The sequence below is a fragment of the Lygodium microphyllum genome, chromosome 16 (genome assembly GCF_053477565.2).
Source record: "Lygodium microphyllum isolate KBCC chromosome 16, Lygodium_microphyllum_v1.1.10, whole genome shotgun sequence".
Classification (NCBI taxonomy): Eukaryota; Viridiplantae; Streptophyta; class Polypodiopsida; order Schizaeales; family Lygodiaceae; genus Lygodium; species Lygodium microphyllum.
Window position 1 is genome coordinate 119,208,105 of NC_141150.1, and position 72,089 is coordinate 119,280,193.

Sequence of the window (72,089 nt, forward strand, 5' to 3'; positions counted from 1 at the left end):
CCTCCTATAGCCTCAAATCCTGACATTGTTCATCATTCAACCCAGCATTACCAAAAATTGACATTTCTGTCCGAAATTGCGTCTGCCTGTGTTTATGTGCTCTGTGCATGACGACATTGCAGCGATCTAGATGATGATCATAGGGCTTTTATAGAGCATAAAGAGAGCTTCATTTCCATTAAAAAAGTTTTGAAAATGATCCACTGTAGCTCCTACAATCAGTGAAAAACCAGGATCAAAACCCTAATCCATGAAGCCATAGCCAAGATTACTTAAAGCCTCAATTTTCTTCATTTTCTCACTCCTCTTGGCACACTCAAGCTCCTACCACTCTGAACTGAGTAATCACTCAGTGTTTAGCAAATATTTCATCAACCAATCATCAAGCTTTGGAAGATTTGGAGAAATCAAAGCTGAAGGGGTAACATCAAGCAACAAGAATCATCATCTTCAAAACCATAGTATCTTTTGATACTACATAGTGGGATTTGACACTGCCCCATCACTTGTGCTCGTTAGATTCAAGAAGTAACTCACCTTCTGATTCATGCTTCAAATATTATTCCCAGTCTGTGTGATGATTTAAAGTCACATTGATAAAATCCCGTGTAAAAAGGATAGACACTACCCGAGAGTTCTCATGGTAAGACCTCCTACTAAGATGACTAAAGTGGAACAAATAGCAAAGTTTAATGGTGAAGGCTTTCATGCCTGGAAGGAGAAGACCATGTATCACCTTATGCAAAAGGACTTGCGGGATGTGTTTGAAGATGATGCAGATAGCAAGAAGGAAGATGATGAAGAAGGGTTTGTTGAAGAAGACCAGCTCAAATCCAAAGAATGGAAGAAGATGAATTACAAGGCACTAGGCATCATTGCATGGGGACTAAGTAATGATGTGCTACATCATATCTTTGGCATTAGAGATGCTAGAACTACTTGGGAGGAACTTGACAGGATTTTTGGTACCCAAGCAAAGAATTCAAAGGTAAAATTGCTCATGTAGTTTTATAAACTAGATATCAAAGACAGTGCTTCTATGACCACACACATTAACAAGTTCAAGAGCCTAAAAACCCAGCTTGCAACTCTTAAGAAGAATATCGATGAAGATTAAGCAATAGGCGTACTGCTTGTAAGTGTAAATAAGGATCCATATGCGAACCTTGTGTCCACCCAAAGTAATGTTCCCAGTCTCTCACTCAAAGACATTGAGCACTCACTGCTTGATGGAGAAAGCAAATTTAAAAGCAAAGATGTAAAAGAGACTAGCTCAAGGGAAAATCTTTTATACACTAAAGGGGCTACTGGACCCAAGGGAAGAGGTCAAGGATTCAACACCAACAACAGAAGTTGGATGACATGTCATTATTGTGGTAAGACTGGCCATATTGCCAGTGAATGTTTTCACAAGAAAAGAGCACAGCAGATGCATAATGACCACACCAAGGTCAATTCATGAATGAAGAAGAAGAAGAAGATGCTTCCACTACCATTAACAACTCTGACAAATTGTTCTAAGGAAAATTGTTCCCATAGTGGATTTTCTTTGTAAAAACCCTTACCAAAGATGTAAAGTCTCAAGCTTTAACTTGACTAGGCTGCCTATGAGCTAGTCTCCCAAGCCATGTTATCTGTAGGGGGGGCAAAAGCCAACAAGTGTAGGGACTCATCATTTGAGGGGGGGTGTTGAGAAATAGACAAATGATGTATGCTCCAGGAAGAGTTGTACTAAATCCCATATGCACAGTGAGGAGAGTGGAACAACCCAACTTCTATAAAGCATTGCACTTGAGTATCACTTTCATATGGAATGAATACGATGTCATGATGCTTTGTATTTTCAGTTAAGTATCATGACTTTGTCAATCCTACATAAGATTGTGTTTATGAGTCCAAGCTACCATCTTGGAACCTAATTCACTTGTGTAACCATTTGTCTCTACTTGTCTATGTCATCATGAGTTTGGTCCTCGTCTTCCACCCGCCAAAGCATCTGCCATGCTCTAGATCCATGATTTGTAACACCAACATGGTGAGGTTTTGATCAAAATAGATGAAGATAGTTGATTCAATAAACTACCATAAATAAGTTACATAATTTTTCTTTGTGTTGTTGGTTGTAGAGTCCTCATCAAGATGATAGCCACTCTTATGATTAGAGAGTAATTTCAGATGTTGAAAACTTGGTTAATGTTATTTATCATAATAATAACAAACTTATAAGTGGTGGCGTGGAAGATGGTTAACTTTAAGATAGAGTTTCACTCAAAAAGATAGTCCATTGCAAAATAATGGTGAACTAACACTCATTTTTAAAAAAAGATGCTTAATAGTTTTCCAATGATTGTTACAATACTAAGCATGTTTGGCATGTAAGAGCAAAGCTTTTGAAGTACATAATCATCATCAATTGCATATAAGAAGACCAAAGAGACAAAAAGGTATACTAGAAAAGGAAGGAGAGGTGTCTATAACTATAGCAAGTTAATGTATGCCCTCAACACCTAAGGTGAACAAAGTATCAAAGAAAGGCAAAGAGACTCCTAAAAAGGATATCCCTCCTCCTAAGAAAGTCCTCACAAAAAAAACCCATTTCTACATTGCCTTGTAAGACCTTGTGTATGTAAATCGTGAAAAAAGCAAATAGAAATTTAATGTAATATCCATACTTGTATTTATATTAATAGTTTAGAGATCTTTCCTTCAATATCCTTGCACTATACATTCTTCTCTCTCTTATCTAATATCTACAAAAAATTTAGCACAAATGTTTGTATTTGAAAAGTGGAATCAAATATATACCTAAGTGTATATAATTTAAACTTACCCATTCATTGTTAAGTTGGAGTACAAATGAACATGCCAATTCAATTTCTTCATTCTGTAAATCCATCCTCACTTGATGTGGTTTACATGATTATTTAAGCTTTAAGATTGTAATAATATTCTCATTGAATCAAACATTAAGATCCACTAGAGGATCTTTGCCAAAATAATTAAGATAGCAACTAGACTGCCACCAACATAATGCCATCTACTACTATATAAATAAGCATTACATTAGAATGAGCAAGGAAAAAATTTCGTAAAGTTACTTGATAGACTTTATTGCAATTTATTATCTCACAATACCTCATAGGCTCCCCCATAACAGTCTTTAGTACTTCCTTAATACAATCAATAACATGTATCCTAGAATGATCGTTCCATTTGAACTTAGATATTAGAAAGGCACATTAACATGGGCCACATAGCCCACATGCTACCTTCTACTATGATCAATTGTTGATTGAGGTTGCCACAAACATATCTTATGAAGTGGACTACTCTTCAAGCTACATCATCATTTTTGGTTTAAAAGTGCATCCCCATTCAAATATTTGGTTATGTTGAGGCTAAAATTTTGAGTAGCGACCATGTATTTATAAGCAACATTGATCTATGTTACAAATTATCTTGCCTTCGATCCTAGTACCCCATCCCTGTCACTAATAAGTTATAAGACATAATCATATGCTCGGGGGAAGGGGGAGGGGGGGAGAGAGGAGCTCAAAAGTATGTAAGCATATAACATGGGTTCAAAAGAAGGGATTTTTGAAGTACCATTTTCACATATTTTTTACATATAGAAGGATGCCATATAAAGGGGTCATTTATAGAACGAATTTAAAAAATGTATTTTATTTTTGAGAAAGTCACAGATAATGTTATTTTTAAATAGGTCTTGAATACAGGTGATTTATAGGGTTTACGTATAGTAAACCCCTTGAGATCATGTGCTAGTCTCTTGAACTAAGAGCATGGCCTTTGATCTTCTTATCTCAACATTGGGAAAGAAATCAACAAATACATTAATAGGTATAAACAAAGTAATCTTGCTTAGTCTACTTGAGAGATCAAGTTTTAATACTCTATGTATCTCCAAAAGTATGTTATATCTATAGCTCTCGTTGGTGGTTGGACTTGGCAAAGGCCACTCAAGGCTTATAAAACTAGGCAAAGGAAGGAGGGATATTGCTCCTGATTGGCCATGTTACATAGGGGCAATATAAGAGTGGTCATATAAAAATATTCCATTCTCTACGAGCTGTGTTTCTCCTCTGCATTTGTACATTCCTTCTCTAATCAAACCATGTACAACATCAATAACACTCTTTTCTACGGTATTAAAATAACACTCTTAGCTGTCCTAAGATGCTATACCACTCAAAAACGTTTTCCAAGATATTAAAATATACACCATCAAGTGAGATGTTTTAACAATGAAGAGAGCTTTTGAGTTACTAATACTCTCAGCTGCCTCTGCTGTGGGATTCCATCAGCTACCAAGCTCTTTGTTTTTTAGGTATAAGCAACAAGCAAGAAGTTGCAACCATGGAACCTTAAATCTATAGCATCTTACAAGAAGTTTGGCTCTCAATGCATACTTTTTAATGACTAATTCCATTAACTACAACCCACTAGGTTCATACTCTTTTTAATTTCATTCTCCCCCATAAGAACCTTCTAATCAAGGCATCTCATATCTTTTGCATTGTTATATTCTAGCAGACTCAATGGTAGACAGAACCTTAGTGCAAGGTATATGAGTGGTTGAGCAATTTTCGATCTAACATGTAGTGGCCAACATGTGGAGCTCCAATAATTGATTTTTCTTTCGATCCTCTCCTATGTCCTTTCATGCCGCCACAGATTCTTTGACATCAATACCAAATTGGAACCCTAAGTACCTACAAATCTGCCCTCTTTTAATCACCTTGCCTTCTCATCCAAGATTAGTAAGACCTTCCTCAAATATATTGACTAGAGAAGATTTACTTAAGTTGATGAAAAAGCCTACGACTTTTTCATATATCTTGAAGAGCTCCAAGGATTTATTGAGATTCTTGCAATTTTCTTTAACATCATCATTCCATCATCTACAAATCCTTCCCCCAACATTTGCTCGAAGGAATGCACAATGGTTTCCCAAGGCCTCTGGCAATGTCTGGTAATAAGTTTTATAAGTATGTTGGAAGATCTGCCATTTTGACCTAGACTGGGTAATCTTTGTGTAGCACATCTCTCCTTGACTCCATCAGTTACCAAGGCATAATATATACAAGGTTAGGGCCCTAGAAGTATATGCCATGAGATAGGACTTTTTTGTTGCTTCCTTGCAATCAAAGGACGACTTCAAAATTTATTACCTCCATAGTAAATGTGCTCTATTACCCCTCACCCACTAAGTATAGTGTTGAACCTTGATGTCATGTCCATGGCTTTTGGTGGTCTAATAGTAAAGCAAACCAATACAACAAATGAATTAAACCTAAGAACATTGTTATTGACATTTTTCACATCAAGCATAACTTTCTTTTTGATGGGCCACTTCCTCATTGTTTCAGCTAATATTTTAGCGAGACTACTTGTGGATTGATTGGTCTCAAGCTTCAGGCAAGTGTCGCTTTTAGATTCATGCAGCTCTACCTTTTGCTTAGCAATAGAATCCATTCCCTTCTATCTTGCATATCTTCTTTGTGCTCCTCCTCACTTGCTTCCTCTACATCATCCTCATTTCATTTGTGTGTTCTTGCCTTCTTTTCCTCCCTTGGGCTCAAATTGCTCTTGCTTTGCGCACTCTTGTCTTCTATAGCCACATCTCACGTTGCTCGACATGCAAGGTGGCCTCAACAAGATCCCATGGTGCAGTGTGCATGCAGGCTTACCCCTATGTGTATGTATGTAGGATTAATCCTCTTTAACTTGGAGTAACTAGCTTTTAATTCACCACTTATTTCCCTTGCGCTAGCACGACCCACCTTTGCGTGTTGGGAAGAAAGAAACATGAAATAACTGCAAGTTGCTTGGTTTTTTTGTACTTTAGAATGACCCTATGCTAAGAAATCTTATAGCAAAGTCATGCTACTAGTCTTATTAGGATAATGTGCTTAAAAATTGTGGCATGTGTTACGAGGATATCGCGATACACTAGTCAAAAGTTTGCGTAAGGTAATGAGGAGGAGGTTAGAAGAAAATTATATTGTGCATGATAAGAAAGAGGGGTGGAGTGGGGGGGGAGGGAACGACTCGTACAGGTCGAATCGATTTGCAAGTTGCGCGTGCCATGGGCCTCAAAGGGCACGCCACGTTGACTAGAGGTAGTTGGTGGCCAATGGGCGTGTCAGCGCGACCGTCGGGAATGCGAAAAACCTAACCTCTCCTTAGAAAATGAGACCGTCCCATCCAGCCTCACCTCACCTCGCCGAGCTTTTAAAAACAAGCTTTTACGAGCGTATCATCATCCCATCTGGCCTGCTTCGCCGAGTTTCAAAAGGCTGTTCGCCTCGATTACTCTCCTCCTCACGGGCTGCAAGGCTCAAGCGCCAGCTCCTTGGCAGATGCCCCAACCAACAAAGTCGTCTCCACACGCGTGCTCTCTCGCCTAGCTACTTGTCCACCTCTCACTTGCGCATGGCAGCTCTCTAGGTATTGCTAGGATGTGCACTCATGACAATCATGTGTGCCTCCTTCCAAAAGCAACAGCTCTTTCATCACACTTTCTCTGAGTCTTAGAGCCGAGTCACGCGCAAGTCCCTTGACTTGCACACGCCATTCAAGATGGATGAAGTGAATTGCTCTTGCACCAGTGAAGAAAGGCAATCTCATGTGAATAAGAGAGGAAATACAATGCCATGTCATCTAGTTGATCAAATATCATATCACATGCAATACACATAGGCAAGATAGAGCTTTGTGTTGATTTCCTTGTCATGCCATCAAGTTCTTTGACTAGTTCACATGCTATACACATAGGCAAGATAGAGCTTCATGTTGATTTCCTTGTCATGCCATCAAGTTCTTTAACTAGTTCACTTGGGCTAATGAAGTGATTCCAGCCCAAGGTAGTGCCATCTAAATGTGCCGACTAATACACTTTTCTTACCATTCCATTTGGAAATACGACAATAGAAGAATTACAGGGTGAGCTTATTGCTACTCTTAAGATTGCCACATAGAAACTATTCTGAGTGTCTACCTTACAGCACATGGGCTTCAACCATCATCAAGTTGTTTAGGTTATTTCTCAAGCAACTTGCTCTTGGTCCTTTTTAATGGGGATTGTGAACTCTTTCTCATGCAACTTGCTCTCCATCTCTTTTTCTTAAATAAGAAGTTTCATTTACACAATCAAGTTACTACCATTTGGCTTACATCTTTTTCAATGAAAGTATGCTCTTCACCCCTACTTGACTATAGATGTACCAGCTTTATTTTGAATTTGTAGTGTACAACCACTATTTGATATACAGATTCTTCTCAATGTAAACAAATTGTCTTTTCATCTCACAAGTCTATTTCCCTAGGGGCCTTTGAATGGCATTGTGTAGGGCTACAAGTAGTCATCAATGCTACATTACATTGTTTTGCAATAAGTTCAATATGGCCACAAAGAAGTTGTTTTTGTTTATGAATGTGAACACATATTAATCCAAAGAATATCCATATAGGCTTCAAGCATACAAATGCATGGAAGCACACTTTGTGCTTGTGCTCTATCAGACACAGAGTTGGAAGGCCCCATGTTTTAGGAATGAGGATGCTTGGGTGGTCCCATGCTTTAGGTTGCTTGAGTGCCAGAGCTTTAGGATTCTCCATCTATGCGGTGAAGGGTTACCTAGTGGTTTAGCCTCTCACTTTGTGCCTGTCTCTGTCTCTCTTTCTCTCTCAAAAAGTGTGCATATGTTACTATTGTATGTCTCCCCGGCCCAACAAAAAGCCCTACTATTCTAGTGTCACATATTAAATCAATAGTAGCTTAGGCTCTATGCATCCCACTTGTTGTTGGGTGCAGGGATGGAAGGCAATATATTAGATGATGGAAAGGCTCCTGGGAGCTCCTCTCCTGATTGGCCTTTCGAAGATCCTCTCTTTCCCGACCGCTCCTCTTCTGTTTGGCTTTGGCTGTAGGAAGATCCTCTCTCTCTCTCTCTCTCTCTCTCTCTCGTACACACCCCCGCACGCAGAAGAATGCCGATCTCCGCCAGGAGAGGATCCCGTCGGGGGCTGTCGAACCCGGCGCCGCTGGGCCTCTTCAGCTTCGCGCTAACCACATTCGTGCTGTCGTGCTACAACGCGGGGATATTCGGGGTAAGCGCGACGGACCCGATCAACGTGGCGGTGGGGGTGGCGGTCTTCTACGGCGGCACGGCGCAGGCCCTGGCGGGGATGTGGGAGTTCGTGTACGGAGACACCTTCGCGGCCACGGCCTTCACCTCCTACGGGGCCTTCTGGCTCTCCTACGGGGCCCTGCAGATCCCCTGGTACAACATCACCGCCGCCTATACGCAGACCCTCGGCCCCGACGCAGACCACGTCCTCTCCCGCGCCAAGGCCACCTACCTCCTCGGCTGGACCATCTTCACCTACATCATGATCGTCGCCAGCATCAGAACCTCCATCGCCCTCTGCTTCCTCTTCTGCCTCGTCGCCCTCACCCTCACCCTCCTCACCACCGCCGAGTTCGGCCACTTCACCGGCGTCCATCGCGCCGGCGGCTTCCTGGGCATCATCACCGCCATCGTCGCCTGGTACAACGCCCTCTCGGAGCTTCTCGACAGCCAGCACAAGCCTGTGCTGGCCTTGCCGCTCGGGAGAGTCGTCGAGGTGCCAGACGAATCGAACAGCAAGGATCGTTCTAGTGCACGATCGGCGTTGTAACGCCTCCAAAATGTTTATTGACCATGAACCTTCATTCCCTTCTTCGAGCTGCAGTGAGCTTCCAATCCTTCCTATTAAGATTACCTTCTAACTTCTTGCCAAGGAGTAAGAAGGGTTTTCTTTGGTCCACCAACCATCCTACACTCACACTCATCCTAATATGGTGTTGCAAAAAACCCTGCAACCTTATGTTCTCATCTCATTTTCCCATACCTTAAAAATATGCCACTTAGCTAGCCTGTGGTCTTTAGGTAGGTAGCAGTCTCTAAACCCCCCTCTCCCATTCAAAGACAACAATAATTCCTCAAATAGTCACCTAGCTACCATGATTACATAGGGTGACTTATCTTTGAAAATTTGGCCCTACCCTTTGTATTCTTTTGAATCAACCCTTTGCATCCACTACATTATAGTGTCACAAAACATGCCTTTGAATCCACTTTTCACATTGAATAAGATTATCTTCTTTGCCTCCTCAAATTCTTCCTCAAGGGTTCACTAGAAATATGAATATGCAAGTATACCATGCAAGCTTAAATGGAAGGGTTTGTTAGTTCATTAATATAGGAAAACTGACATTAATATATTTTTGAAAAGGTTATCTTATATCAAATTGGAAAGAAAAGCAAGAAATCTAAAAAAGTGGTTTTATAAATCACCACTTTCAACACACGTTCTACTATGCCAAGTCAAGATCTATATGCATAGGGAGTAACACAGAGGTTATGTGTTAGTGAGGAGTCACCCATACGGTCTTGTGGTCTAGGATCAATTTTTGAGTTTTGATGAGCATCTGATCGAATTTATAGTCTAGAATTATGATTACAAGCACTTGGATATTAGCAAATCCTCTTCTTGTATTCCCTCCCAATGGTCATTCGGGAGTTTGAGATTTGAAAGCCAAAAGTTCATAAGAGCTACCCATGGTTGATTAGAAGTCAACCTTTTAAGAATGTTTAAAGCTAATATCATTGCTTTGTCATGCAATTTCACAATTCCTAGGTTGCCATTTTTCTTGGTAGTAAGGATGAGGTCCTAATAAATAAAGTGGTGTTTTTATTCACCAAAGTGCCACAAGCTCCCTATCAATACTTTTCTAGACTTTGTTGAGATGTTTTGTTGAATTTATCAAGTATCCCTCTTTGAACCTTAGAGGGGGTGCTTAGGTAGTCAACCAAAACTCCTGCTTCCACATGTATCTAGACCCCCTTTCGAGAATGGCAGACAGAGCTAACAGAGGAGTTTTGGTTCTAATTCATCATAAGTGAAAGCTTAGAAGGTCACCCTAACATCAATCGAATGCCCTTTGCAACCAATTAAATAATGAGAGTCGCTAACACTATACTTGATTCATACAGAGTGGCACATGCCTCCATGGCCTCAAGGACCAGTACTCTACCACACTGTTCTCTTAACATGATGTTAGCTCAAGTTCTATCCTCTTACGTAAATAGTCACAATTGTACAACTCTAACCCTAATAATAATGTAGAAAGTAACTCAACTAATTGGGTCCACCCATCCATAGGATGGGGCCATCAGAACCTCCATCCACATGTCCTTTCATCCACTCACATGGAAATATTGAGATATCTAAACAACTATGCTCCTATACTATTTTGACAGATACAAATAGCTTCATTAATTAATCCATTGCATAGACCTTGCTACACGATTCCTTTGAGCATGTCATATCAACCAGTCAATGCTCAAAATTGTCAGTGAGAGAACTGCTGAGAGGTGAAAGAAAGAAGAGTAGAGGAGAGAGAAATACTAGAAAATTTGGAGAAAGAAGAGAGAGAAGCTATAGAAGTTGCGAACAAGAAGGTGAGGTAAGAGATAGTAAATGTATTAATGTTCAAAAGATGTAAAATTTTACATGTCTCGCCCCTTTTATACCTATGTCAATGTGACAATTTATTATTAATAATTCCAAACTAAACATATCTTCTTCCCAACTTCTTACAATCCATCCTATCCCAAAGGTTTTTTCCCACAAAAATAAACTTACAAGAGTTAAAAAGGAAGGATGAAATGGAGTACTACTCTATTTTTAACTATATAAGTATGGAAATGAATGGAAGATTAAAGATATATGGACTAAAATGAAGACATGAAGGTAAGCCTTAGTTGTATACATGATCTTGATATCTTCAAAAGAGTTTGAAGCCTTTAAGTCTTCAAGAAATAGACTCAAAATTAAGAGGACAGCTTGCTGTTAAAAAAAAAACCATACTGAATAAAATCTGCCATAACTTCAGGTAAAAGTATCCAAATGAAGTGTGTCACATGTCAAAACGTAGCTTTTGAAGAGTACTTTGACCCTATGTAGGTGACACATTTTTGAAAAATTTTGACAAAATAAAAACTATTCTAAAACAGACTACTGTCAAGATCTTATTTGCACTAGAACTAGCTCCACTGTAATTATACTTCAGCATACCAATGTATCTCGTAGATAAGAAAACTCATCTAATATAGATTCGAGCTTTCAAAAAGCTTCTTCGAATAGTAAACCTCTTCATCTAATCAAATATTCAATGATAGAACAAGACGGAAACTTCTTCTCATACTGACCTATGATAGCCTTAGGGATGTACTGAATAAGACCTTCTTCATCTATAGGTGGGAGCTCATCAATTGTATCCACAGGACCACCATAGAAAGGATCGAACTGACTAATATGAAATATATTATGAATCTTAGTGGAAGAGGGTAGTTCCAATCTATATGCCAAGTCTCTAATGCGCTTGAGGATCTTGTAGGGTCCATAAAACCTATGAGCAAGTTTGTTATTGGATCCATCCTTCTACGTAGAGTAATAAGACTTGGATACTTCAACAAAACTAATTCTCCTTCTTGAAACTCTAAAGGTCGCCTCTTCTCATGTGCATACATCTTCATCTAATCTTGGGCCTTCCCAAGTTTCATCTTACATTGCTGAAGAAGGGTTTGCATTCTTTCCACCACTTCCCATGAGGATTGATTTTCTCATTGAAAATGATTATGGATAAGGGCACCTTAAAACCATACATAGCCTCAAAGGGTGAAATTTCATTGTAGGTAGACTCAGCCAAATGCAACCAAGAATCCCACACATGCTACACATCATGATAGAAATGTCGAAGGTAAGTCTCCAACCACTTATTTACCCTTTCTATCTGGCCATCAGTGTGTGGATAATAAGATGTAGAAGGAGTCAAATTAGTACCCGTGAAACTCAATACCACTTGCCAAAAGTTACTCACGAACTTTAAATCTCTATCATGTACAATCACCTCATGCGGTAATCCATGTAATCCAAAGATCTGCTCCATAAACTGATTAGCCACCTATAAAGTAGTGAACTGTGTCTTGGTAGGAATAAAATGGGTTGCCTTGGTGAGTCTATCCACCACCACATAGATACTATTTCATCCCCTTTTGGTAGTAGGTAAACGAGTAATGAAGTCCATAGTAATATGCATCTACTTGCCCTCGGCAATAGTTAGTAGCTGTGATAAACCACCTGACTTATGGGTGCTATTCTTATTCTGCTAACAAGACATACATTTCATTAAAAAATCCTTAACATCTTTTCGCAATTCTTTCCAATAAAATCTTTTGTTGATCTTATCATAGATTTTAAAAACTCCAAAATGTCCAGCTAAAGGCGAATAATGCAACTCCTCCATAATTTTTCGTGTAAAAAAAGAAGTAGAGGGAATGACAATCTTGCCATTTAACCATATTAGGCCATTTTTAAGCTGATAATGAAAGTTTTTCTCTATGAGACCTTATTGTAATTTCTAAAAAACATGACCGAGCTCATTATCTAGAAAATAGGCTTTCTAGAATTCTTCAATCGAGTCACTATGTATCTCAGTCATAGTTGAAACTTTATATGCCCACATGTGGAAAAGAGAATAAGCTACTACATTGTCTTTGCCCCTTGTATGAGTGATGTTAAAATCATGATTTTGTAGAGTAGCTACCCATCTACACTACTTAGGAGTGAGATTAAACTGAGTGAGGAAGTACTTTAGGACCCTGTGTGATCACTTTGAACTCTAAACTGGCTACCATATAAATAATGGTGCCACTTCTTTATCGCATGTATGCTCCTATAATAAAACAGTCCCTATGCCATGGCCATTGCTATCACACTGTATGGTAAACTCTTTCAAAAAATTTAGGCATACTAAAATAGGAGCAGGAGTAAGGAGTTCCTTTAACTAGTTAAAGCTACTATCTGTAAGTACATCCCAAAAGAAAGCTTCATTATTCAATCTATTAGTCAAAGGAGCTGCAATAGCTACATAATGCTTAATGAATCAATGAGATAAAATGATGATAGACCAAGAAACCCTCTAAGTGAAGTAGTGGTAGTAGGTGTTGGCTAATCTTTAACATAATGCACCTTCTTAGGGTCAGCATGTATCTCTTTTTCACTAACAATATTGCCCAAGTACTCCACCTTAGTCTACATAAAAGAGCACTTATTCTCCTTAGCAAAGAGTCTGTGATGCCTTAGTATATCAAAAACCTTTCTCATATGTGATAAATGGTTATCGAGCGTCTCGCTATAAATCAATATGTCATCAAAGAAGACTAGGACAAACTTGAAAAGGAAAGGCTGCAAAATCTTGTTTATCAGACTCTGGAAGATAGTTGGACATTAGTAAGCCTAAATGGCATCACTAGAAAATGGTAGAGCCTCCATGATAGTCCTAAAGGCAGTCTTAATTGCATCACCCTCTTGCATACAGATCTGATGATACCTAGACCTCAAATCAATCTTGGTAAAAAATCTATCCCCCTTGAGTTCATCAAGCAAATACTCAACTCTAGGTATTAGATACATGTTCTTCACTGTGATCTTGTTTAGATCCTTGCAGTCAATACATATCTTGAATGATCCATCTTTCTTCTTCACTAACAAGACTGGAGATGTGTAAAGTGAAGAACTAGGTTCAATGAAACCCATCTCTAGAAGCTTTTTGATTTTCTTGGCTACTTCTTCATGCTCACACTTAGTAATCTATAGGGTGGCTTATTGATTGGCTTTGAGTTTGGCTCCAAATCTATAGGGTGATCTACTACTCTCTTAGGAGGTAATGAAGTAGATGCTTCAAACAAATCCTTGTACTCCTCAAGAAGAGCTTTCAAAGCTAGATGATCTATTGAATTTTTGGATTGATCTTCAACCTCTTTATTCAGGTGCAAGACAAAAATATGTGAGTGCCTCTTGTACTCCTTGAGTTGTTGAATGGTGATAAGTTGAAAATTAGATTTACTAGAGATTCCCTGTAAATGGATAGGATATCCATCAAAGATAAATTCCATATAACAACTGTGAGAAATCCATAATAATCTTTCCTAAGGTCATCAGCCAATCACATCCGAGTACATCTATGGGCTCCATTTTCAAAGTAATTAGGTTTACTTTTGCTTTATAATTTTCAGCCAGCTGTAAAGAAACCTGTGGGCATATTTGAGTGGTGATTTCTTCTTTACCATTTGCTATTTTAACTCTTATGGGCTATTATAAATTAGTGGGAAGACAATTCAAATTGTCTACAATTGACTTATTCACAAAAGTATGTATAGTACCACTGTCTATCGAGATAAACACATCCTTTCCATGAATATTACCCTTTATATGAAATGTATTAGGGCTCTTAGAACTTGTCCAAGCATCCATAGAAATGAAATAATTAATGGTAGCATGTGGCTCATTATGAATTCCTGCTGGATCAAAAGGAACACTACCACCTAAATCAAAAGGAAATGTGTTGGTATGATCATAAAAGTATTCTTATCCAACTTCCTCCTCAACATCCTCATTTTGAATGGTAGTCATGAATGCATTGGCTTCATCATCCTCTGAGTCTTCAAAGACTAACATACTATGGACCTTCTTTTGCATTCTTATATACACACTTTGTTGCATGATCAGCTGTATACTTTTCCCCACATTTAAAACATAAGCCTTTTTTTTTCCCTTTAGACTTTGGATTAACATTGGTTGAAGTAGATCTAAACTTGTTGTCCCCTTGTTTAAATCCACTCTTGGATTGTTTACTGTCCTAAAATTGCCTTGAGGTCTTAAAGCATTGAACGATGAATAAGTTGGCACTCTTAGGCTCCCAGTTGGTGCATGATTATTGCCATAAACACCACCAACCTGTCCCTATTTTAAAACAATCCTTGGTTGTCCATAACTAGGCTAAAATGAGGACTCTCTTCTATACTTCCTTCTATAACATTCCGCAAGCTCAATAGCCTTGAAAATATTGGTGGGGTTTTGCGCCATAATATTAGTTGATAAAGAAGGTTCCAAACTATACATATACTTGTGGAATTTAGCTTCATCACTTATACTATTTACATACATGGTGAGGTTGAGGAATTGGTTTATATAATCTCATACACTTAGGCCTCTTTGCTCTAATCCATACCATTTTCGTGCCAATTTCTTTTTTTCAAGAGGGGAGACAAAGACTTTAGCCATAAGTGTCTTGAATGCATCCCAACTCTCTACTAGTATATTCTCTTTCTTAATATATCTCCATCAAGTATGCACAAACCCCTCCAAATGTAATGAAGCAAAATGAATCTTTATATCATCAGTTCTAAGAAATATATCAAAATAGGATTTAAATTTTGAAATCCATTTCTCTAGATCAGATAGTGAAGATGATTGTCCATTGTACTTTGCCAAAATGATTTTTCTTTCAACTCCCTTTCATAAAAAGATTGTTGTCCCAAAATAGTCTGCTCATGATTAGTAGGCATTGAGCCTCCAAAATGAGATGGTACTCTTCCAAAAGGTGGCTGAGAATTAGTGTGGAATCTTCTCGATGGTAGAGGACCTTTAGAGAGTTGAGGATTCAACCCATAATCTTAGGGTTTAGCACCAATCATATTGCCTAAACAGTCATCCTGCCTTTATGAAGTCTCTCCTACTTCATATCGACTACTGGGAATTCCCCTTTGTCCAATGATTCCTTGACTTTAACCATTTTGATTAGGTGGCTGAAGTAGGGCTAACGGATCAATGTTTGATTGTGCTTCCTTCCTAGGATCCTTGGTTTCCATTTGCATTTGCCTCCATTGGAAAAATTGAGCCATTATTTGGGCATTGGATTCTACTAATTTGTCAATCAAAGCCTTTGTTTGGGTAGTGGAATCCATCAACTTCTTAATAGAAGACTTCATTTGATTACTAGACAATACCATCTGTTCAACTCTGGATAGTAGCTCCATATGCCTTTGAGTATGCCTATTCTCATGTTTACAAATTGTATTATTAAGGGCACTAATATATCCTTGCATTTGAGGCTCTTCAAGGCTCTCTTTAGGTGTATTTTATAACATGGTATCTCTAATTTGCTGAGCATATTCATCCTAGGCCTTACTATTTCCCTTGTGACTTGTCATAGTAGTGTAGTAATGCAGTATCACCTATTAAAAAACAGGCTATAATTTGATTTAGAAAACTTTGATTACCAAATTTTTTAATTCAAAACAAAGCCAAAAATTCCCTCTTCAAGATGAGCTATAGCATGTCATAACAAGTTTAGGATAGAAAATTCTACAACTCAATCTCTAAGGTTGAACTGTCTAGGCTACACCATTTTAACCTGTAAGTACCTCGTTTCCACCCATGAGAGAAAAATGGTAGTACCTAAGGGCTTCCAAACCCTACAGGAAGTTGGATAGGACCTATAGGCAACTTGTAGTATCTGCACATATACTCCAATGATAAAAATGGTAGTTGTAGTGACATGTATATAACCTGTGGTGTCTTGTAAAAACCCTATTTTATCGTGTTTTGATCTTCAAAGTACTTGAGTCTTTGAGAGTGCTTCAATAGAAAAATGGTAGTACCTAAGGGCTTCCAAACCCTACAGGAAGTTGGATAGGACCTATAGGCAGCTTGTAGTATCTGCACATATACTCCAATGATAAAAATGGTAGTTGTAGTGACATGTATATAACCTGTGGTGTCTTGTAAAAACCCTATTTTATCGTGTTTTGATCTTCAAAGTACTTGAGTCTTTGAGAGTGCTTCAATCTTCAATTCTCCACTCACGGTACCCGTGTGAGGGATAAAACAACAAGACATGCTCCCTACACAAGCTCTAAATCATAGGGAGGTAGGCAAAGTTCCCTTTGGGTCGGTTGGTTGTACCCCTCTTTGGGATATTTAATAGTGGGGGAGGGTCACCTCTCTATTGTCTCACTATCTCCCCCGGCATCCATCTTTTTTCTTGGTGGGAATATCACTATGGCACTAATATGCTACTCTAATCAATCAGCATGAAATGTATTACTGAAATTTCCATTGAGTTCATTCCATGAAATGCAATAAGATTGAAATTGGAAAAATGAATAGGGAGGGGGTCTTATTACACAATGACTCACTTGACTTGCCCTTTACAATGGATTATGATATATTTTGTCATGAATCAAACAATCATCGACAAATCAATGGATTAGAGTAAGCAATCTAATCAATCAGTTGGGTTTTAACCAATGGGATTGAATGTAATGCTGAAAACTCAAGCAAGAGCTTCAAATTCACTATTTGAATCAAGTAAGCAATGCACTCCATGAATGGGTTGATTCAACGAATGATGGGCTAAAATTTGATGGAAATTTTCAAATATTTAATCTCTCAATCAAATGGATGAAGCTCAGCAACTGGATGAATGAAAGAGATTAAGAATTAAAGAAAAATACCTCTTATTAGCTTGATGAAGGCTTGAATGATCCCCAAGTGTTGATGAAGCCTCTGGTTGCTCAATGTTGTTGAAATAACCTTCAATCCTTGTCCATTTAATGTGTAGAAGCAATCTTGGAACTTCAGAATCTTAAGATTGAAGCATTGAACCCACTTCCACCAAATTTTGACTCCATAGAAGCTCTTGAGGTTGGATATTTGGCCAATCTTGCTTAATCCTTACAATTTCTTCAAGAATCTTTACTAAAATGAATTCCCAAGGCTGAAATGATGAAGAGTCTTCAAGAAATCAAAGAGAAATTGAAGCTTTCATAGATACCCATGGATTGCAGTGTTAAGGTTTCAAGAGAGCAAAAGGATGAGAAATAGAGCTTCGTTTGGGAGTCTAGACATTCAAGACTTGAAGTATACTGTGTCAATGACGATTTAGAAGCATCAATGCTATCCAAGAGCTAAAGAAATGATGAAGAATAAGGCTATAAAATCGGTGCAATTTTTGGATTGCCTTCTTGCACATGTGGCTGTCCACACAGTCAGCAAAATGGTATGGTGCCTATAGGGTTTGAAGTCTGGAAGGCCATTATGCATGTCATTATTGAGGGGAAGCAAAGATCAGTGAAGGAGAAGAAGATCTCTCTTGAAAAATCCATGCAAGCTTGAGAATAGCTCGAAGAAATAGAAGCCTCTCTTTGAAAAGTAACCACTATTTGTTCCTCTCTTAAGTTTGGTTAGCCCTTGTTTTAGTAAATTACCTTCAAAAGAACCTGTAATGAATACAAGACCTGCCATTTTAGCCACGATTTGGTCAAATATCTCCAAGATCTTTGTCAGAGCCCCAAGTTTAGTCTCTGCTTCAAGTAGAACTTTTAGAAGTACCTACCATGTGGCTCCTGTACATGCTGTCCAAGATTTAATGGTGGAAAATTGGAGAAAATATGTTTGAAATGAGAAAATCAAATGGATCAAAAGCCTATGCTCTGATACCACTTGTCAAGGAGAGAAGTGAGAGGCGAGAGAAAGAAGAGCACATGAGAGAGAAATGAGTGACGAGGAGAGAGAAAGACTAGAAAGTTAAGAACAAAGAGAGAGAAGCCATAGAAGTTGTGAACAAGAAGGTGAGGTAAGGGACAATAAATGTATTGAGAGATGGATTTTGGATCCCGAAAAGATACAATAATGTGCCAAAATATATTATTCCAAGGTGGGAATTGAACCTCATTGGAAGCAACAAAGACGGATTTGCCAATTTTTACAAGCCATGGAAGATGGGATTTAAAAGTGGTTTTGAAGAGCAGTTGTGGATTTTTCATACTTTTTCCAAGCGCCTAGTCAGACTAGTGCAAGTGGCCAGTAGTGCAGGACCCCGAGTTGGGCAGGTAGATATTTTCGGAATGTGAAACGGTGGTCGATGGATGATCGAAATGTGAGAGGTCGAACATGACAAAGGCAAAAGGGCCAAGAATTAAAAATTTTGGGCATGGCCCTTTGGGGCGGCCTTGGGCCCCCTTTAAAAAAATTAGATTTGTGGGGGGGAGGGGGTGTTTTGAAACAGCGTGGTGCTTCAGTCACCGCCCCCTCCTTCACGTGTTGATTTCTTAGAGATGGTCATAGTTGGCCTGAGAAGAACCCCCCCAATAGCAATTGGCAATGAACTTTTGTTTTTTTTTTGCTCTCCAATGCCCATCTCAATTCGCACAATGGCTGCCCAGATGCAAAGATCAGAAATCATTCTTTCTCTCTCCTCCTCCTCTCTCCTCTAAGAGGCTGATCACACGCAGAGAATCAAGAAGAAAGGGGGTTGAAGGATGCTTGTTCGGCATGGACTAGATTGCTACAAGATCAAAAGGACATTGAGAGGTGATGTCCAGCATTGTTGGGAAATATATGATGGGTCAGTTGGTCCAAAAACCATTTCTAATAACACGCAACACACAAATAAGTAGTATGCTCATTTTTTACAAAGAAAGTTTCATTGTTTTGATGTTTGATGGCTTAAATGATGTGTGCATGGAAAGAAAATTTGTATGAATCATGTTTAAAGTATGTTTGAGGGTTGCACATGATAAAATGCAAAACCGGTATTCATGTATAGTCGTAATAAATAATTTAAAATTAGAAATGCGTCTTTTAAGAGGAAAAATGAGGGTTTCTTTCGTGTTTCGAGTTGGGAAATGAAGTTCATGTGGGATAAAAACTGACAAAAACTATTTTTTAGTCAATATGATTAGTCAAGAAATATAAATAAGAAAATATCACATTTTTATGAACAAATAAATGAGAGAAAATAGGAAAAATAGGAAAAAAAATAAGTTTTTACGTCTAAAAAAGTAGAAAAAAATATATTTTATATTCTTAAATATATAACAATACTAGAGCATGAGGGACAAGCCTCAATCAAGCCTTGTTTCTATGTTAAAGTATGGTTTTTATCAAATTTTACATGAGAAATTACACAAAAATGAACGTTACACCTATCCAACGGATGCAAAATCTAAACAGTTGGAGGGAAGAGGGGTTGTAAAAGTGAGTGGCCTTGCTGAAAATGTTTTAAATTTTGATTTCTTTGATTATGCATAGTATACAAGCCGATCACCATTTAAATTTAAGAGAGACTGGTAGCACAAGGAAACTTGGTGCTAGTCTGTAGCAACGTTGCAATTACGAGTAGCTTGGAAATCATTAAAGGATTGTTTTTGCACCTCACATTGCTAGATTTTTATCATAAAATGTTTGAGCAGGAGGTGTGTCATCCACAATTGCATTATGCATATCACATGATGGTAACTCCTAGATGCATAGCAATTGCTTGTGAAACACGTGATCTACGTTGAGTTGTGAGGAAACCCAAGCTGTAGGCTAGATTGAATCTTTGGGGAATTGTCAAGTGAGGAAATTTTACATCTTGCAACGTTTGAAATATATAGGAGCGGAGTGTGTTTGTATGTGCTTTATGTTAGAGCAACACATCTTGGGGCCAATCCCTGAGGTGTAGAAGAGCTGCAGTGGGGCCGTGGCGTTCAGTTGGAGGGGTGTTTCCTTTATGTTTGTATCACGTTGGTGTACTACACCAAGATGTTTGGGATCTCCCTCTGGGGAGTAGGGAAGGGCAATTGTTGAACTACGTTCCACTGCAAATGCAATATATACATTAGCAATTAGAGCAGTGTGGCCCTTGGATGCTCTTGGCCGTGAGGCCATGTGGGGTTGTCTTATGAGTGTTAGAGAGGCCTGGATAGTGCTTATAGCTAGTGTCAGGCCCGTTTTAGGTCCCAACATGTATTAACGTTCACAAGATGTGAAAATTTACATGTCTCACCCCTTTTATACTTGTGTTAGTGTGACAAGGTATTATTAATTATTCCAAACTAAAAATATTTTCTTCCCAGCTTCTTACAAAAACATTATTTTTCTAGGAATAAATAATTTTTCATAAACATAAAAATTGCAATTTCATAATTTGGCCAACACAAAAGTGATGGTAACCTAGGATGTGGCCTTTTAGTCCATCAATTGGGTATGCCCTACGAGATTGCACACCTTGTGTTAGGTAGCTGTCAAAGTGACAAGCTAGCCCATAATCCCCTTAGACCCAACACTTCACCTTTTCACTTCCTTGAGGGACATTATACTAGAATTGGGATCTATTCACCACTTGTATCATGCCCATGATGTTAGATAGTTTGTACTCAACACACCTCACTCACTAGTGAATGCATGGTCCACCCTTGGTACCCATCCTACTCCAAGGCCAAAGGGATGTCTCAAGTATATCAAAGATATCCCAAAAAATGAGCAAGGTGGAATGAACAAGTAAAAGAATGAGTAATATCAATTGTTTTTCGGGGATAATTCAACACACATGCTTTTTAAAAAAACTTGTTAAAAGTGATGAGACACTCTCTACATGTTCTCTTTCACCTTATGCATATGTAATGAGGAAGGAAAGGTTGGCATATACAAAATGCACATACATTTCAATGAAGGGTCAATATAACACACATCGTTAAAATGGAGCAAAAGTTGAAGAAGTTGACTTTAGCACAATATATCCAAAGTTTTTTCTTTCCTACTCAATTTCCAATTGCATCCATGACACCTAAATATTAACATTGTGTCCTATGCCATCATCAACCAAAAAAATGCATATTCTATTACATAGATGCTTCTTTGTTCTCTTCTTATGATGAGGATCTTGTCCCATATTCCTTACTATAGTCTCCATGTACTTTGATAACACGCTTGAGATAGAATCAACAAGAGTATTCAAATCATCACATTGCAAAAGTGTCAAATAATCACCCTAAGATCAAACAAATCAATTAATTAGATAGCAATACCAATTGATGTATATTATCAGCATATAGGTAACAAATCTTGACTCTTAACACACTAGCATAGCTAGTTTTAGCCATCCATTTTGTATGCCTAGAATGATACAAGCACCAAAACAACTATCGATACCAAACAACACAATGATCAAAGACCCTAACAACATACCCATGCCAAAATAAGCAAGATAATCCAAGCACCACACATCAAAATAGAATAGATGCTCTCTAGTCTTGATATGAAGTGATACCCATCAAAACATCCATTATATCGTCACTTCCATATGAGCTACTAGACACATACTCAATCTAACTCTTCTTTATGCAAAGAAGAGGTAAAACATGTGACAAAGTCAATGATTCATCAATATGCATTAGAACTCACATGCACCCTATCTAGAGGTAATTGTAAAGAAGGAATGGAGCAATGCAACATCACTACTTGAGTGTGATCCCACCATTGCACTAGAGAAGCTCCATGTAGAATGCCACAAAGGTGTTGCTCCTCTACATGCTTCCCCTCAAATGATTTCAAATTATGTCTCATGCTATGGTATCAGAAAAGTGGTGGTAGACAATGGAGTTCATGGGGTGGTTGAATCAAAGTGCCTCAAACTAAAATCCAAATGTAGGGGGGTCTCACATCCATGCCTTCGAGCAAGGTACAACATCAAAGAAAAATAGGAAGAACACTACAATGCAATGAGCAAATCAAAAACCCATCCCCACATATATGAGTGTGTGTGTGTGTATATATCTATCTGTATGTGGCATGCTTCACTGTCCTCCTCATGCTTGCCATTTTCCTCTTCTTCTAAGTGAAATCATTCTAAGAATTGTAGAAATTACACAGCATAGTGGACATAATCTAAGCAAGGAGTAGGGGACCCATAGCAAATATGAGAAGAATAGAGACTGCTTTAGTTTCAAACAAACTGATACAAAGATGGCTTTGTCCACATGTGTGCTTCCACTATGAAGCTTAGATGGTGATCCAAATAGATGATAGGCGAAGAGCTTTAGGGTAACTAGAAGAACTCTGAATGGGTGAAATATAGCTTGATGATGGAATTATAGGGGTCTTCCTTTTATAGCCTAGGAAGGTAGTCTGATCAACATGTCTCACCATATTATGAACCTTCCATATTCAGCCAGGAAGAAATATTCCCTTTACCATCGGGCCAGGGGGCATTGCCCCCCCCGGACCCCCATCAAGGGGACTGTTGCTCCCTTGAGGGCGCCCCCAGCCATACCTCGCAACTTGATGCATTGTGCCTTAAGTTGCTACTAACACAACTACTCTATCTAACCCAAAGGCTAGATCCACAAAGGTCATCTTTTTGCCATCTGGTCACATAGACCTCATATGACATACAAGTCAGGGCCCACACAATGTTCGTGCTCACACATGGCTTCTCCTCATAATGGGGGGCTTACAACTTTGAGCACCATGGATCATTGATGGCACCTTATGAGGGTGGGGCATTGAGCATATCTAACACCCCCCTCAATGTCCAGGTGAACTACATTCTCGGCCCAATGTTGAGTCTCTGAAGATGATTTTGAAGGAAATCCTTTGTAAGAGATTTGGTGAAGATATTTGCTCCATTCTCCTCCATTGGATAGTAGACCAGCTCTACTATCCCATCTTTGATCAAGTCACCCACATAATGATACTGGGTCTCAGTGTGTTTGGTGTATGCACGAAAAACTAGTTTTTGGGCAATGGCAATGCAACTTTGATTATCACATCTTAGCATTTTTGGATCTTCATCTTGTATTCCCATGTGCCATAGGATCCTCCTTAACCATACTACTTCACATGCAGTAAAGCAAGTTTCCTTGTACTTTCCTTTCGGTAGAAAACAATTCCACAATTGGTTGCTTCTTACCAATCCAAGAGAAAATTCCCGAACCTAATGATAATTAATATCCAAAAATTGATTTCCTAGAATCGTTGTCACCTCCCCAATCAGAGTCATAGTGCCCCATAAGTGCACTTTTAGAATTGTATGTGATACCATAGTTAGGAGTTCCCTTCAAGTATTTGAGCACCCACATAGCTCTCCAATGACTTTCTCATGGTTTATTTGAGAATCTACTCAAAAAACCAACATCAAAATTGATATTTGGCCTAGTGTTACACCAATAGATGAGGTTGCCAACCAATCTCCTGTATCTACCGATGTCTGCTAGTGCTGATGTATCCTCAACGGACAACTTCACATTTACCTTCATAGGTGTAGCTATCTCCTTACACTCGGTTATGCCAAATGCTTTTAAGATCTCCCATGCATGCTTCTTTTGAGAGATGAATATTTTACCAGGCACTTTAATCCCTAAACAATAGTGCAATAAGCCCAAGTTTGTCATATTAAACTCAGAGCTCAAAGCCTTTCAAGTATGATGGATTATATCTTCGTAGTCACTCGTAATAAGAAGATCATCTAGGTTTAGGACAATCATTATAGATTTTTCACTATCCTTGTAAATATACAGGTTAGCAATGGGGCATACCTTTTGAAATTCAAACGTAGAAAGAATTTATCTATCCATTGGTAGCATGCTCCAGGGGCTTGTTTCGGCCCATACAATGCTTTCTTCAGCTTATAAACTTTGTTCTCGGAATAGGGGGCCTCAAACCCTAGTGGTTGAGCCACTAGGGTTTGAGCCACATACACCTCCTCCTTGAGGTCACCATTCAAAAATGTTGATTTGACATCCATTTGGTAAACTTGCCACTTATTATGAGTAGCCCCATTGCAACTATTGTGCAAATACTAGTCATTCTAGCAGTTGGAGAAAATGATTCTTGAAAACCAAAGCCTTCAACTTGTGAAAATCCTTGTGCAACTAATTTGGCTTTGTACTTTTCTAAGCTGCCATTAGCTTTGTACTTTACCTTTCCGACCCACTTGATATCAATAATCTTCCTCTTTTCTGGGCAACCCACTAGCTTCCAAGTATCATTCTTCATTATGTTGTCATACTCAACTTGTATAGCTGCTCTCCATGCTAGATTGGCAAGTGATTCTTCCAAGTCTGCTGGCTCTTGTACTTCTCTCATAATCTCACCCACATCAAGGCCATATTGACTATGTGAGCAGAAGCCTTTCTTTGCTCCTCTATTCTCTTAGTGACCTCCTTGGTTCTGCCTTTTCCTCAACTGTAGTAGGCATAGGATTACTGTGATCATAGAGTTGCTTCACCCATTGTGGCAATGGATTTTTTGGTGGCATGATTGCAAGTTGGTGAACTTTGTCCTCATCTTTTGAAGACAATGCTTCCTCCTCCTTGAGAGTAGGGACAACTCTTGGGATAGGTTCATAGTGGACTACTTTTTTGTTGGATGATAAAGTGGAAGAACTTATATTCTCCTCCTCCACTATATATGGCTACTCCTTGAACACCACATCACACCTGGCTATGATCTTCTTTGCCTCTTGGTCATACAATTTGTAAGCCTTTTCCTCATTGCTATAACCCAAAAATATACATTTTTTGATTCTAGGATTTAACTTGTTTCTCTTATCCTTTGGTACATGTGCATAACATTCACATCCAAAAGTTCTAAAATGTGAGACAAATGGTTTCTTACCAATATAGGCCTCATGAGGAGTTTTGTCCTTAAGAGCCTTTGTGCAACATGCACCTTTCCATTTTCACAACGGTGCGATTTCAATGTTCAACAACGCCATTCTGTTGAGGTGTATGAGGTGTCGTCGATTGATGCTTAATCCTTTTGCTCTTGCAAAAGTCTTCAAAATCCTTTTGAGTTGAACTCCACCACCACCATCTGTTCTAAACTTCTTCACACTTTGCCCTGTTTCATTCTCAACAAGCTTTAGCCATTCTACAAACTTACCAAAAACTTGAGCCTTATCACAAAGGAAGTACACCCACATCTTCCTATTGTAGTTATTGACAATCAACATAAAGTAAACAAATCCTCTTAAGGCTTTTATAAGCATTTTACCACACAAGTCAATATGCACCAACTCTAGAGGATCCTTTGCTTTATTATTTCTTTCTTGTGGAAATGCCTTTCTCTATTACTTGTGCATCATACTAGCTTCATATGGTTCCTTCATTTTAGTTACTGCAGGTAGGTGAGCAACCATACCTTGCTTATGCATCTCCTTCAACACTACAAAACCAATGTGACCAAATCTTTCATGCCAAATTTTACTAGTTTCCACACCAACAGTCTATATAAGAGCGTTTAGCTCATATATGTCGTTCCTCCTTTCTCCTTTATCAACAACTTTGCTAGCATTGTCAATAATTTCTACACCTATCTTAGTAAACCTCACCTTATGGCCAGATCAATTATAGAAGCAACTGATAGCAGTTTTCTCTTAATCTCTTGGACATACAATACATTTGAAAGATTCTTGAGTTCATGATTTGTAGTTACAAAGTAAATAGTACATGTACCCCCTCAGCAGGGTATTTTGCATCATTCCCAAACTGTCATAGTGATGGATTCTTGTAGAGGCTTCATAGAACTACACTTCCTCAATGGTTGCCATGAATAACTCTAACTCTACTTTAGCCATATTGTTTGTCTCCTTCCCTTTATCCTTCACAATGCCATTCTTTTCATATGTCTTCTTGACACGAAAATTTGCAATTTCATGTCCTTTCTTCTTGCAATAGAAGCAATCCCCTTGAAACTTTTTCTTACCACCCCTCTTCTTTTTGTCACTGTTGGTAGAGAAATCACCTTTGCCTTTCGCATTGGCAGAGAATGAAACATTTCCACTGCTGCTACCTTTCACATTGGTGAAGAATGCAACATCTCTACTACTACCTTCTTAGGCTTTAAGCCTAAACTCTTCCTCCATTATTAGTGCACAAAATTCCTCAAATGTCAAAGATTGGGGTCTCACCTGAGTGTTTAGGGCAGTTACCAATCCATCAAACTTTGGTGGACAAATCTGAAATTACCTTTGAGCTAGCTCCTCATTCACTAAGCTTTTATATCCCAACACTAGTAATCCGGTTGTGCAAATTCTTGATTTGAGTGATGAATGCTTCAATTGTCTCTCCTTCAACAAACTTCTCTGCTACTAGTTTATTCTCCAAGTTCTGAATCCTTGTTTGATTTTATGTTCATACTAACTCCTCAGTACGTTCCAAGCCTTTGATGCCTTGCTTGTGTGTTGAATCAAGGTCAAAACACTATCAAAACAGCTTGTAACTAAGGCACATAGTGCATTTGCATTCCTTTGTTTCCAATCTCATAGAAGATCTATGTTTGGAGGAATCATAAAACTTGAATTTGATGGGTCGGGGATGGGTTGTGGTTCTGTGTCAGTCCCTAGCACCATCTCTAGAAGCTCATAAGAATCAAGGATAGTTGTGATTTCAAACTTCCACAAAGTATAGTTTGTACCATCTAACTTACCTTCCCTAAAGGTTGGTGGATGAACCCTCAATGTTTGAATTGCTGATATAGTAGCACCACCACATGATGTGCCAACACCGTTACTTGATGCTATAGACAACATTTCTTGTTGTTGTTGAAGCCCTTGCCTCTCACGTACCCTTCAATCTGCAAAGCCCCCTAGGCGCCGATACCATGTAGAAATTACATGGCAGAGTGCGGACAGAATCTCAGCAAGTAGAGAATACAACAATTTCAAATGAACTAATACAAATATGGCTCTGTCCACTTGTATGCTCCCACTGTGAAGCTTAGATGGTGATCCAGATAGATGATATGCAAAGAGCTTTAGGGTGGATGGAAGAACTCTGACTAGGTGAAAGATAGATTGACGATGGCTTTAGAGGGGTCTTCCTTTTATAGCTTGAGAAGGTAGTCTGGTTGACATGACTGACCATATTATGAACCTTCCCTAGTTGGCTAGAGAATATTCCATGGAATAATCCCACACCCCACAACTTGATGCATTGTGCCTCAAGTTGCTACTAGCATAACTACTCTATCTAACCCAAAGGCTAGATCCACAAAGGTCACATTTTTGCCATCCAATCACATAGACCTCATTTGACATACAAGCTGCACCATGGATTATTGGTGGCACCTTACGAGGGTGGTGCATTGAGCATATCTAACAAGAATGTCTCAGGCTAGCTCATGTGATTCTCTCTCTCTCTCTCTCTCTCTCTCTCTCTCTCCATGAGCTATATGAGCTAGTGTTAACTCCACCTTATCAAGGGATAGAATGGTTTTCAACCATCTACTTCTTTATTAAGAACATTCCAAATAGAGTCTTGAGTTTTTATATTGAAAAACTCTAAAAATATGCTAATTTATCCACCAATCTAAAATTTTAATGTTGAATTTTCTTAATAAATCTTGAATTTTAGTTACAAGATGTAGGACTAGGATTGCGTAGTTTTGTCTATAAACATATAGTATAGATATCAAAGTATTGAAAGATATGATACATGCTCTTCACAAAAGAAAAACAAGAGAGAAGATTGATATTGAGATTAAAGATTGCAATTTGGAGATAATATGGATTGCCTAAATGAAATTATGTGGTAGTGTGTTATCCATATTCAATGATTCATTATGCATACTTCTTTGATGGATTTATGTCCCATTATTTATGTATACATGTATAGGCATCTCTATTGAACATCTCAAATACTTGTTTTAAGTTGAGAAAACTAGCTGCAACATTTACAAATGGATATTATCAACAATTTCCTGTATTTCATAAACACAGCAATTGACTATTATAGTTTATAAACATCATTGGTGTTCTTTTTTGAGATGTTTACAATCACACCTACTTCAGTTTCTTTGTAAGGAGCAGTGAGGGCTCAGGACTAGAATCCCATATGCATAGTAGGAGAAGTGCTACCATCCAGTTTCCTATAAAGAATTGTACTTGCTCTCTTTTCTAATGCAATGTCATAGTACTTTTTTCCTTCAGTAAAGTCTCTATGTCATTGTCAGTCAATACACAAGATTGTGTTTATGAGTCCAAGCTTCCATCTTGGAACCTCCAGATTTTCATGGGCCGTCGGGGGCGCACCGGACACCGCGAAACGTGCGGTGCTTTATCAGCCCGCTGGACCCTATCTCTGGGTGATCCGATTTCAGGGTGGGTGGGCTGTTAAAAAGAAAAGAGAAATCTTCCCGGGGCCCCCGCCGGCGTCTCCGGATTCCCTCACGTTGCCGTCCACCGCCACGTCCCGGTTTGGGAATATTAACCTAATTCCCTTTCGATGAGCGGCACGCATTGCACCCTTGACACAGGATTGCCCCATCTCTTAGGATTGACTAACCCATGTCCAATTGATGTTCACATGGAACCTTTCTCCACTTCGGTCTTCAAAGTTCTCATTTGAATATTTGCTACTACCACCAAGATCTGCACTGGGGGCCGTTTCACTCGGGCTCGCACCCAGAGCTGCGCCACGACCCCCACGCCCTCCTACTCATCGGGGCCTCGCACTCGCCCTGATGGCGAGTGCGAGGCTTTAGCATGCTTTAGCACCATCCATTTTCGGGGCTAGTTGATTTGGCAGGTGAGTTGTTACACACTCCTTAGCAGATTTCGACTTCCATGACCACCGTCCTGCTGTCTTAATCAATCAACACCCTTTGTGGGATCTAGGTTAGCACGCAGTTTGACACCATAACCCAGCTTTCGCTTCATCCCGCATCGCCAGTTCTGCTTACCAAAAATGGCTCACTTGTAGCTCGCATTCCACGCCAGGGTTCAACAGAGCAAACCCGGCCGCTTACCTATTTAAAGTTTGAGAATAGGTCGAGGGTGTTTCACCCCTGATGCCTCTAATCATTCGCTTTACCTGATAAAACTGCGAGGAGCTCTAGCTATCTTGAGGGAAACTTCGGAGGGAACCAGCTACTAGATGGTTCGATTAGTCTTTCACCCCTATACCCAAGTCTGACGAATGATTTGCACGTCAATATCGCTACGAGCCTCCACTAGAGTTTCCTCTGGCTTCGCCCTGCTCAGGCATAGTTCACCATCTTTTGGGTCCCAGCAGGTATGCTCCCACTCAAAACTTTCACAGAAGATCATGGTCGATCGATGGTGCACCCCGTGAAGGGGATCCCACCTGTCATGTTCCTTGCGCCTTCGTGGGTTTGCAACCCACCGTCTTGCGTACATGTTAGACTCCTTGGTCCATGTTTCAAGACGGGTCGGATGGAAAGCCTAGAGCGCTTGTGTCCCGAGCGTGCAGGTGTAGAGCCTGCCACAAGTGGTGCACGCTTTGTTCCTCGGCCGACATGACGGCATCGACGAGCCATCTAAAGCTCTCTTGTCTCGCCGCACTGGCCCACACTGATTAGCGCCCTGCGTAGAGCGGCGGACCAGTTCGCACCATTCCGCATCTGACCGGGGCGCACTTGCGGCCTCCATTCTCCTCCCTCCTAGCAATTTCAAGCACTTTTTAACTCTCTTTTCAAAGTCCTTTTCATCTTTTCGTTGCAATACTTGTTTGCTATCGGTCTCTTGCCCATATTTAGCCTTGGATGGAATTTACCACCCACTTAGGGCTGCATTCCCAAACAACCCAGACTCGTCGACATCGCCTCGTGGAACGACAGGGTCCGAGCTCGACGGGGCTCTCACCCTCTCTAACGCCCCTTTCCAAGGGGACTTGGGCTCGGTCCACCGCAGAGGACGCCTCTCGAGACTACAATTCGCACGGCAAAGTCGTGCAATTTCCAAGATGGGCTCTTTTCGGTTCGCTCGCAGCTACTAGGGAAATCCTGGTTAGTTTCTTTTCCTCCACTTAGTGATATGCTTAAACTCAGCAGGTAGCCTTGCCTGATTTGGGGTCCGAGTTGCGTTTCGGGTCGTTGAGGGCAAGCCTCGGCTCTGAAGAGCCCGATCTGACACATGCACCCTGGAAGAGGCACCCGGAAATAGCCGCCACCTCGACAAGGAGACGAACCACCCTTGCGGAGCAACGTCACCGCACGGTGCTGCCAGTATATTTCAGCCAACCGCGGCATCAGTTCGGAGCGCGGACGACCAATTCTACCCTCCCCCGAAGAAGGGGAGAGGGTGTGGGGGAGTTAGGGATGCTCAAGTAGGCATGCCCTTGGACGAGTTGTGGGCGCAAGTTGCGTTCAAAGACTCGATGATTCGCAGAATTCTGCAATTCACATTGTGTATCGCATTTCGCTGTGTTCTTCACCGTTGCAAGAGCCAAGATATCCATTGCTGAGAGTCATTGCGTTTTGTGTTTCGATCCTCCCCTCGGGAGGAATCTTAGACAAGACAAGGTTTATTAAGTTCCTCTTGCCACCCCCGCGTGCGGGGAGGGGCAAAGGGTTTATCAAGCTGGCGGCATGCCCGAATGAGCACGACAGAGGGGGATCACCTTGAGCAAGGGAGAGAGGTCGAAGGCGTCCCTCCTTCCTCCTCCACCTACATGGTCGCAGGATGACCCCGGATCATAGCCTCCCCCACTGTCGCCAAACTCCGATGAGGGGAGAGAGGATGCCGACCGCGCCTCCGAGCGCAATCCCTCACGGACATTCCACTGTTCGCATTGTTCTCACAGATGTGTGTCAATGATCCTTCCGCAAGTTCACCTATGAAAACCTTGTTACAACTTCTCCTTCCTCTAAATGATAAGGCTTAATGAACTTCTCACAACGTCACCTATGGCGAACCACCAGCATTGCCGCAATCCAAAAACTTCACCGAACCATTCAATCGATAGGAGCAATAGGCGGTGTGTACAAAGGGTAGGGACGTAGTCAATGCGAGCTGATGACTCGTGCTTACTAGGAATTCCTCGTTGAAGATCAATAATTGCAATGGTCTATCCCCATCACGATGAAATTTCAAAAGATTACCCAGACCTCTCGGCCCAGGTGGTAAACTCATTGAATTCATCAGTGTAGTGCGCGTGCAGCCCAGAACATTTAAGGGCATCACAGACGTGTTATTGCCTCAAACTTCCATGGCCTAGATGGCCATAGTCCCTCTAAGAAGTTGGCCACGAAGAGGATCCTTCGTGTAACTAGTTAGCAGGATGAGGTCTCGTTCATTAACGGAATTAACTAGACAAATCACTCCACCAACTAAGAACAGCCATGCACCACCACCCATAGAATCAAGAAAGAGCTCTCAATTTGTCAATTCTTACTATGCCTGGACCTGGTAAGTTTCCCCGTGTTGAGTCAAATTAAGCCGCAGGCTCCACTCTTGGTGGTGCCCTTCTGTCAATTCCTTTAAGTTTCAGCCTTGCGACCATACTCCCCCCGGAACCCAAAAACTTTGATTTCTCATAAGGTGCTGGCGAAGTCATCAAAATAACATCTGCTAATCCCTAGTCGGCATCGTTTATGGTTGAGACTAGGACGGTATCTGATCGTCTTCCAGCCCCCAACTTTCGTTCTTGATTAATGAAAACATCCTTGGCAAATGCTTTCGCAGTAGTTCGTCTTTCATAAATCCAAGAATTTCACATCTGACAATGAAGTACGAATGCCCCCAACTATCCCTAGTAATCATTACTCCGGTCCCGAAGACCAACACAATAAGACTAGAGTCCTATCGCGTTATTCCATGCTAATGTATTCAGAGCATAGGCTTGCTTTGAGCACTCTAATTTTTTCAAAGTAACATCGCCGAATCCATGTCCCAACCAATTATGTCCAGGAGCACGTCTCCGACAGAAAGGGTGGGGAGATCAGTGCACACCAAAGGAGGTGGACCACACGCCCTGCCCTGAGATCCAACTACGAGTTTTTTAACAGCAACAACTTAAATATACGCTATTGGAGCTAGAATTACCGCGGCTGCTAGCACCAGACTTTCCCTCCAATGGATCCTCGTTAAGGGATTTAGATTGTACTCATTCCAATTACCAGACTTGTAAAAGCACAGTATTGTTATTTATTGTCACTACCTCCCCGTGTCGGGATTGGGTAATTTGTGGGCCTGTTGCCTTCCTTGGATGTGGTAGCTGTTTCTCAAGCTTCTCTCCAGAATCGAACCCTAATTCTCTATCACCCGTCACCACCATGGTAGGCCTCTATCCTACCATCGAAAGTTGATAGGGCACAAATTTGAATGAAGCATCGCGGCGCTGAGGCCGTGCGATTCAGGAAGTTATCATGATTCACCGCATTACCGGGCAAGCCCGCATTGGCCTTTTATCTAATAAATGCGTCCCTTCCAGAAGTCGGGAGTTGGTGCACGTATTAGCTCTAGAATTACTACAGTTATCCGAGTAGCAAGGTACCATCAAAGAAACTATAACTGATTTAATGAGCCATTCACAGTTTCACAGTACAAGAGAGTTTATACTTACAAATGCATGGCTTAATCTTTGAGACAAGCATATGACTACTGGCAGGATCAACCAGGTAGCTATCTTTCATCACACGAGAAGCACCGCTACTGTGCGTTCCGACTCCACATCAAATGTGGCTGTGGGGCAAAAAGGCACGACCTCATCACCAATGTGTTGTTCTTGATGTAAAGAGAAAGAGGGGAGGAGCAGGCTTGAGAGTTTACGGAGAGAAAAAGAAAACGACAAATGGGGATGGGACGAGGGCATGCTTTCGTTTCCCACCATGGACAAAGCCGCACATGAGCACGTGCATCGACCATCGCCACCATCACGCACGAGGCGTGCTCCACATTGTCTTGTCTGCCACATTCCGAGCTCGTGTCAAGTCGAAAGACGATGGAGACGCTCATGCATTCCACCATTTCACGTCAACAAAAGCCCATCATGAGGTGCACTCAACCCCATCGGGAACAAGCCCCGCCGACGAAGACACACCTCGATCACATCGTTCCATCGGTTTTGGTCCATCCGTATCGATACAAGCCACACAATATTCACGACGAGATTCACCGTTAGCATTGAGAACCATGGAGCTCGAACACGATCTCACCACCAACGAGACACGTGTTCAAGGCACCGCACTTCGCTCCTCACCACCTAGTGGGCACATGTTGTCTACCACGACGCGATGTCCTCGCAAGGATCACCATAAGTCGCTTGAGCCTAACCGTTCGACGAGGGGTACATGGCATTTGCTCACGAGACACTCCTCATGCAATAAGACAGATGCGGGGACCATACGCCTCACCTCACCCTCCCTTGGATCTCCAAGGAGTTTTTCGATGGAGCAAGCACCGCTATCGTCATAGGTGCAATCGGCTCCAATGGCAAGGCATACCTACAAAGCCCGAAATTGTTTTTGGGGTGGGGGGGAGGGCGCGTCGCATTGCGTCGTCATGGTGTGTTGAGGGGAGGGGGGGCCGAATTTTGGAGGGGGGGATGGCGCATCCCGACATGGTGTGGTGTGTGTTGAGGGGGGAAGGGGGGGGGGGGGTGAATTTTGGAGGGGGGGCCGAATTTTGGAGGGAAGGTGGGGGGGGGGGGTGAATTTTGGAGGGGGGGCCGAATTTTGGAGGGAAGGTGGGGGGGGGGGGGGGTGAATTTTGGAGGGGGGGAGGGCGTGTCGCATCGCAACATGGTGTGTGTTGAGGAAGGGGGGGGCATCGCGTCATGGTGGATGTGTGTGTGTGTGTTGAGGGGAGGGGGATGTCATGTTATGTTGGGGAGGGGGAGGGGGGCGCGTCGGATTGTGTCGTGTCATGGGGGGATGTCATGTTATGTTGGGGAGGGGGAGGGAGGTGCGTCGCACTGTGTCGTGTCATGGGGGGGGGGATATCATGTTATGTTGGGGAGGGGGTCACGGTGCATTGTGTCGTGTCATTGGGGGGGGGAGGGGGGAGATGTCATGTTATGTTGGGGAGGGGGAGGGGGGCGCATCGCGTCGTGTCGTGTCATGGGGGGGATGTCATGTTATGTTGGGGAGGGGGGCGCATCACATCACGTCGTGTCATGGGGGGATGTCATGTTATGTTGGGGAGGGGGGCGCGTCGCGTCATGTCGTGTCATGGGGGGGATGTCATGTTATGTTGGGGAGGGGGAGGGAGGCGCATCGCGTCGTGTCGTGTCATGGGGGGGAATGTCATGTTATGTTGGGGAGGGGGAGGGGGCATGGCACGTTGTGTCGTGTCATGGGGGGGGATGTCATGGGAGGGGGCCGCGTCGCATCGCGTCGTGTCATGGGAGGGGATGTCATGTTATGTTGGGGAGGGGGCGCGTCGCGTCGCGTCGTGTCATGGGGAGGGAGGGGGGGATGTAATGTTATGTCGGGGAGGGGGAGGGGGGTGCGTCACGTTGTGTCGTGTCATGGAGGGGGGGATGTCATGTTATGTTGGGGAGGGGGAGGGGGCGTGTCGCATCGTGTCGTGTCATGGGAGGGGATGCCATGTTATGTTGGGGAGGGGGAGGGAGGCGCGTTGCGTCGTGTCGTGTCATGGGGGGGATGTCATGTTATGTTGGGGAGGGGGAGGGGGGATGTCATGTTATGTTGGGGAGGGGGAGGGGGGCCCGTCGCGTCGTGTTGTGTCACGGGGGGGAGAGGGGAGGGGGATGTCATATTATGTTGGGGAGGGGGAGGGGGGTGCTTCACGTCGTGTCGTGTCATGGGGGGGAGGGATGTTATGTTATGTTGGGAAAATGGAAAAGGGGACGTGTCGTGTCGTGATGTGTTTGGGAGGGGGATCATTTTACGTTGGGGAAAGGGGGAGGGGACGCGTTGTGTCGTGTCGTGCTACATTGGGGGGTCATGTTATGTCATGTCGTGTCATGTTGTGTTGGAGGGGGGTGTCATGTTATGTTGGGAAAAGGGGGAAGGGGGGGCGTCGTATCGTGTCGTGCTGTCTTTGGGGAAGTTCATGTTATGTTGGGGAAAGATGGAGGGGGGCACGTCCCATCGTGTCGTGCCATGCTCTGTTTGGAAAGGGGGGGTCATGTTATGTCATGGCACCCAACCCCCTCCCACCATGACATGGCACCAACCAAAACCCCCCCCCCCCCCCCCCCCCCCCCGCCCCAAAAAGAAAAAAAACGCACTCCACCCAAGTCTCCCCCCCTCCCCCAAAAAAAACCCCACTCCAACCAAGTCCCCCTCCTCCCCCCATGACATGGCAACCCCCTGAAAAAACCTCGCTACATCCATCCCACCCCACCTCACCTCAAAAGCCCCGCTCAACCCAACCCACCCACCTCATCCCCCAATGACACAGCACGCCCTCATCCCCCCCTCCCCCCCGGCCTCTCAAAAAACCCCCTACCCACCCCCACCTCACCTCATCTCAAAAAACCCTGCTCAACCCACTCCACCTCACCCCCCGAAAAAACCCCACTCCACCCACTCCACCCACCCCCCTCCCCACCTCACCTCACCCCACCCCACCCCACCCCACCTCACCCCACCTCACCCCCCCCCCCCAACATAGTGCACCTTCACCCCCACCCCACACCACCTCACCCCACCCCACCCCACCTCACCCCACCTCACCTCACCTCACCGCGTGGCCCACGACACAGCACACCCCACGCCCCATGACATGGCACACCCCCCCACCCCACCTCACCCCCCCACGACATGGCGCATCCCCCCCTCCCATCCCACCTCGAAAAACCCTGCTCCATCCACACCACCCCACCTCACCTCAAAAAACCCCACTCAACCCACCCCATCTCACCTCACCCCCCCCCCCCACGACACAGCACACCCCCCCACCCCACCTCACCCCCCACGAGACGGCGCATCCAACCCCCCATCCCACCTCAAAAAACCCTGCTCAACCCACCCCACCTCACATCCCCCGCCCCATGACACGGCACACCCCCCGCCCCACGACACGGCACACCCCCCGCCCCACGACACGCGCATCCCCCCATCCCACCTCGAAAAACCCCACTCCATCCACACCACCCCACCACACCTCAAAAAACTCCGCTCAACCCACCCCACCTCACCTCACCTCCCTGCGACACAGCACAACCCCCCCACCCCACCTCAAAAAACCCCACTCAACCCAACCCACCTCACCCCCCCACCGCGACACTGCGTACCCCCCCTAAAAAAACCCCACTTCATCCACACCACCCCACCGCATCTCAAAAAACCCCACTCCATCCACACCACCCCACCTCACCTCAAAAATCCCCGCTCAGCTCAACCCACCCCACCTCACCCCCCCACGACATGGTGCATCCCCCCCACCCCACCCCCAAAAATCCTGCTCCATCCAAACCACCCCACCTCACCTCAAAAAACCTTGCTCAACCCACCCCACCTCAACCCCCCTAAAAAAACCCCGCTCCATCCACACCACCCCACCACACCTCAAAAAACCCTGCTCAATCCACCCCACCTCACTCGACCCCCCCACGATACGGCACACTTCGCGCCCCATGACATGGCACACCCTCCCCACCCCACCTCACGGCACACCCCCCCACCCCACCTCACCCCCCCATGACACGACGCACCCCCCCACCCCACCTACCTCAAAAAACCCCGCTCAATCCACCCCACCTCACCTCACCCCCTATGACACAGCACACCCCCCTGCCACCCCACCTCACCCCCCCACGACACGGTGCATCCGCACCCCCCCTCACCTCACCTCCCCACAACACGGCGCACCTTCTCTCCCTAAGAAAACACTGCTCCCACCCAACCCCCCGCACCCCCCCTCCCCCCACGATATGGCACAATCCCCCCCTCCCCCCCAATGACATGGCACAAAACCCCTCCACCCCACCCCACCCCACCTCACCTCACCTCACCTCAAAAACCCCACTCAACCCACCCCACCTCACCCCCCAAAAAAAAACCCCACTCCACCCTAGATCCCCCCCCCTCCCCACCTCACCTCACCCCACCCCACCCCACCCCACCTCACCTCATTCCCCCACGACATGGTGCACCTTCCCCCCCTAAGAAAACCCCGCTCCTCCCCCCCTCTCACCCCACTTCACACCACCTCACCACACCCCATCCCACCTCACCCCACCTCACCTCACTTCACCCCGCGGCCCACAACACAGCACATCGGGCATCCCACAACATGGCACACCCCGTGCCCCATGACAGGCACACCCCCCCTACCCCACCTCATGGCACACCCCCCCACCCCACCTCACCCCCCCACAACACGGCTCACCCCCCCCCTCCCCACCCCACCTCGAAAAACCCCGCTCCATCCACACCACCCCACCTCACCTCAAAAAACCCTGCTCAACCCACCCCACCTCACCTCACCCTGCCACGACACGGCACACCCCCCCACCCCACCTCACCCCCCCATGACACGGTGCATCCGCCCCCCCACCCCACCTCAAAAAACCCTGCTCAACCCACCCCACATCACCTCACCCCCCATGACACGGTACACCCCCTGCCCCACGACACGGCACACCCCTCCCATCCCACCTCACCCCCCACGACACGGCGCATCCCCCCATCCCACCTTGAAAAACCTTGCTCCATCCAGAATACCCCACCACACCTCAAAAAACCCTGCTCAACCCACCCCACCTCACCTCACCTCCCCGAGACACGGCACAACTGTCAAGAATCGCGTGGTGGAGGGGGTTGCTCAAGATGCTGTGCCGAACACACACAGAATGCACAAGGAGAAGCTCACTCAAGAGACAAGAAGAGAGATGGAGGCCAAAACGTTTTCTTGCTGATTTTTGCTTCTTCTTCCACACACTTTACAATGTACACAAAGTATAGATAAGATACAACATAAAAGGAAAGTGGCCTACTAAGTCAAACAATGCATGACCGACTACACTAGTCGACTGGCGCTATAACTATGCCAGCTGTAAATAGATGTAACGACCTGAATATAATAAGTAATGAGTCAGTGGCCATGTGAGAGTCATAAAGACCACCAATGTGCTAAGTGTAGACATGTGTACCCATCTAACCAGGCAGTCCATCATCAATGTCCGCATGTGTTGAGCTTGTCATCTCAACACTCCCCCTCAAGCTCAACTGCATCTCTGCAACTCCAAGTAAGCTTCGAAAATTTTGAAGCTTCTCTGTACCCAATGCCTTTGTGAAGATGTCAGCTATCTGATCCTATGTGCTGACATACACCAAGTCAATCTCACCTGCTAGTACCTTCTCTCTCACAAAATGGTAGTGTACCTCAATATGTTTTGTCCTGGCATGGAACACAGGGTTCCTAGCCAACTGTATATTGCTCATGTTGTCACAATAAATGACAACTGGACCTTCCATTTGCACATCCAAATCAGCAATAGCTTTTGCAGCCATACTACCTCACATGCTGCAACAACAGCACCTCTATACTCAGCCTCTGTACTCGACAAAACAACTGTAGATTGCCTTTTGCTGCTCCATGCAACAGCTGCACTACCAAGAGAGAACATGTATCCGCTGGTAGATCTTCTATCAAACATACTACCAACCCAATCTGCATCTGTGTATCCAAATACCTGTACATCTGTACCTGCCTCATAGAAAAGTCCATAATGTAATGTGGACTTCACATATCTCAATATGAGTCTGACTGCATCCAAATGTGGCTTTCTAGGTACTTGCATAAACTGACTCACAAGACCAACAGCGTAGCTCAAGTCTGGCCTTGTAATGGTCATGTAGATCAAACTTCCCACTATCCTCCTGAACATAGTAGGGTCTTCTATCTCATCCCCAACATCAGCACTCAGCTTTACATTCTGCTCTAACGGGACTAAAAGTGGTTTGCATGCAGTCATACCATACTTGGACAACATATCCAAGCCATACTGTCTTTGGGATAGCCATATACCATCATCACATCTGATCACCTCAATGCCAAGGAAGTACCTTAGCTCACCTAAATCCTTCATCTCAAACTTCATCTTCAAACAGCCCTTGACTTCAACAATCCCACTATCACTATCACCTGTAATAATCAAGTCATCCACATAGATGACTATGATGACCAAACCTGCTTCTCCCTTTCTCACATAAAGTGAGTGATTAGCATCAGAAACATAAAAGCCAATATTGACAAGATACTCTCTGATCTTGTTAGACCATGCTCTAGGTGCTTGCTTGAGCCCATAGAGTGCCTTCTTCAACCTGCACACATACGTGGGATGCTCTAAATCTTCATAACCTGCTGGCTGATCCATATACACTTCTTCCTGCAAATCACCATGCAAGAAGGCATTCTTTACATCCATTTTCTGCAACCTCCAACCTTTGGCTACTGCCAAAGCAGTCACACATCTGACAGTTGCCATCCTAGCAACTGGACTGAAGGTTTCATCATAATCTATCCCATATGTCTGGGCATAGCCTTTTTGCAACCAATCTAGCTTTGTACCTGCTAATAGAACCATCTGCATTGTGCTTAATTTTATAAACCCACTTACATCCAATAGCTTTCTTTCCCTTCGGCAATGATACTAGATCCCAAGTCTTATTGGCCTCTAATGCAGCCATCTCCTCATCCATTGCTGCATCCCAATGAGCATGACCAACAGCCTCCTCAAAACATGTGGGCTCAACATCCTCAACTAGTTTCACCATATAAGCATAATGGTGAGCTGCATAACCTTCAAAACCAAATCTTTTAATAGGGTATCTCACCCTGCTAGACCTGCGTACCACTGGATCACTCAATGGAGTCTTTGCATTAACGCGTGCTCTCTTCACACCTGGAGTCCTCACTGAAGGAATGCCAAGCTCATCATTCAAGCTCTCTGAGCCACTGGAGTCTCCATCAAGAACTGCACCAATGCCTTCTGACACTTTATTCTTTTCTTTGTCTTTACCTGTAGTGCTACTAGATGCACCCGAAGATGTAGAGGTACTCCTTAGTCTCCCAGACCAAGGACTACCAGATGATGTCTCTAGTCCGCTAAGAGTTCGTGATTCTTGCTTTTCAGCCTGCACATGAGTGTCATGATCATCATCATCATCCAATGCCTCACCACTAGATGCATACCAACTACTCATTTCATCAAAGATGACATCCCTGCTCACTCTGAACTTACATGTGACAGGTTTGTAACAGCGATACCCTTTTTGCTCTAAAGAGTATCCAATAAAGACACACTTTTCAGCCTTTGGATCCAATTTCTTCCGCAACTCATCTGGCACATGAACATACGCAATGCAGCCAAATACTTTCAAGTGTGAAATATCAGGCTTCTTACCTGTAAAATATTCTTCGGGGGTCATACCATGAACTGTAGCTGTGGGAGTTCTATTCATAATATAAACAGTAGTATGAACAGCCTCAGACCAAAAATGCTTAGGCATATTCTTTTCAGCCATCAAGGCACGTGCAACTTCTGCAATATGCCTGTTTTTCCTTTCTGCAACCCCATTTTGCTGTGGGGTATACCTGCATGTGAACTGTCTCTTTATCCCATGAGACCTCAGAAAATCACTGAACTCATTTGAGAGGTACTCTCCCCCTCCATCTGACCTCAAGCACTTTACTTTCAAGCCTGTTTCTCTTTCAACTGCAGCCTTGAAAGTTCTAAAGTTCTCAAAAGTTTCACTCTTTTCCTTCATAAAATATACCCACAGCTTTCTAGAACAATCATCAATGAATGTGACAAAGTATGAACTACCTCCAAGAGATACATTTTGTGTAGGCCCCCAAATGTCTGTATACACAACATCAAGGATATTTCTGCTTACATCTCTGTCATGTGAAAAGGGTTGCCTTGCCTGCTTACCAAACTGACGTGCTTCGCATACCTTATGAAATTCTGCAATTCTAAATGTAGGCAAACCTGTAACCAACCCTTTGGACTGCATTAATTTCAGCCTTTGTACATTTGCATGTCCAATGCGTTTGTGCCAAATTTCAATGTCTGCAACAACACCTTTTCCTTTGGCATACATAGCAGTATTCATAGTAGGAATTCCAGCATCTAGAGTGAACATACGTCCAACTCTACTTCCCTTTGCTACCAACTTGCACTTGTCATTGAAGTCTTCTACAAAGCAGCCCTTTGCATTAAATTTGACTTGCAGCCCTTGCTCTACCATTTGACCGACTGACACCAAGTTCTTTGTAATAGATGGCACATGTAATACATCTGAAGGGCTCTTTGTCTTACCATCATGCAAGGACAATGGAACTTTTCCAATGTGTAAAATTGGGTGGCATGAGTCATCACCCGTCATCACCCGTCTGCACATAACCTGCATTCTGCAAATCCTGCATCTCTCCAAACCATTCTGCATGGCTGGTCATATGATTGGATGCACCTGAATCGACATACCAAACATCTTCATGTGTTCCCTTTCCTGTAACAGCATTCAACATATGTTGCATAACGAACAAACGTTCATTTTTATCTTTATTCTGTCGTGAAGACGATGCATAGTTTCCTTGCTGCAACTTACCACTGCGAATATCATCTTTCTTAGCATAACATTGGGCTGCAATATGACATGTTTTGCCACAGTAGTGGCACATAATACCAGAGTTGTTAGAACCTCTGTTTTGCCATCCACCTCTTCCTCTAAAGCTCCCCCTACCTCTAAAGTTACCACGACCTCCTGAAACTTGCATATCGCCAAATTGCTGATTCAATCTGTTTTGCTGGTTGTCACTACCACATCCTGTACCACGGCCTCTTGAAGAGAACCTGCCACATCCCCTTCCTGAACTGGAGTAGAAAGCTTGGACCTGTTCACCACTTCTTTCAGATGTCTCACTCTGCATGTTGATCTCTTCATTGATCATAAGGGAGACCAACTCATTGAAATCTGGAAATGGCTTTCTGACATATACGAAAGTTACAAAAGACTTCCAAGCCTTTTCATTGTTAAGTCCACCCAAGGTAGACGGCACCAAATCATCATCATCGGGCATCGCATCAATCGTTGCCAACGCATCTGCAATGCTTCTTACCTTCAATGCATACTCATTGATAGACATCTTTCCTTTCTTTAATGTATTCAACTCTTGCTTGAGTTGAATCCTTTTCTTCACCTGAAACAAACTCGTAGAGGCCTTTTCCAATAAGGAAGTTCGTGACACGGAACTTGCATGAAGGGTAGTTGTTCTTGTCGAGCTTCTCAATGATGGAGCTTCCACTGTTCTCTGCCATTATCACAAAATTAATGCCAACAGCAAGCAAATCTTCTGCAACCCTGGACCTGTAGTGCACAGCAATACACTAGACAGCCTTTTTAACTGTCTGCTCAACAATACATGCAATCTGCAACCTGTTTGCAGATAAACCTTGTGTTTACTCACTGGTAAACACCTTTGAACTTACAGATCTGAAATCTGTAACCTGCGCATCCACTTTCGGTCAATACAGTCGAAGTCACAGCGTACCCTGAAACTGCTATCCGCAACTTTGCGGCTCTAAAACGGGCCCTGAAACGGCCTCAGATGCCTAAAATAACTGCGGCCATTAAACAACGCTCTTCGCGCACACCAAATCTCACTGCAATCTGAGATTTTTGCTCTGCCCTGCTTCCGGTGCCTCCACAGGCACTATCCAAGAGAAAGAGTTGAAGGATGGGAGAGCTTCTTACCCGTGGCTTGCTTGCTCGAACCTTGCTTCTTCTCCTTTGCTTCAACCTTCGAAATCAGCCTCTCTCAATGGCGCGGCTCTGATACCATGTCAAGAATCACATGGTGGAGGAGGGGTTGCTCAAGATGCTGTGCCGAACACACACAGAATGCACAAGGAGAAGCTCACTCAAGACACAAGAAGAGAGATGGAGGCCAAAACGTTTTCTTGCTGATTTCTGCTTCTTCTTCCACACACTTTACAATGTACACAAAGTATAGATAAGATACAACATAAAAGGAAAGTGGCCTACTAAGTCAAACAATGCATAACCGACTACACTAGTCGACTGGCGCTATAACTATGCCAGCTGTAAATAGATGTAACGACCTGAATATAATAAGTAATGAGTCAGTGGCCATGTGAGAGTCATAATGACTACCAACGTGCTAAGTGTAGACGTGTGGACCCATCTAATCAGGCGATCCATCATCAACGTCCGCATGTGTTGAGCTTGTCATCTCAACAACAACCCCCCCACCCCACCTCAAAAAACCCCGCTCAACCCAACTCACCTCACCCCCCACCACGACACGATGTACCCCCCCTAAAAAACCCCGCTTCATCCATACCACCCCACCGCACCTCAAAAAACCCCGCTCCATCCACACCACCCCACCTCACCTCAAAAAACCCTGCTTAGCTCAACCCACCCCACCTCAACCCCCCAGGACACGGTGCATTCCCCCCCACCCCACCCCTAAAAACCCCGCTCCATCCAAACAACCCCACCTCACCTAAAAAAACCCTGCTCAACCCACCCCACCTCACCCCCCCTAAAAAACCCCGCTCCATCCACACCACCCGACCACACCTCAAAAAACCCCGCTCAACCCACCCCACCTCACCCCACCCCTCGACATGGCACACCCCGCGCCCCACGACATGGCACACCCCCCCACCCCACCTCATGGCACACACCCCCCCCCACCCCACCTCGAAAAACCCCTCTCCATCCACACCACCCCACCTCACCTCACAAAACCCCGCTCAACCCACCCCACCTCATCTCACCCCCCCATGACACGGCACACCCCCCCACCCCACCTCAAAAAACCCCGCTCAACCCACCCCACCTCACCTCACCCCCCCAGGACACGGCACACCCCCCGCCCCACGACAGGGCACACCCCTCCCATCCCACCTCACCCCCCCATGACACGGCGCATCCCCCCACCCCACCTCGAAAAACCCCGCTCCATCCACACCACCCCACCACACCTCAAAAAACCCTGCTCAACCCACCCCACCTCACCTCACCTCCCCACGACATGGCACACCCCCCCCCCCCCCCCCCCCCTTAAAAAAAAAAATCGCTTGTGTAACAGTCAATCATGTCAGTGTCTTCATGAACTCACTCTTTCTCTTCCAATCTCTATAGCTTTGGCATTTTCCATGCTCTGGATCCTGCATATTTAACATTCTTGATTATAACATTATTTAGAAGATGGCCCTCTTAGAGATGATAGACCTAGATAATCACACCACACTCAAGCTAGTAAGTTGGAATTGGTAGTCAACTCTTGACTTAGCAAGTTGGATTTTTCTTAGCAAGTAAACATTAAATGAAAGTTTATACTTTGCTAGATATAAAAGCCCCATGCATTGAGAAGATATACTTTGGTTAGATACAAAAGCCCCATGCACTAAGAAGATATATTCCAAGGACATCGAATAGTCAAAGTGCACTCATAGTGATTGGGATTGTGAATAGGGCCTCAAAAATGGAGAAACAAAAGTTAGCAACTCCCAAAGTCTCATATGAAAATTTGAGTTTAGCCATTGTTGTGGCTACAAGCCTATTGGAAACCACACGCTCAACAATGGGACATTGGACACACTCCTATTGTTTTAGGAGCTTCAATCATGAAATACATTAGTTAACTCTCACCTAGCCTCTCACATGGCATGAATGCTACAATTGATCAACAATAGGACTTTGGATACACTCCTATTGTTTTAGGAGCTTCAATCACGAAATACATTAGTTAACTCTCACCTAGCCTCTCACATGTCACAAATGCTACAATCGATTTGTAGTGAGCATGCATGGCCTTCCCTTGAGCATGACAGATGCATATTGCAAGCGTCATGATCGATGATATATTCCCTTAGTTCTCAAATCATGTATGGCCTTCGCATACATGAGAGATTCATGGACATAAGCAAGAGAAAGTGCTAGAGAGAAGAAATGAGGTTTCATTGCTTGGTCCCTCACACTCACACTCTCACTCCCTTGCTCTCAATTTCAACCTCTCCCTCTCACTCTCTTAATGGAAAAATCAAGAAAGAAAGAACAAGAAGTTTGCATATACACGAATAGCTTGTTCTATTTAATGTCATCCTTTAAATATACAAATTTTAGGGTTAGGTTTTTCCCATCCCCCTTGTGCATCCAATCCCTTTGGCGAGTGTCCTACCTATCTCCTTCAAATGTACAAGTGAGTTGTGTATGACTAGCCTGTGGTGTTTCTAAATCATAGGTACAACTTGCATGGAAGGGAACCCACCTCTTGTTATAACATTTCCTACAATGATTTCTTCAGAAACATAGTGATTTTTGTCAAAAAATTATGGGCATTCAAGGTCTTCTTTCTTTCATGTCATTTACCTTTGTACAGTTAGCAATTATCCCTCTCCCAAAAAAGTGCTAGTCCCATGGCACTCATGCCAGAAGTAGTTGAGTGGCTTGCAAGAGGTGTTGGGATGAAGAGGTCCTATTGAAAGTAGGATATGGATAGGTGGTGTGGAATTATATGAGTTTCAATGAAGAGTAAGATGGTGGCTACCATCAATGATAGATTTAGGGTACTTATGGATCACTGAGGTCAATGGGTCTTTTCATGATCCAAAGTACTTGCTTGTAATGTGCTCGCTATTAGCTGTCTAGGCACGCTTTTAGCGGTCTATCAAGAGACGAGTTTAAGTGAGGCCGCCTGCACTACCATGGAATGTTACGGGGTTTGTTGCATAGGGTTTCCCTAGTCCGCCTTGCAACATAACGTAACCCACTAGGATCAACTTGAAATCTATGTTCCTAGGGCCAAGGTCTCCTAACAACATTCTAGCGTCGGGTTTTGGACAACCTACTTTATGCAAAGATACCCAATTGGGAGCTCATCCATACCGCGCTTGGTTCAAAGGGAATGGGAAACGAGAGGGATGCATCGATCAACCTCTCTGCCCGTAGGGCATAGTCTCATTCCAGTTCCCTAGGGCATAGTCTCATTCTTGTTCCCTAAAATGGCATGAGTCGGGTTCTAACTCAACAATACCTAGAGTTGAACAATGGTAAAACCTTGTGAGAAGCCTCTTAGTTCTCTAGGACCACCCTGTTGTAGGACACGCCCATCGGAGTTCTGCCCACCTGTTTCCCTAGATAGCTTTAGTTTTCTAATTAGGTCCTATCACATTTATGTGTGACATTCAAAATTAGCTTCATTAATTAAGCCTTTCAGGGAACAGGTTTCGTTCTCATAACTTATGGCATAGAAATGAAAACAAAACAAGCAGTCCTTTTTACAAACAAGTTCCTTAACTTATCTTCAAGTTAATCTTTGTCTCCTACTCATACAAGAGAATTACGTATCCCTTTTGTCCAACAAAAGTACCCGGTCCAAATCACATGGCACCATAATTTCCATCCTTTATCTAGAATAGGATCTTCCAATGCCCCAAATGTTGGGCTCACGGCAGTATACAATTCCATTTCGGTTTAGGCAAGGGGTGTCCCAAAGCTCCACATTGACCCCAAGTGACCTAGGAGTGAGACATAACTTCTGTGGTTAGCCTTTTCACCACTCGACCTTCGGCCCGTGAATCGAGCAATGCCCTCTTGGGGTAATCCGCAGTGCAATCTTGGAGATGATCCACCTATGCAAAATATCCTTCCTTAATTAATCCAATTAAGAATCAAGCAAAATCAAGGCAATCAGCCTAATATCATCTTCCATTGAAACATTCCTTTATTTCCCCTGGCTACTTGCCATTACTAACCTTTGCCATGATTTTACCATCAAACACAAACACTTGGAATATTTATCCAAATCACAATGCAACAATCAGTTGATTGTAGAAAGCATTTAGAGTGTTGTTCAATCAATCCAACAAAACTAATTGTATTTTTCCCAAACAATACAAGAATAGACATGATAATAATTCCATCGCATATTCGCTCTCACCCTTGGGACCAAATAGCGATTCTATACAAAACTTACTTAATACTTGTATGCACAATTCCTAATGTTATTCTTTTTACGATTATGCTATTCATAACCCGTAAACGATTGCTCTATCAATGAATAAGCCATACACAACTAAGTGCAATTCACTTCCCTTGATACATGTACTTTGCAAACTCCATCTTTCAAATTTGTGAGAAGAGGTATATCCCTTCTGATGACCTATTTTTGTACATGATAGTATGGAGCCTAACTTATTTCATGTGAGAATCAAAGCAAGCATCTATCAATTTAGAAATACATTATTTATGACCGGAACCGCAGTTGGATTGACAGTGATGCCTTCGCTCGAAACTTCGTTGCTGGTTGTAGGATTGCCATCTGCACGCAACATTCTTCGCTTGGAGGCCATCATCCGACCACAAGTAGACTCAAGAGATTAAGAAGGCAGAATAGATTCGAGATGGGAGAGCATAAAAAAAGATGGCTAAGTGGAGGATCGAGATAGAGGAAATTGAGCTAACTCTCTCCCTTGCAGCCTCTTGGGGTAACTTCTCTCTCTCTCTCTCTCTTTCTCTCTCTCTCTCTCGCTCTCTCTCACAATCTCTTGAAGGGGTATCCTTCTATCTACCTCTCTCTCACAGCCTCTCAAGGTCTCCTTATGCTCTCTTGTGCCTCCCCATGCCTCATATTTATAATGAATTGGAGAAGAGGTGATGTGGTTGAGAACAAGAGTTCTTGGTGGAGGGACTCTTGGAAAACTCAATGATCTGATGCTTAACTCATAAATCTGATGGTTCCATTGGCTCCAAAAGGGGGGTAAACTCCAAAACACTTGATTGGAAAACTATAAGACAACTCCTTCTTTCTCTCCCTATTAGAAGTGCTCTCTACTACGTATAAACTACAATCGTAGCGTGCATGATTTCACAAATCCCTCTTTTTTTTGTATTAAATCCCCAAAACTAACTGAAACATCACTTGCCCCTTTTTCTAAATTACATCCAATTCTAAAATCTCTATATCTTTTTAGGATAGTATCTAAAATATGCTAGTTTTTGCCCAAAATCTAATATTTTTGAACCACACATACTATACACATTAACACTAGTGATTAATGACTCATAAGCTTGCTCACATTGTAACTTCCGTGAAGGGTGGCTACAATCCTTGTCAATTTGAGAAAAATATCGGATTTAGGACTCTCGATTTTATTTGAAACATATATTTTTAATTAAATAAAAATTGTTAGCTATTAACATTAATTAGTTTTTACCTTAGTTACTTTAGTTAGTAGTCTTACTAACTTATTAATTGACTAACTAACTTTCAAACTAACCAACTAACTTTCATTGCGTGGAAATATTACATCCTCCTCCCCTTAGAGAAATCGAGATGTCCCCATCTCGAGAGGAATCGGGGAGGAAGACAAGCATTAATTGGGCTTGGGGCCTATGGGTTAGGACCCACCATGCATCCGTTGCGCTACTCTTAATGTTTCAAGTAGTGCAACTCATATTATCCCAAGAGTAGAATTTATTCTCAATATAAGTTGTGTTACATGTCAATTAAGCTTCTAGGATTTTTAGTCATCCTGATAAGGTGTAATGGGTTCTAGGTCTTTGTCTTTATCCGATTCCTCTATATATCCAAAGACTGCACTTGTGTAGCTTTGTTTCCTTGGAGGCTCCATATCTTTTGGACTTAGATCAGGGCAGTCTGCTTGGATGTGTCCTAGCTCATTACAATGAAAGCATTGAGGATAGAGACATCTCTTACGGATGTGCCCTATCTCTCTGCATGTATGGCATCTCTTATCCTAATCTCAAGAACCATCTTTGTTATAATTACCCAAATTAAGTTCTTGGATGACTGGCTTTGCTTGAAGTAATGCATCTTCCAAGTCCATTGGCCGCATTGCTTCAAGATGGTGGTTCAGAGGAGTGTTCAAGGCATGGCAAAACTTGGATACTTGTTGCACAATATCCATAGGCAGTGTGTATTTTAGTAGGGTTACAAACTTTGAGTAGTAAGCTTCCAGGGTTAATTCCAGCTGCTTGAGCTTGAAGAATTCATTCATCTTCAAAGTTTGGTAGGTCGGCGAAAGGTATCGTCTGCGTACAACATCTTTTAGTTGAGCCCAAGTAAGAATAGCTTCAAAAACACCTCGGCCTTTGCACCATTGTTTCCACCATATTCGAGCCTGGTCAACTAGCTTAAGTTTGGCTATCATTGATTGATTCATGGAGGTAGTTTTTGATTCAAGGAAATAGTCATCCATCGACTCAATCCATATCTCTACTTCTGCTGCAACGTCTATCCCTTCTCCATAAAATGTGGGTGCCTTAATTTGCTTGAGAAGGAATTTCTTCTCTTGCATGTCAGCATTTGTAGGTGCAGGAAGGTGCCTGGCAATCAAGCCATACCACTTAGGTTATTCCGTTTAGGATATGTCTATGAACCACACATTAATCAATCATGTATCGTTTTCAAAGTTTAGCTCTGATACTAACTGTAATGTGTCTACCTATCGGCTCTCCAAGAACCCTTTTAGCGATCCATCGAGAGACGAGTCTAAGCGATGCCACTCGGCACTCCCATGGAATGTCACGTGGTCTGTTGCATAAGGTTTTCGGAGTCTGCCTCGCAATGGAATGTCCGTGGCCAAACCTGCTAGGATCGACCTAAAACTTTGGTTCCTAGGGCCAAGGTCTCCTAACAACATTCTAGCGTCGGGTTTTGGACATCCTATTTACGCAAAGATACCTCATCTGAAGCAGATCCAAACTGCACTTGGTTCAAAGAGAATGGGAAACGAGAAGGATGCGCCACTCCACCTCTCTTCCCATAGGGCATAGTCCCATTTTGGTCCCCTAAAATGGCATGAATCGGGTTCTAACTCAACAATACCTAGAGTTGAACGATTGTAAAACCTTGTGAGAAGCCTTCTAGTTCTCTGGGACCACCCTGCCATAGGACAGACCCGTCGGGTTCTGCCCACCTGCTTCCATGGATAGCTTTAGTTTTCTAATTAGGTCGTATCACATTTATGTGTGACATTCAAAATAAGCTTCATTAATTAAGACTTTTAGGGAATAGGGTTCGTTCGCGTAACTTATGGGTTTTAGAAGAGTTACCTCCCATGGATAAAGATGGTCTTCTAAATTATGACATGAAAAGGTTATTGGCAAAAGAGAGAAAGTTTTAACGAACCATTTGCTGTTGGAGTACCTTATTAAATGGCGAGGTACAACTTGGGTGCACTCTCTCTCAACTGATAGTGACCCATAAGCTGTTTATATAGCCTTTGCCAAGCTAGGGTTAGGGTTTAAAGTTGAAAAGTGAAAGAAGAGCCGATTCTTTGGTGTGTGGCAAGGTGGACTCTTCTTCTTCTCTCCTCTCTTCTCTTTGCTTGTTTATGAGAGCTTGAGGGAGGGAGTGTGAGTGAGAGAGGGAGTGAGTGTGTGAGGGTGAGGGACCTTGGAAGTGAAGCTCTCCACCATCCCCGAGCCCTATAGGTATGCTCTAAGTGTCATTTGATGCTTGTTGATCATAGTCAGGGCCATGGTTGCAATATTAGAGTAGGCTCTTGGAGTATTTGATTGATTTTTCTCCATTCTAGACTCCCGCTAGTTTGGTGATCATAACATTTTTTATAGGTCTAGCAAGTGTCATAAAGTAACAATCTGGCTAATTCATTTTATTTTGGGAAGAGGGTTTTCCATGCCTATATTCTAACAAGATCCACATACTTTTTCAATTGAGAGACATGAAAGAAATCATAAATGCATGTTGAAGAAGTCAACTCAAGCTTTTGAGCAATCTCTCCCACTCACTTGAGGATTTGGTAAGGGCCACAAAACTGATGAGCAAGCTTCTTATTTCTCCCCTTCAAAGATGCATACTTAGGTACTTTGAGAAAAACCCAATCACCCTTGTCAAATTCCAATGGCCTTTGTTTCTCATAGACATAAACCTTCATACATCTTGAGCTTTGTGAACATTTTCCTTGTATTGACTCATCACAAAGCTTTTATATTCTCAAGTCCAGCCTTATGTGTAGGCTTACATAATCTTGGAAAATAGTCGAAGGTATTTGCACTTTATACCCATAGAACATTTCAAAAGGCGATATGCCAATACTCATACAATTGTAGTAAGAAAATTCAGACAAATGGTCCCAAGAAGCTTGAGTATCATGGAAAAAATGGCAAAGATAGGCTTCTAACCACTTATTGACATACTCTGTTTGGCCATCTATTTGGGGGGTGATAGGCCATCTTAATGCCCATAGAAGAGAATAGACTCCAAATACTGTATTAGAGAAATTGGATATATCCCAAGTTCTACTTTCAAATAAGAAGTGAAGATTTGACCAAGTGGCTAAATCTTAATCCCATATTTGAGAGTGGGACTTGGGGGGATTGCTTATATAGTATCTAGGGAAAATTTCACCTTCAAGTAAGGGGATAAGATTTGAAAATGTGTCCAAATACTAATCACATTAGGAATTCTCAAATTTATGAAAACTCCCAAATTCTTGAATATGTGCTTTTTGCAAAAAAAAAACCCATAAATTAATTATCATGATGGAATACTATCCTTAATAGCATTCCATCAAGCTGAAGCACACTCTCCATAAACTGATTAACCACTTATTTGGCTATAAATTGGACTTTAGTTGAGATGAAATGGATAGATTTTGTCAACCGATCAACAATCACATAAATGTTATTCCAACCATTTTTGGTAATCCTGTGATGAAATCCATGCTTATATCAGTAAATTTCCCTTGAGAAATAGGTAATGACTGAAGTAATCCATAGGTAGAAGCATAGAATCTTTATTTTGTTGACATGGAAGATGCTGCATGCAATAATCTTTAACATCCCTCTAAATTTCCTTCTAATAAAAACTCTTATGGATAGTGTCAAAGGGGTGTCAAAGGTCTTAAATAGCCCATGGTGACCTAGCAAAGGCGAATAGTATATTTCTTGCAAAATGTGATACTTGAAGGATGTTTGAGGTATCAAACCCATCCTTTATACCATATACAAATCCCCTTTCAGCTCTAAATGTGATCTTATACTCATCCTCCCCTTTCATGCGAATCTGGTGGTATCTTGAACAATTGCTGATCTTTGTAAAAAACTTGGCATCCTTGAGTTCGTGCAGAAGATCGTCAATGTGGGGAATGGGATACTTGTTTTTAATAGTGGACTTATTCAACTCCCTATAATCAATGCATATATGAAATTTCCCATATTTCTTCTTTACTAAAAGTGCTAGAGAGGCAAAAGGTGACTAGCTTCGTTGTATCAAACCCATTTGCAACAACTCTTTACCTACCACTCCACCTCTTCATGCTCAAAATTAGACAATCTATAAGGAGGTTTATTAATGGACTCTACATTGGGGACCAAGTCCAATTGGATGTTCAACCTTTCTCTTAGCTAGCAATAAAGATGGGGATTGAAATATATCTTTATATTCCTTTAATAAATGACTCAATGCTAAATTCTTCTTATTTTGAGTAGGTATGAGCTGATCTACATACTCTTTAGAAAGAAGAAGAGAGAATACACAAGACTTTGCATTGATCTTTCTTTTTAATTTCTTCATGGGAATGAGCTCCATATATTTGTGATCCACTCCATGCAAGGTAATTGATTGTCTATCCTAATAGAATTCCATTTGTATTTCATTCATATCCATAGTAAATCTTCCAACTATTTCTATCACATCCAAGGACTATGTCAATGGGTCCCATTTGCAAGGCTACGATATAAGCTTGTGTAGTACATAATGGTAATGTTGATAGAAGTGCATGGGTACATAGGCATACTTCATGGATGGCTTTAAAAGTCCCATTGGCAATCTATACCTCCATTGGTGTCTCCATATCCTTAGGTAGTAGCTTCAACACTTTCAAAGATTTTATGTTCACAAAGCTATATGTGCTACCCATATCCACAAGAATATAGGGAACTTTGCCATTTAGAAGCCTTTTGATCCAAATAGAATTTTCACATGTACTACCTGTTTATGCATCATGAGATATCATATATAACATAGAAGAACCACTTGGGTCAAAAGGATACCCGTCCATAGGATCATAAAACTCTTCGTGCCTAGCTTCTTCATCTTCATGTGGCTCCTCTACTATAGATAAGTTTGACATTTGAAAAAGTTCACTCTCATTTACTTCCTTATTTGATCCCTCTTCTATGATCATGCTGATTTTAGCTCCCTTTGATTTGCATTTTGTCATATGGTTAGGGGTCCATTTCTCCTCGCACTTAAAACATAAGCCTTTGTTATATATCTCTTTCAACTTTTCACTAGACACATGCTTTCCTCGTGAGTTATTGGCTGTAGTTTCCCTTCAAATTCTATATTTCTAAAGTGTGATTTAAATTCAGTATTAGGCCTTGAATTCGATTCATGTTTTGTGCCATAAACTATGGGAAAAGTTGGAACCTTATTGTAAGCATTTTGAAATCTACCCTCTTTTCTAAATGGATCCCTTTCCTAGCTAAATTGTTATTCAACCCATTGTGCTTGGCAAGTAGCAATATCCTCCAATAAGTAAATCTGCATAATGCTCTTGGAAGATAGTGACTCCACCTATCTTAGTCTCTCTTTGAGTTGCTCCATCTTAGCATGGAACTTGATGTCACAAACTCAGGTGGCTTCTCCTCTAGGTGCAGGACTCTCTGTGGACTTTTTCTATAGGATGCACTTCTTCTACATGGGGCCTTGAGCAGTGGATGCTTGGGCTCGAGTGTAGGGTTCTACTGTTGTGGGTGTGATTGGTTGGGTACTGAGTCAAAAGAAGAAACAACACCCTACTGCAAAGTTTGATTGAATCGATGGGGAAATGTGCTTCCATGAGTACTTTGTCTCCATGTTCTCATCAACCATTAGTATAGTTGGAGATGATCATTCAAGAGCACTTCAACTCGCTCCAAGGCCTCATCCATTGTTGCTCAAGGGCCTTACAGTGTTTCATGAGTAGAAGCCATTTGGAGTCTTTAGAGGAAGTGCTTGTTGAGGAATCAAAGAAATCCTAAATAGGGCTTCTTTGCAGTGCTTCATCATCCTTGAGAGGAATGAGCTCTTCATTGACTACGTTCTTAGCTTTACCAGCTAGGGCTAGCACCAGGGTGGTTCTAGGTTGCATCATGGGTGTTCACAAGGCATGCTCCCTCTCTTGTTAAGTATAATCTTTGGGGCTTTAGGCTCCCCTACCATGAGTTGCAACATCTATGGCAACACAAATTGGTGCAGACCTTCCCATCATATCACTAATGCTAACCACCCTTTTCCTTCTTCCCTAGAGGCTACTGCTCGGGTTGAAAATAGATAGCTCAATGTTGTACAAGAGGAGGCGGTAACTCATTTTTTGTAATATTTCCACCCAAAAAAAAGTTGGTTAGTTAGAAAGTTAGTTATTCAATTAATAAGTTAGTAAGATTACTAACTAAAGACTAACTAAAGTAAAAACTAACTAATGTTAATAATTAACAATCTTTATTTAATTAAAAATATATGTTTAAAAAAATTGAGAGTCATAATTTGACATTTTTCTCAGATTGAAAGGATTGTAGCCACCCTTCATGGAAGTTACAACGTGAACGAGAGTTATGAGCCATATTAATCACTAGTATTAACGTGTATAGTATAGACGGTCCAAAAATTTTAGATTTTTGGGCAAAAACTAGCATATTTTAGATATTTTAGATATTGTCCTAAAAAGATATGGAGATTTCTAGAATTGGATGTCATATTTTTAAAAAAAGGGCAAGTGATGTTTTAGTTAGTTTTTGAGATACTATAAAAAGAAAAAAAAAGAGAAATTGACGAAATTGCGTGCGCTCCGAGCACAGTTTGCAGGTAGTAGACAACACTTTGAATAGGAAGAAAAAGAAGTGATCTGAAAGATTTCTAATCAAGTGTCTTGGGGTTTTACCCCCTTTTTGGAGCCAATGTAACCATCAGATTTATGATTTGAGCATTAGATAACTGATTTTTCCAAGATCTCCTCCACATAAAGCTTTTTTTCTCAACCATAGCCCCTCTTCTCTAATTCACTATAAATATGAGGCATGGGGAGGCACAAGGAAGCACAAGGAGACCCCGAGAGTCTACAAGAGAGAGGTAGAAGGATACTCCTCCAAGAGATTGCGAGAAGGAGCTTGAGAGAGAGAGAGAGAGAGGCTGTAAGGGAGGAAGTTAGCTCAATTCCCCCTATCTCAGTCTACCTTCTCTTGCGCTCTTCCATCTCAAAATCCATTCCTCAGTCTTATCTCTCAAATCTACTTGCGGACGATGGCCCCCAAGCAAAGAATGTCACATGTGGAAGGCAATCCTACAAAACCAGCAACGAAGCTTTGGGCAAAGGCATCACTGTCAATCCAACTGCGGTACCTGTCATAAGTAATGTGTTTCAAAATTGATAGATGCTTTCTTTGATTCTCGTATGAGATATATTAGGCCCCATACTATGATGCATGAGTATAGGTCATCGAAAAGGATAAATTTCATCTCACATATTCAAAGATGGAGCTTGCAAAGTGTATGTATCAAGGGAAGTTGATTGCACCTAGTTGCATATGACTTATTCATTGATAGAGCAATTACAAGGAAGAATTGGTCAAGGGTTATGAATGGCATAATAGTAAAAAGAATGACATTAAAAATTGTGCATACAAGTGTTAAGTAAAATTTGCATAGAATCGCTCTTTGATCCCAAGGGGGAGAGCGAACATGCGATGGAATTGTTATCGCGTATATTCTTGAACTGTTTGGGAAAAATACAATTGATTTTTGTTGATTGATTGAACAACTCCCTAAGTGCTTGTACATTCAACTAATTCTTGGATTGTGGTTTGGAAGCTAATATTAGGGTGATTGCCTTGATTGTGCTTGATTCTTAATTGGATTAATTAAGAAAGGATATTTTTGTGCAGGTGGATCATCTCCAAGGTCACACTACACTTCAACCCGAGAGGACACTGCTTGATTCATGGGCTAAAGGACGAGTGGTGAAAAGGTCACCCACGGAAGTTATGTCTCACTCCTAGGTCGCTTGGGGTTAGTGGAGCTCTGGACACCCCTTGCCTAGTCCGGAATGGAGTTGAAGTCTGCCATGAGCCCAACGCCTAGGGCGTTGCAAGATCCTATTCTAGATATTGAATGGAAATTATGGTGCCATGTGATTTGGACTGGGTACTTTTGAATGGAAATTATGGTGCCATGTGATTTGGACCGGGTACTTTTGTTGGAGAGAAGGGAATATATAATCTCTCATGTATGGGTAGGAGACAAAGATTAACTTGAAGATAAGTTAAGGAACTTGTTTGTCAATAGGATTGCTTGCTGTGTTTTCGTGTCTATGCCATAAAATTATGCAAATGTGTAATGTATCCCCCTGTCTACTTGTAGGACACGTCTTATCAGCCCATCGTGAAGAGAGTCCAGAAAGTGCCGCCTGGCACTCCCAAGGAATGTCATGGGGCTTGCGATCTAGGTCTTCCCGAGTCTGCCATGAAGTGGAAGTACTCCAGCCATTCCCACTTAGGACCGACCTGAATCAGGGTTTCCCTAATGGTCAAGTTTCTAGAAGGTAGCTAGCGTCGACCCCAGATGAACTACTTTGTGTAGAACCATCAGGGTCAAAGTGGATTTATACTGCACTTGGTTCAAGGAGAATGGGAAACAAGAGGGATGTGAAGCTTGACCTCTCTGCCAGTAAGGCATAGTCCCATTCCGTTCTCCTAAAACAGCATAAATTGAGACTCTAGCTCTAAAGATTCTAGGTCATCGTTTACCTTGCTGTCAATCTCTTTGAGAAAAGTTCTCGGCCAATTGGGACCACCCTTCCGTAGGATGGACCCAGGGTCACATCCACTGCACTTTCCTCGAGTTGCTTTAGTTACCTAATTACCTACCACATTTAGTTTGACAAGCAAAAACAACTTCCTTAATTAACCAATTTATCACTGGTTCCTTCATGTAACTTAGCCACTGACATAGAAGAACAATGTCAAGCAAGTTCCTTTTCAACATTTGATCTTTATTTATGAGTCTTTGGAATACATCATATAATCCAACCCGAAGGCTATTCCAGCAATCCTCAGGAATCGCTATTCCAAGTTCCCCCCGTAGACTGGTATGCGGGCCTCGAGATCCCATCTCGAGTCACGTCGGCCTCTTGTGCAGGATCTGGAGGCAAGGGATTTACGGCCAGAGCCCCTACTAGTACCCATGAGTCCTCCTTCTCCAAGTAGCACCCACGGAGAGACCTCTCGCTGCGGGTTCGGTCCACGTACCCGGCGCGGCTAGCAACCCCCTTGGATAGGGTCAGGTAGACAGTCAAAGGTAACTGATATTGCCTCTCCCTCCAGGCTTTCAACCTGAAGCATTAGTTATTTTTCTGGCATTAGTTCCTTGATCAAAGAAGTACAAACAGTGCTCCTAAGTGTACAAACACAAGCACTCCAGTGGTCGTTTATACGGCCAACTACTAAGGTGTGAATCCTTCTCTTCAAATACATCCAGCATTTGATCTGGGATCATCGCAACTTGGCAAGATCCCAAGGGTTTCGTAAGCTGAGTTGCTTGGTTACCCCTTTTTCCTTGGGTTAGGGTTTATACCCTGTTGACCCAAATTATCATTACCTTAGGTATCCTTATGTCTTAGTCAATAAATCCTGGACAACCTTGTTGTCCTCACTTGATTGGTCAATTGCTTGCTAGGCAATTCATAATGACCCTAACTTGCCAAATCAGCCCAAGGAAGGGTGATGTAGCAAGATGACTACTCATCCTCTAGGAAGTTAGACTTGTACTTAGAACTCCGCCAACCTTGTTCTAAGGAGTGGCAATTACTATTTTGTGATTTAGACACAAAACCATGCGATGTTACAGCTTATTGCACGAGATAGGTGTCAGCACCTAAATTGTGAGATTATTTCTCCCATCACACGGTATTCCTTGGTCAAGAATACCTTTGGTCAAGATGTAGGGTTTGGGAGTCCTCTTGACCCAATCCAACCCCTAACCTTACTAGGCCGATAACGCTTTGGCCCTAGGGTTCCTAATTTCCTTGCGAAAGTCTAGCATTTGGTCATCCGATCACTAGGGTGAGAACCCTAGATCATTCTTGCATGAGCATTTAGCTAACCCTAACATTCCGTGAATGTCGGTAGGACCATTAAGATTGGAAGTATTAAGTCGACAACCCAAGTGCGATACTAGGCAGAATTTTTATCATAGCTTAACCTTACCTAGCACATTGAGGTGATCGTCATATGCTAACTAATCATACCCTTACGATTCTCATGTAAGCTACTCATCTATAAGTGGATTACTTAGTTGATCTAACCAACCCGCGAGTAAAGATGATCTTCACTTTAAAGATGCAAATACTTTCTCCTAAATTAGCAAGTACTTTCCCTTAAAAGATGTATGCGATGTATCATTCCATGCAAGTATGCGATTTCAAGACCTTAGACCTTTTCCTTCTATGCAACTATAAGATCTACAATGATCGTTACTTTTCCTTGCCCTAAACTATAATGATTGACAATTTAGAGCTAACTCTTATAAACCCTACGTTGATGCAACGAGATCAAAGCTTTAATATTTTTAATGAAGATGCATTCAAACATTGATAAGAGAACTCCATGCATGAGCAAATGCCATGAGTCCATCTTTGACTTAATCCTTCCTTTAGCACTTAACCTGACCTAAAATGTAATTATCATCGCATGCAAATTGCAAAGTACATAAATCCTTTCCATGCATTGCAACTATTTAGACATCATTCAATGGCCGTCTATGATTTATCTTATACACGAATCACAACTAGGAAATTTCTACGTAAGTGCATTATGTGTTTATGCCCTATCCTTTTTCGCAATGCAACAAGATGCCTTTGCACAATTTCGTCTTTTAATTTATGCATCGTACATTTAGAATCTCATCTACCCTTAACCACGGAAGTGCAAGCAATTGCAAATACTTGACATGCAGCTAAATTTTGTAGTCCGAACGAGCAAATAAATTTCCCAATGGGTTTAAACGTGCCTACGAGGATTAAACATGCCTAGTGCATCCTTTTCATGCGGAATTAATTTTAGGAACCTGGGCATTAGGAATCGGGGCGTTGTCCACTCGCATACTCGGGGTGGAAACTCTCACGTGTGCTCCTCTCGCCTTTTGCTTAGGAGCCATTGATGCGGTAGATTTCGATGCAGCGAACCTTCCTTGTCTCCCTTACGCACTTCGAGGGTGCTATTGTCCAAGATTGTCTCTTCCGCGCAAGAACTTGGGCCTTGCAGGCACGATTTTTAAAACTCGAGGGCACACAGGTGAATAAGGCCTATGGAAGCCTTGATGGAAGAATAGAAGCTTTTAAGCTTCTATGATAGGCTGAATGACGTGGAGGAGGGGAGATGATTGGGAGGATGATGAAGATGACGATGGAGGAGATGAAAACAATGATGATGATGACGATGATGGTGATGGAGGCGGCAGCCTGGCAGTGTGACCAGGGTGGTGGTGACTGTGGATTGACGGCGGGCAGCACGATGACCTTCTCCTCCCTCCCTCCCCTCTCAAGCTTGAGAGGGGGGTTCATATAGCACTAAGGTGGGGGGGGGGCAGCCACACACGTGGTAGGGTGCATGCCTCCTCCCCATGCCCCTCCACCACTAAACTCATACTCCCTCTCCCCGCCATGCAATGGCTGAAGGGCAGAGGGTTAATAATAAAAAAATTTGAACAAATTCATTATCTTTTTGCCCCAAGAAGGGGTGTTCCTGCGGAGGCCTACGGTGGCTCGCGATTTTCAAGCCACGACTTCCTATATGCGGCACAAAGCTGGAGTTTGCTATTGTGCGAGGGTGGAGCACTTAGCCCAGGGTCTTTCCGTTGCGGGAGATTATTTTGAACCGCTTTTGCATGAGATTTAGGATCTTGAATATTTTGTATCGAAAATATTACAAAATGAACCCCATTCCCTAAAAGGCCTAATTAAGAAAGATGGTTTTGAATGTCACACATAAATGTGATAGGATCTAATAAGAAAACTAAAGCTATCAAGGGAAGTGGGTTGGCAGAACTCCCAACGGGTCTGCAGTCGTGGGTGGTCCTAGAGAAATGGAAAGCTTCTCACAAGGTTTGATTGAAGTTTGACCTTTAGGTATTGTTAGGTTAGAACTCGATTCATGCCATTTTAGGGGACCAGAATGGAACTGTGTCCTAGGGAAGAGAGGTTGAGCAACACATCCCTCTCGTTTCCCATTATTTTAAACCAAGTGTAGTTTGGATTTGCTTCGAATTGAGTATTTCTGTGTAAATTAGGATGTCCAAAACCTGATGCTAGAATGTCGTCAGGGGACCTTGACCCCTAGGAACCTGGATTTCAGGTCGATCCTAGTGGGTTTGATCGGGAACATTCCATTGCGAGGCAGACTCGAGAAACCCTAGGCAACAAACCCCGAAACATTCAATGAGAGTGGTGGGCGATGACACTTAGACTCGTTTGTCGATGGACCGCTAAAACATGCTTGGACAGCCGATAGGTGGGCACATTACATTTTTCTAGATGTGTCAAAAAGGACACCATCAAAGACAAACCTATAACACTGGAAGCCACCCAAGATACCACATACTCCACCTCCATAGCAAAAGCCTCTAGCTCTAAGGAAAGCAAGCTTAACTTCAAGTCTTGTTGTGCTCTGCTAGTGTAGCCCTCCCATTAGTTAATTTGCTACCACTATCACACTAGGGCCACCATCTTGATTTTCCCAATCCCAACCCTAACCATATACCCCTCCTCTACAAAATTGAAGCGATCATCCAAATAGATTTCTATCCCAAAATCACCCAGTGCTACCTAAATTATGTGGCAATAGGAATCCACCAGCACTAGCCGGTGCGATAGCAGGCTCTAATTCTCTAGATGGAAATCGAGCAAGTGTGGTAGGAAAACAAGGCTCTCCACGCCTAAGTTTAGTAGTAGTAGGCAGAACTCTAATGGTAGTAGTGGCACCTTTTGGCTTGCTAGGAGGCTCACATGGACTTTGCAGACTCCATTTGGGACCAAATCAAGTGGGCATACATGAACTCTATATTCCTATGTGGACAAATGGAAAAGGACACTAATCTCGTAGGCTTAGTACACATCATTCCTAGTGTCTTGTAGGAGCTACATGAGTTCTTCGAGGCTGAAGTACATGATGCTTGGAACAAAGCAGTGTATCATTTTGACTATGCTAAGGGATCCCTGTTCTTAGCTACCATGCTGTGCTACCTCAAGATTTTGATTCTCAATGTTGATGCGTACTCAAGCCTCTAACACAATTGATTTTAGTTTCCCTCACCTCACCGTGTATCTGCTCACCCCAGAGGAGGAATCCATTTTTCTTTAGCTCATGCTACCTCTCTTTTTATAAGAGGCTCAATGACCACACTCTAGGAGAGGTTGTACCCTCCAACTCAATATATGCTCCCCAAGGTGTGGCCACACATCCTAGAAAGGTAATAATAGCCCCAATAGGATTCACTGTAGTATGGAAAAAAGAGGAAATTGAAGTGTTGGCCACACATGACCTTCAATGACTTCACCTCTGAGAAGCAAGTCACCATGCACTTGCACTGTAGACAAATGCGATTTAAAAAAAACATTGTCTAGTACATGGTTGGAGTGTTCAACATGAAGAACATGGTGATCACCTTGCAAGAGATGTATAATAAACCCCCGTGTGTGTTCCATAGGAACCCCCCCAATATAAAATTTCACTAGATTTATTTCAAAAACTTTTACTTCCTCCCCCTATTGACGTCGCCAACTCGCAAGAGGGAGGGGAAGCAGCAGAAGACGATGAAGACAATGAGGGAGGAGGGGCACATGTGCGCCACCTCCCTCCCCCTTCCCCACTATCCCTCCCCCAACTTGCAGTGAGAGGGCCTGCATGGCAGCGGCCATGACCATTTTGGACCACCCAGGTGGAGGGTGAGGAGAGGGGCATCATCACCCCCATACAACTCATCGTCCTCATCCTCGTCCTCCTCCTCCCTATAAAGACCCTTCTCCACCCCTACAAGAAATGTGATACCCTTCTAGAATTTTCCATGCTCCCCCCTTGAGATGGGTTCCCACACACTATCTTTCGTAAGGCATATAATTAGCAAGCCATCTACCAAGTATGCACACGCAAGGAACAGTTTCAAGTTACCTTAATCAGAGGTTGTTCGAGTCTTCATCCTTAGCAGGAAAGGTATCCTAGGATGGCTTGGCTCCCAAGCGAAGATTGCCTTGCGCTGATGGAAATCCCACAAAAACCAATGGAGTTACTGGTCAAGGTAGTATGACAAACAAAACAACTCGGATTTGGGTGTAGATAATACATCCTTTAATAACCAGGTGCTATTGATAATCTTTCCTATGTAGCAAATAGTACATAAAGGAAAAAGATTCGTTTTGCAAAAGATCATACTTCCTTGCATTGAAATGATCTTACATTGAAATGGCCTATTGAAATGATCATGCTTTCTTGCATGGAATTGAATAAATTGGTGCATAATATTAGAGTTATTTATGCAAAAGTGCAACTTGTAATTCGTAGGTCATTCACATTCATAAAATCACACAACTAACAAGGCTTGCATAAATCCGCACACAAAGAGTGGATAAATGTGTTAAGTAACTCATAGGAAGAGATAAAAGTTTTCATCTTTGACTCGTAAAGTTGCTCTCTTAAGATGTATGTGCCAATATCATTTGGTTGTAGGATGCATCTTTAAAAAGAAATTTTCTAGATTTGAATTATTGTAAGGAATGGCATCTCAAGATGTGTTTAGGAAAGATAGCTTGCATCTCCATATTAAGCATCAAGGATCACACATTACATAGAAAGCATTTTCTCTCAAGGGTGTTAAATCTTGCATCCTGATTTTTCTTGATATCGTAGATATAATTTTAATTATACTGCACATAGGATGTGACATTCATCATAATTTGTACTAAAGCTAGCTTGTAAAAGGAAAATTTGTCAGGACATTCTTTCGATGGTAACAAACTAAGAATTCAACCACAAGATAGATTAAAAAATGTTACGAAGTCGAGCTAGTTTTAGTCGAACCAACTTAAACGAAAAGATCAAACCTTGTCAGCAATCGTTACTAGATTCAAGAATTCCTCTAGACAAACTTTTTGGGCATGACACCACTTAAAGTGATGCATCGAGCGTCAAAGGAAGGACCCTCTCCACTAATCAAATAATGTACCTAAAGCTTGCAATTGGACAAGAGCTAATTAAAATGAACTAGGTTACCTCTTACCCTCGCAAGAGGAATTGAGCTAAAGATTTCCATCATGGAACCCTATAGGGGAGAAACTCTTAATGGAAGCTAGAGCCGAGTTGAAATTCATAATAGATTCTCAAGAGGGTGGAGCCACCCTCAAATGGTCCTTTTGGATCTTAGATTGGATTATCTAGATCTTGCCAATAACCCAATCCAAGAGCTATAGAACTTAGAAAAAATTTACCATTCGGAAACTAATGGGTGTTGCTGATTGGATGTAAGAAAAATTGTGTAAATGAGAATTATTGCATAAGAATGAGGGATGATATAAGGGTATTCCCTACCCCCACAGTGGGGCATTTTAGTTGACATCAAGGCAAGAAAAATCCGAAGGTTGAATGCTAAGCATTCAAAAAGGAGCTCCACCTTAGCAGGTGTTTCGAGCACTCGCCCACATTATTGTTTGTGCTTGTAATTTTAGGAGCACTGTTTGAGGATTGTTTGACCAAAGCTCTCATAAGAATCTTGTATAAAGAACCAGGTTAAATTCCTAGAGGGGCATGCCAAGCCACCCCCAGAGTTGGCCACCAACCCTATCCAAGGGATTCTAAATAACCATGATGGAAATGTGGACGGAACCTTCCACAAGAGGTCTCTCTGTGGATTAGTTTGATCATAGGAGGATGCTTGGATGCTAGGGGGGCTCTAGCTGAAAATCCCTTGCCTCCGGGTCCTACTCAAATGATCTATGTGACTCGAGACAGATTCTCAAGGCCATGTTACTAGTGCAAGGGTAGAAAAATGGAGGAAGATAAGGTGCATCCTCACAAATTGCAAGAATCATCCTATGGACTGGATTTGTATCTCAGTTGAAACTTTAATATAAAGTTGACTTTCAAGAAATTTGTCTGAATTGTTTTCGTATCTGTGCATAAAATTACGTAAAGAAACATGTGCCTAATGGGTTAATTAAGAAAGATGCTTGTATGTGTTATCAGTGATGTGCAGTTAAGTAAGTAGAGGACTAAAGCTATCAAGGGAAGCGGGTGGGCGAAGCCCTCGACATTTTCATCCTACGGCAAGGTGGTCCCAGAGAATTGGGAGGCTTCTCAACATTCAAATCATGATGACGTATTGACCTTATATAATGTAGAGTAGAACTCTAGCTCATATCGTTTTAGGGGACCGGAATGGGACTTTACCCTACGGGTAGAGAGGTCAAGTGATCTACGAAAAGGAGATCATCTGAAGATTGATGCTAGAAGGCTCTGGAATGACTTGACCATTAGAAACCTAGTAAGATCCAAGTTGATCCTAATAGTGTTGATTGATACATTTCGTTGAGGAGTAGACTCGGGAGTCGCTAACTGACAAATCCTGTGACATTCTGTGGGAGTGCCAGGTAGAGTCTTTAGATTAGACTCCCGATGCACTACTAAAACATGTCAACATCTGGACACGTTACAAGATGCTTAAGACTTTGACTTGTAAATACAAAGCTTCTAAAAGAATTTGAGTACCTTTTGTTTAGCTACTTGTGATGCCACTGAGGCAATACTCATTCTTCATGGTGGGGCCAAAGATGGCTTCCATGTCATGGGTGGGGAGTAGAGAGTGGGCCTTTGATGTGCCATTTGTAGGGAGGTGAAGGTGATTCTGCACACATTGAGGGGTAAGGTCATAGATATGCCCTTCCAATTTGACTTGATGGCTCTCGTGTAGCTATAGAAGAATTAACTTAGCCTCAAGGTGGACTGGGGTTCTCAACAATGGAAATGCAAGAGAGGCATTGAGCTATAGGTGGTGCACCTAAGGAATGACAACCTCCTTACAGTTTGGGAGCACTAGGTTAACCCTATCAAGGTGAAGGATGGAAGTAGCCATGGCTGTCAATGGTGAGCAAATGGCAATGACAAAGAAGATAAGAGAGGCATCGTGGTCAAGAGCACAAGGTATCGATGACAAGAATAGAAAGCACAATGAAGAGAAAGACGATGAGAAAATTGCATTTGAGGGGGCTAGATGCATGGGGGTTGAGGGGTTTGAATTTATCATGCAACCCTTGTGACGACCACCAAGAATATTGAGTAACATGCACTTCTCGATGCAATGTTTTGTCACCTGTAATAGAGATCATGCTAAAATATGATGAAAGATATTAAATAAAGACCATGTCACCATAAGTGGTGGATTTAGAATCACATTCAATTTGGATTCTAGCAATCATCAGGATGTTGGGATCAGAATCCGAGTTGCACATGGAAGGAGCCACTTCTAGGTTTGGAGGACACTTTGAACTCATAAAAAAGGGGCACATCAATCTCTTCACATAGTAGTGCCACAATGGGAATTTGTTGACCTGACGCAAAAGGATATTTTCCTATAAATTAGGTAGAAAGAAGTTTTTACAGTTGCATGAAAAATCCAAAATGGGCCACTCCATCACATCTTCAGTTTGCTTGGAAGATTGCCCCATTCGAGTCTTGAAGAGAAAAGTGTTGATTGCCCTCACATGAAGTACTAATTCTTGGAGAGGTGATCTACTTTGTTTCTACCTAAACTAGACTTTGGATAGGATATAGGAACTTTGAACCATCCAACTCTGTAAGATTCTCAATCTAGAAGGAAAGGGAATCCTGCAGAAGAAGGAAATCTTTGATAACAATCTAAAGACTTGGGACTATAAATTCTAGAGGTGTAATTTCCTCGATTGCAAATGTAAGCTTGTAAGAATTTAGGCTTATTTCCACCTTGAAGGCTATGCAATAATCCCATATTGCTACTAGAAGCTTGGTATCCCAATCTTTCGTGTTGTAATATTTCCCCCCCCACTGTAGCCTATAGAAACCCCCCCTAATTTAAAAAAAATAATCAAAAATTTTTAAATCCTTCCCCTCTGTCGTCTCGCTGATAGGTGGCAGGAGAGGGGGGAGGAAGAGGATGACATTGGCATGTCGACAATGATGAGGAAGGAGTGGAGGAAGCTGACACATGGTCGAGGAAGATGATGATGGCATGATGACGTCGATAAGAGGGAGGAAGACGACAGAATAAAGTTGATGATGATGAGGGGGGAAGGCCATGGGCCTACCATCTCCCCCCTTGGGCATATCAACCTATCCCGGGGCCACCTTTCCTAGTCCCCGCTGCCATGCTATGATGAGTGGTCGATGGGGGAGACACTACCACTCTGCCTCCGTGTCACACCCCCCCTCCCCATAATAACCCTCCTCTTTTCTATATACCCCCCCCCCCCCACCCCCCCATCATAAGAAAAGGAAGAGGCCTCAACCTGCTGCTGCACAGGGAGTGAAAAAGAGAGGAAGAGGGTGAGAGAGAGAGAGAGAGGGAGAGAGGGAGAGAGGGAGGGAGAGAGGGAGAGAGAGAGAGGGTGATAGAGAGGGATAGGGTGAGAGAGAGAGAGAAGGAATGTGCCAAAGGGTCTCCTCCCTTTCCCCTCTTAAGAGGGTGGCCACATACGCCTATCTATTCCCCGTACCTCTCATGACATTGTCCTCCACCTTGCAAGCTTTATTTTAGCCCCAATTGGCCCTGCTATTTGAGAAGGAGGTTACTGAAATCCTGTGGGAATTGCATGTAGAAGAAAGGAGGATTGTGAATGGCCCCCGAGTGAAGAATGTCGAGTGCAGGTGGCAATTCCACAATCCACAATGAAGCCTCGGGAAAAGACATCACTACCAATCCAACTACGGTATCGATTGTAAGTAATGCATTTCCAAATTGAGGGATGCTTGCTTTGATTCCCACATGAGAGGCATTAGAACTGCACTATGCCACACGAGGATGGTTTAACTAAAATGATATATTTCATCCCAATATTTCAAAGATAAAGTTGCAAAGTGTGGGTATCAAGAGAAGTAAATTAGATGATGTGCAACAAATTTGTACATAGCATAGTAGCACTCCAAGGTATTATCAACTCTCCTTTCGTAAAAATGATAGATATGTATTTCCCCACACTAAAAGTATGTTTTAGCTTGCATGCTTGATGGATTGCATGGTAAGTAATCTAGCCTAGGGGGAAATTCAATCTCGAATCTCTAATATCTTTGCCCAAGCTCTCGGTGATATCACGGATTGTTAGTTCATTGGGATCTTGATGTTGTGCATTGTTAACACAAACAATGATCATAAGGATTAAAAAATGAGATGCTTTGAGATCCCTCTAATAGCTACTATGCTAATCAATCCTATTCGGGGTTGGGCTAGATGCAAACAAAAACTCGAGGGCAAATGAAGAGCTCAAGGTGTAATATCTCCAGTACGAAATATTGAAGACCCAAAAATCACGCGCAAAATCAATTTGAAATAATCTCCCACAATGATAAAATTTTGGGCTAAGTACTCCCTCCGCGTGCACTAGCAAACTCCACCCCGCATCATGTGTAGAAAGATGTGGCTTGAAACCGCAAGCCCACGCGGGAACACCCTTCACGCAAAAAGGAAAATGGATAATGGATAAAACTTTTGCAAATTTTTTTACTATTAATCCTCTCCCCTTCAGCCGTTGCATGGCGGGGAGAGGGAGTATGAGATGTGGGTGTGGAGTAGGAGAGCACGGCGGGAGGAGGGGAGCATGCAAACTAGCCACATGTGTGGCTATCTCCCTCCTTCATGACCTATATGACCCCCCCTCTCTCAAGCTTGAGGGGGGAAGACAGAAGAGGTCGTGCTGCCCGCCATTGCCCTGTTGAAGCCGCCACGTTGCCATGCCGCCAAGCCATGCCGCAAACCTGCCTCGCTTCCACCTTCATCGTCGTCATCATCCTCATCATCATCTTCCTCCTCTCCAATCATCTCCCCCCCCCCACGTCATTCTGTCTTGCACAGAAGCTTAGAAGATTCTAATTAGAAGCTTCTAAACAAGGCTTCCATAAGCATTATTCATCCACACCTCTAGGGTTTTTCAAAAACTGCGATTGTAAGGCCCATTCCTGCATAGAAGAAGGGAACCCTGGGTAGAAAGAGACTTTGGAACGCATACGAAGTCGGGGGAAAGTTTGCTAAGCCAAAAAGCTACTGCGTCAATGGATCCAAAGCTAAAGGCGAGAGGAGCACACACGGGAGCTTCCACCTCGAGTACACGTGTGGACAACGCTCCGATCCTTAATGCCCAGGTTCTTAAAAAAATTAATTCCGCATGAAGGGATGCATTAAGCATGTTGGTTTTTAGGGAAATTAAAATGCATTTACTCATTCGATTTATAAAGCTTAGTGGCATGTCAAGCACTTGTATTTTGCTTGCACCTCCGTGGTCAAGAGTAGCTACAAACTTCAATGCATGATGCATAAGTTATATGACCGAATTGTGTAAAGGCATCTTCTCGCACCTCACAAAGGAAAGGACATATAACTCGTAGCGCATTTATGAAATAAATTCTTGGTTGTGTCTTGCGATTAAGGTAATCCTAGACGGACATTAAGTGATGTCCGAATAGTTGCAATGCATGAAAGGATTTATGTACCTTGCAAATTGCATGCGATGTTAGATAATTTTGGGTTGGGTTAAGTGCTAAAAGAAGGATTAAGGACTCATGGCATTCGCTCATGTATGGAATTCTTTTTATCAAAGTTTGGATGCATCTTCATTAAGAACATTAAAGCTTTGATTTCGTTGCATCAACATAGTATAGGGCAAGGAAAAGAATGATCTCTAAGTCGCATAAAAGCCGAAGGTCTATGGGTTGAAGTTGCATACTTGCATGGAATGATGCATCTCGCCTAGTTTACCTACATCTTTTAGGGGAAAGTACTTGCAAGTTTGGAATGAATGAATAGCTTACATGAGTATCATAAAGGTATGATTAGTTAGTGTATGATGATCACCTCTAAGTGCTAGGTAGGGTTAAGTTACGCTAAAATTCTGCCTAGTATCGCACTTGGTTTGCCGACCTAATATTTCCGATTCCAAAGATCCTACCGACATTCACGTAATGTTAGGGTTAGCTAAACGCTCGTGCAAGATTGATCTAGGGATCTTATCCTAATGATCGGATGACCAAATGCTAGATTTCTGCAAGGAAATTAGGAACCCTAGGGCCAAAGCGTTATCAGCCTAGTAGGGTTAGGGTTGGATTGGGTCAATAGGACTGCCAAACCCTATATCTTCGTCAAAGGTATTCTTATCCAAGGGATACTGTGTGATGGGAGAAATAGTCCCACAAGTTAAGTGCGACACTTATCTCATGCAACAAGTTGTAACGTCGCATGGTAATGTGCCTAAATCACAAAATTGTATTGCCACTCCTTAGAATAAGGTTGGCAAGTTCTAGTACAAGTCTAATTTTCTAGAGGATGAGTAGTCATCTTGCTACATCACCCTTCCTTGGGCTGATTTTCCAAGTTAGGGAGTTACAATTTTTCCAAGAAAGCAGTTAACCAACTAGGTTAAGGCGACGAGGTTGCCCATGATTTATTGACCATAATATATGGAAGCCTAAAGTAGTGACAATTTGGGTCAACAAGGTATAAACCCTAACCCAAGGATAAAGGGTAAACAAGCAACTAGGCTTACAAAACCCTTGGGATCTTGCCAAGTTGCAATTGATCCCGGATCAAATGTTGGATGTATTCAGAAAGAAAGATTTACACCTTAGTAGTTGGCTGTATAAATGACCACTGGAATGCTTGTGTTTGTACAGCTGGGAGCACTGTTTGTTCTTCTTTGCTCAAGGAAGTAATGCTAGAAAATAACTAATGCTTTAGGTTGAAAGCCTGGAGGGAGAGGCAGTGTCAGTTACCCACGACTGTCTGCTTGACCCTATCCAAGGGGGTTGTTAGCCGTGCTGGGTACATGGACCGAACCCGCCGCGAGAGGTCTCTCCGTGGGTGCTACTTGGAGCAAGAGGACGCTTGGGTGCCAGGGGGGGCTCTGGCCATAAATCCCTTGCCTTTGGGTCCTGCACAAGAGGCCGATGTGACTCGAGATTGGATCTCGAGGTCCGCATACTAGTCAACGGGCAGAAACTTGGAATAGCGATCCCTGAGGATTGATGGAATTGCCTTTGGGCGGATTATGGAATTGCCTTCGGGTGGATTATGGATTAGCCTTCGGGCTGGATTATATGATGTATTCCAAAGACTCATAAATAAAGATCAAATGTTGAAAAGGAACTTGCTTGATATTGTTTTTCTATGTCAGTGCCTAAGTTATGTGAAGGAACCAATGATTAATTAGCTAATTAAGGAAGCTGTTTTTTCTTGTCAAACTAAATGTAGTAGGTAATTAGATAACTAAAGCAACTTGAGGAAAGTGTGGTGGATGTGACCATGGGTACTTTTCTCAAAGGAAGTGACAGCAAGGTAACAATGATAGAATCTAGAAAGCTAGAGTCCCGATTTATACTGTTTTAGGGGAACGGAATGGGACTATGCCTTACGGGCAGAGAGGTTGAGCTTTGCATCCCTCTCGTTTCCCATTCTCCTTGAACCAAGTGCAGTATAAATCCACTTCGACCCTAATGTTTCTGCACAAGTAGTTCGCTAGTTACTTTCTAGGAACTTGACCATTAGGAAAACCCTGATTCAGGTCGGTCCTAAGTGGGAATGGCCGGAATGCTTCCGCTTCATGGCAGACTCGGGAAGACCTAGATTGCAAACCCCATGACATTCCATGGGAGTGCTGGGCGGCGCTTTTTAGACTCTCTTCCGAATGGGCTGCTAAGACGTGTCCTGCAAGTGGATAGGGGGACACGTTACAATTGGTATCAAAGCGAACCAACAGAATCTAATATTTACAAGGGAACTTAATGAATGGAAGTAAAGCAATGTTGCCGTTAAGAACATTTCCTTACTTGCTTATGGATGCTGGCCTGTAGAGTCACGAAGCATGGAACAAATTTTTGGTGTTCCAGGTTATGTTTATGACTGCAATGCGTGCTTCGGATTATCGACGAAGGCTAGGTATAATGAATATCCTAGACCGTATCTACAATCCTTCACCCCTGTACGTGGAATGGAGATGGACGGGTGATTCAATTTATTACATAGCTACCCACTGACTTGCGTACCTTCGGACCAACTTGAAGAGAATCAAGTGGATGGAGGACTTAAACATTGTGAAGGTGTTCATCTTTGTTGAGGCTCACACAAACGCAACCCTACATGTCGGCGGTCGAAAGGTTAAGTAGAACAAGTATGTGTACGAGAAAGTGACTCGAATAATCCTTGCCGACAAAATCAAGGTGTTAGGATGTTATGAGAAGAACGGGTATCAAAGGAAAGGATACTCCACGCTTCCTATGACCTATCGATCCCTGAAAATTCATGACCCTAATCCATATTATTACTCAGTTCCCGTAGTTGAATGTAACACAATCTTATTCTCCCCAAATTAATGTAGCAGCTTATTCTACCCTCCCAAATAAATGTACTCGAAAAG

The 72,089-nt window shown here is 42.6% G+C and overlaps 2 non-coding genes and 2 pseudogenes across 2 annotated transcripts; 1 reads left to right on the forward strand and 3 right to left on the reverse strand.

The window, feature by feature from the left end:
- The first annotated feature begins 7,819 nt into the window (after positions 1-7,819).
- On the forward strand, positions 7,820-9,177 carry LOC148023299 (accumulation of dyads protein 2 pseudogene; annotated as a pseudogene).
- Positions 9,178-28,679: 19,502 nt separating this feature from the next.
- Positions 28,680-30,555, reverse strand: LOC148023300 (25S ribosomal RNA; annotated as a pseudogene).
- Positions 30,556-30,796: 241 nt separating this feature from the next.
- LOC148023301 (5.8S ribosomal RNA) lies at positions 30,797-30,949 on the reverse strand. Its single transcript, XR_015693947.1, has one exon. It is a non-coding gene; the product is annotated as a 5.8S ribosomal RNA (ribosomal RNA).
- Positions 30,950-31,291: 342 nt separating this feature from the next.
- Positions 31,292-33,102, reverse strand: LOC148023302 (18S ribosomal RNA). Its single transcript, XR_015694297.1, has one exon. It is a non-coding gene; the product is annotated as an 18S ribosomal RNA (ribosomal RNA).
- Between the last annotated feature and the right edge of the window lie 38,987 nt (positions 33,103-72,089).